Raw genomic sequence first — 72089 nt, forward strand, 5'->3', positions numbered from 1 at the left:
ATGTTTCTTTTTATTAGTTTAGATTCGTTTTTAGCCATGTCCGGCTAAACCCTAGTTTTCAGTTCTGCATTAGACTCATACTTTTCATATGATCAGTTATCATATCTGATTTTCTTTTTGTGTTTCTATCTAGATATTTCAGTTTTGAACTTAATGAACGTTTTTTTAATTATTGTCAGTCTGATCACCTAGCTAGGGTTTTATCATTCCAATTAATTGATGGGTTTTGAGCATAGAAAATAATCATATGTGTGCATGCAACCCTAAATAATTTGATCTACGTTTTCTCTAATTGAACATACAATTTGAACAGCAAAGTAAAAACCCTAGTACACTAGTATACAATAAAAAATACACAATTAGGTTTAAGGAAATCATACCTCAATTGTTATGTAGTAATAACAATGAAAACCTTGTGTTGTTTAAGCCTTGAGAGTAAGCGCCACAAATGTCGCGCCTCTAATGGTTCGCACCCAACACTAGCAAACGAGGTTGATTGAGAAGGAGGTGATGGCTTTAAAATTTTGGCTAGGTCTTCTAGAGAAGAGACTTGTTGAAATCCATAGGGTGTATCCCTATTTATAGTGTAGTCAGGAAACCCTAGATAAGCTCAAATCCAAGATTATCTTAAATCGGGTAATTATCCACTTTCCTGATTATCCATTAGGGATTATTCTAGAAACCCTTAGGCACCAAGAAATCATCCAATCCCAATGGAAAAATTGTCCATAACCCATGGAGGGTTCTAGATTGCTTCTCGCTCAACTATTGAACAATTACAATTTAGTCCATGCACTTTTAATTAATTCTTTTAATCCCAAAATTAATTCCATTTAATTTCTGATTAAATATTAATCAAATAATACGATTTCTAATTAATATATTATTTCCATAATACATTAATAAATCATGTATTTCAATTTATTAATCAAATAATAAATTAACCTCATTCTCCAAAATCATATGTCCAGTTTGCTAGTTTTGAGGGCAACCCAAAAGGATTGTGCTACTATCAATTTAAGTATATACCAATTATATTTATGGGCTTAGACACCTAATCCAACAGTCTTCCACTTGGATAAGTCTAATAACTATAGCTACCAGTATAACTTCAAAAACTGATTAGCAAATTGTAGCTCTCAAAGTTGCTGCCGAACTCTGACCCAGGCAGTTACGTGTCCTAAGATAAGTGATCAAATATTCCTCCACTCTACAAGATATTGTATGGACATGATACATGGATTATGATCAATCTCTCTGTCCAAAATATGTTTCCCGATATCTGATTTATGACGACTGAAATCACACTACTAATTGAACACATCAATTCAGTCCAGGCTTGGCCAAGCACTTTAGATGCCATCATCAATTCATCGAGGGGGGCACCAATATCGCTTTTCCTATTAGGGAAAAAGGAATGGATAAAAGTCGACTTATATGCTTGTACTATTCACTCATCAAATCATGCACAACAATATGTTTTATAACATCAAGTTACTGATGCGTTTACGTATTATCAATGCACAACTTACTTGTAAACAACAACTCATATATCTCCGTTTCAAGAACATAAGATATTATCGTCTCAAAATTATTCGTGATAAAAATTCATGAAGTAATTCTCTGAGTGTGAGTTTATCCAATACTTAAAATTCCCATTTTCAAGTACTCATGAACACTACAGCAAAACTATTGCTATGTCTCAACCCTTATAAAATCTACAATTCAATTCATGACAATCTTAATTCGCTACTTACTTCCAAAAGTATAAGCGACTGTGGATGTTTGGATAATCCAATTATTTATTAAGTAAAACATGCAAAGTGAAACATAATAATAACCTAATTAACTATGGTCTCAAAACTATTAAATATAAATAAAACTATTATTATTTAATCACCATACTAATTAGACTTTATTTATTTTATAATGTTTCGAGTAATCAACTAAACACTTGAATTAAACATCAGTCATGCCATGTTATAAACATGCAAAATATGTCTCTCAATGGTCCTTCCTTTGTGAACAGATCGATTGGACATTAATCCAATGATACTCATTTCACAATTTCAAATTCTTGTCACTACTTAGAATGTGTTAGAGTTCAACCATACATGCAATATCCTTTGTGACGACGAGGCTTCAAAGTCACAGAGACTTTGCCAATGATATTACAAAATGTTCCATTGAAACTTTGTTACTTAAAACAATTTTATGGAAACAAAGTCTCAAATTCAAGGTACACACCTTGAACACCTTTCTTGCATTAAACTTTCTAACTCACACGTAGATTTCAATAATCAACTCCCTCTATGGAAACATTTCCATATTCCCATATGACCATCAATTTTTGATCAAGAATCATCCTAATCAAAAACATGTGACTATGGTCCTTCCAACCAATACTATACTCCTAAATGTCCACAAGCAACGAATCCTTAGTAACCTCAGAGTGTTCTTGACATTTATTTGACAACTTTAGTCACACCAACTTCTAGTCTTTTTTCCCTCTCAATGCCCTAGGCATTTGGAAAAATCAGAACAAGTAAATATTATTGCATATGTAATAAATCTTATATCCAAAGCATATGTGACTTGATTCATAATGTCTTACATATATACTTGATATCAATTATGTCTCTATTGCTATAATATTTCAATATATCAAATTTCCTATGTTGAAATATTTCAACATGATATTCATATATGTCCATGACTAAGTTCTTTTAAACTTTGCAATCTAAACTTTTAGATTTGAAATGAAATATAAATGCCCTCTCCCTTGAGCGTTTACTATAGCGAAACAATTTCCAAACTTTTCAACTTGCAAATTTGTAGACTTTGTTTCCTACAAATAGTATTGCCAACTTGTAACACTTAGCATAACAATTATGCTCCCACTAGCATAACAATTATGCTCCCACTAGCTTTGACATGTATCCAGAAATCAACTGGACTTCTAGAAATCAATACTTTTTGACTTCATTACTAAAGTGCAGATTTCTGACATGTGATGATTTGATAAGTCTTTAACTAGACTTCTTAAAGCTTATACACATTCATTAGATAGCATATGTGTGTGTTTAAAATCTTTCAGAACTTATAGCTATAATTCATGAAAGTTCAAACAATTCTTTACCACTTCTCACAATTCGAACTATGAAAAGGGATGTTGTAATCATATTGCAAATATGAGAATGAAATCATCACAACCACTAACCATAATGATATTTAAAATCTACTAGCGAGTGTGTTTCCTCATAATCATTTTCATGAATTAGAGCGAAACCTTTTTCCATCTAGATTTTATGGTGTATGTGTTCCTATCCATGTGAATCTAATCATTTCCAACCTACAATAATAAGATAAGGTTGACGAGATATGTCCTGTGTGTCGCAAGGCATGTTTGGACTCTTTTGGAGAGCATGCAGTTCACTGTAAAGAGCTCCCGGGGTTCAAATACAGGCACGATATGGTTAGGGATGTTTTGTTTGACATATTTAAGCGTGTCGGGGTTTCCGCTAAGAAAGAGGCATCTGTTAATTTTTTGACTGACCTGACAGAAGGAAGGTCAACCCTCTGACCAGCTGACATTTTGATTTTTGGATGGGTCAGAGGGAAACACGCATGTGTCGATCTTATAGGGGTATCCCCTCTCGTGGACCTGAGGGCTGGGGGTTTCACAGCGGGACATGCTGCTTTAAAAGCAGCCACAAGCAAAGTCACAAAACATGAGAGACCGTGCATGGAAAATCAACACGTGTTCATACCATTTGCATTTGATACGTATGGTTTCCTCACACCGGATGCACTAGAGCTTCTTAAAAGAGTACAACAAATCATGCATAGTAATGTTATATCTCCTAGATCGTCGGATGTAGTCTTTAAAAGAATTAGTTTTACCATTCAAAAAGGCTTAGCAGCACAACTTGTTGCCCGTTTGCCATCTCACACATTGTACGATGACAATTAAACTTTTAGTTTAATTTAAAAAAAGGAAGATTCCAAATAATAAAAAAAATTAGCTTCTATGGAATGAACTTGACTTATTCTTAATTTCTTGCCGTCTGGTAGCACAAAGGCCTACCGGTGCTTCTATGTTGTTTAAGCAGCTCACTTCCATTGACCAATGTACCATCACTGACCAACGTGCTCTATCTTTTGCAGTCAAATGAGAACCATAGAACTCATAAGCATTGCCAAACCAACGGGAAGATGCATAGAAACAAGAATGTGTCAACTTAACATGATAGGTTATCAACCTCAGGTCGTGTGCTAATGATAACAAAAATGTTTATTCTTGATGACTCCTGAAACTCTTCAAGGTCATTAAGACTCCTACTGACTTCTTGACATATAAGTTTCTCTCTCAAGGAACATTCCTTGATGAGCAAAAACAAATATTCAAAAATTAGTGTGGATTCTCGACAAGAAAAACTTCATGAATTGGTCTTAGTTTATCCTTTATATTAACCAAAACATCACAACTTCCAATTCCAAATATTCTAGAGTAAGAAAACATTATTACTCCATATTTTATGAGGTGTCATAAACCTACTTAGTATGAAATAAGTTTGCAAAATACGACTTGAAGTAACTAGAGTATAACTCTAAAGCTTGATTGGAAACGAAGTGTGACTCATCCTTTTGATTTGAACCATTTCAACAATATCTGATTCCTCTTCTTAGTCAAACAATTGTACTAAGATGATCTACGAGGATCAACCGAGATATAGTTCCAAAATCATTAAGATGATCATAAAACATGATACTAAAGTACTCTCCTTTTCCTTCCAGATTGGAGAAACTTTTATCTTTCTGCCTAATAGATTCTTCATATTCGTTCTGCTACTCTTTGAAAATTTTCAAAATATTATAATTATGCTTAATCTTATAAACACAACCATATTTACTGAAAGCATCAGTAAATCATGACGAATAAATTTATCATCCTTTGTGGCGGATCTGAATAGTTCACATCAATGTGTACTAGATCCTTTAGTCCTTCACTTGACTCGCATAAACATGTGATCAATGAACCAGTCATAATCTTCCAACGATCTAGATTCTTATACATCACACTATACAAATTGCATGACTCCAAGTTTCTATCCAATTGAAACTGGTGATGAGAATTCCTTAATCACTTGGTTAATTATGACAATACCACAAGCGATATAACAAGAATCAAATCCACAATTTATATTGCTCATAATAGAAATGTAAACAACACTTTTATAAATGCCAGTGCAAGGAAATATAAAGTAAACCAACCAAAATTTCACTTTTATTAATAATAAACGAAAAATTAGAACATGTCCTTATAATGCATAAATGAAACACAATGTTTCTAGAATTTTCCTAAGCAATCTATAAAATTATCATAACTCTTATGTAGCAGCTTCCAAAATCTGATCATCGAACCAAGCGATCGAAATCCATCTCTCATGATCAGATTTAGCTTATTCTTCTTAAGCTTCCTTCTTTCTTTTAGATCCCGCAAAAACATCAAAATGTGATCATCACATCATGTATTAAGAATCTACGAATAGGAACTTACTAAAAATAATGGAGTTAGATAATGGATGTACTTGAAGTGGAGTCATACGACTTGACTTCACCATCTCTAAGATCTTTCAGGTAGTCAGGGCAGCTTCGCAACCAATGTCCCTTCAATTGGCAATAGAAACATATGGATTCCTTGGGGTTGGCACATGAAACTATCTCAGAACTAGTCTTTCTTTTTACCATATGGTCAAACGGTTTGACCTTGGCCGATCCTTTTCCATTGGGAAAAGAAACCTTTTCTGGACTACCATTGTCAATGTCCATGAAAATTTGGGAGATAGATCCTTCAACCACTTTTGTTTCACTTGTGCTCTTAAGCATTTCTGCTTCAGCAACAATCAACATATGTGTTAGATAAATTAGGGTCATGTCCTAGTCCCTTATATAGTAGTCTTTAATAAACTCACTATATGACTCAAGACGTGAAAGTAGAACCAAGTCAATGGCCAACTCCCTTGGGAAAACAACACCCAACATAGCCAATCTGTCAATGTGCGATTTCATTTTCAGAACATGCGCACACACAAACTTTCCATCTTGATTCCAATAGGGCTTGAGTAACTTCGTACTTTTCATTTTGAAGAAAGCATGACTTAGGGAGATTCATTGGAGGAGGTGGAGGAAAAGTTAAAGAAACATGATTTCCAGTTCCACCATTTCTTGATGAATTAAACATTCTTTCACCTTGATTAACATATGGAAGATCATCTTCAGATAGAGACGGAAAAACATTTCCAGAAGGACGAGGAAGACCATTGTTGTCTGAACTTGACATATATAACAGGAAGAAAAGAGAATTCAAGTTAGTTGATTTTAATCCTTAATTATTAACTCAATATTTAAATTAAGGCTAAGATCCATATTTTCGATTCGAACTTTGAAGATGGATGTTGTAGTCAAATTCGAATCTATTTTAGGTAGGTAAAACTTTTACCATTTTCAATCTTATGAAACTCCTAGATCTTTTGAGATTTATTGAACTATTCAATTGCATGTTTACTCTCGATTATGCTCTCACTTAGCGACTGGGATGCTGATGATCACAAATGAGATGTGAACAACCATGCAAGTTAGCTTAGTACTCTCGATGTCATTTATCATCTAATCAATGTGTCAGTTAGCCGCACACACTCCATTATCCAATGATAATTTATGAGAAACCCATTCCCGCCCTTTATTAGTCCATATTAGTGTGCCGGTTAACCACATATGCTCCACTAGCAACTTATATAAAGTGTAATGTGCAAATTCATGGATTAGCATCAAATTCATATTTTTCCAAAAGTAACTAAGAGTGGGATTTTAGAAAATAGTTTAGTTACTTTGTATCACATTATACTTATTAATGAGATTTAAATTTTCCTATCAAACTCGTTCAGCTAACAACCCTCCACCAATCAAAGGAGCGGTGGGTAAGAGTGGATACCCAATGACGTTCATTTTATAGGTCGTTTCCTTAAACTCCCCTAATAGACTGGCTTCGTGCATGAGGTGTACTAGCGGTTCGACTAACTTGTCTTATATATATATATATATATATATATATATATATATATATATATATATATATATATATATATATATATATATAGGCTATTTTGTTCTAACTATCTATTGTGTGCATGTAGGATTGATTCTGAACCAATCATTTTAGTTATTTTAAGAAAGTAATTAATGCATATTACATGTTGAAGATATAATGAGTATTAATTAAATATTCAGCATTTAATATGCATTAATTACTTTCTTAAAATAAATAAAATGATTGGTCTAGAATCAAACATTTGAACCTAACTCTCTCTCTCTCTCTCTCTCTCTCTATATATATATATATATATATATATATTAAACTTTTAATGTTACATATCCTATTCTAATAAAAGAGTACAACTTATGCCATGTGGCATTTGCTCAGCACCTCCGAAAGTTATTTTCCCGCTCATTTCCTTTCAATTGAAATTACTAAACTACCCTTTTATGGCTTCAAATTAAGAGTGGCAAAGTTGCCGCTTGGCATCTCTTCAAACTTCAATACCTCCTCACGTCCATTTTCACTCAAAATTAAATTATGTTTGTACCCTTCGGCCTTAAATTTTGCTTCCATATATATAAATGTATTACTGTCAATTTACATTCTCTCTGTAAAAACGGATACGCTTGCTTTGCTTTCAAACTAGAAGAACGATAAATCAGGGAATGATCATTAAAAATTTTGAATTGATTAGGGATAATCCTTTCCAAATTTATTGTTCAATCTTTCTCTTTAGACGATTCTTCACTAATTCTACTTCACCCCTGAAATCAATTTAAAAATTCCAACCCAAATCCCCGAAATCTCGACAGAGACTGCTTCTATATGGCTACATCTCTCTTTAAATCAGTCTGTCACCTCCTCTTTCATCGTATCCACCTATCACATCCTCTTTGTAATGTTGCTGTAAAATTGCAACGCTTTTTCATGCAAAATTACTTTCGGCGAATCTCGATCCTGTTTTTTTTTTTTTGGTTTACTTTCAATCAAATCAATTTAATATCCCTAATTATTAGCAAAAATTTCTCAATTAGTGATGGGTGCTATCCCAAACAATTAAAACAGTTTTAATTCCATTTATCAGCAAGAAGTTAGGAATCTCGATCCATTTAAATTTTACATAGATGGGGCTATGCATTGGTTAAGATTTCACCTAAAAACCAAACAACCAAAACCCTAAGCACTACGTGCCTGATGTTTTCATATGCAATAAGAAAGTAGCTTACATATACTAATGGGAGAAAATCGAAATGGAGATGCTACAGAAGAAAAACTTGATTACATCGACATCGATTACCAACGTAAGGTGTTTGAAATTCTGTATCATTATCTCATTTAGACTACATTGAATGGTTTTTCAACTATATATATATATATATATATATATATATATATATATATATATATATATATATATATGTGTGTGTGTGTGTGTGTGTGTGTGTCTGTGTTCATTCTAGTGTGTGTTTGGTTGTGTACATCTGATATTGATTTTAATTGCAGGTTTGTAGATCCAAAAGGTTGACTTCATATCCACTAAACATATGTTATTGATTTTAGTTGTTGGTTTGTAAATCCAAAAGTTTGACGTCATATCCATTAAAAATCTTTTCATGTTTTTTTCTCTATATATTGTTAAATTTATACTTTTTACTCTTCCTTTTTCAATTAGTAATTTCGGAAATTTAGAATTATTGGTGTTCTTAAGGGTTTTCTTTGGATGCTAGAGGCGAGACAGAGAAAGACGATATGAAAGGTATAGTTTTTCTTGGGACCTTTGAAACTTGAACATTCATGTCTTAACACATAGTGTTGTTACTAGCTGTTGACCTGCACCTTATGGCTTATGCTTGATAAACTGCTTCTGTGGGTGATCGTGCATGCTTTTGACTATTGAATTCTCATTTACTTTAGTCTTCTTTACTTCAGAAACAGACTTTATAACCCGAAATGCAAGAACTTCAAATAATCCTTGATTTAAATTAAAATTCTCCAACTTGCGTTGCAAGTGTATATCAATAAAATAACATAGTTCTTTAACATATTTGTGTATTCATTTACAACATAGTGTTTATTATTAAGTTTTATAATAGAGTTTAAAAGTTGCTTCGTGGTTACATTTATGTATATATTTTTTTCTTACTTGAAAGTAATTTTTGAAAGTGTGAACAAGAAGTGATTAGAATGGTAATTTATACTGTATAATTTTTACAACTATTAATGTTTTGTGAATAAAAAGTTTATAAAGGGTAATTATAATATTTCCCAGTTTACATTTCAAGTCTTTTACAAAAATATACAGTTCAATTATTTACTAACTAAATCTTATAGAATTAATTTGGTTTATATACCAAATAGGTTCTATTCATTTGAATCACTTAGCATTTTCATTCAAGTCATTTACTTTTTGCATTTGTTTCACTTTAAATGATTGAAAGCTAAGCATCTAATTTCGTCTTGCATTAGTATGTTGCTTGCATTTAAATAGATGAATCAAATAGATGATCCTGGATGTAATAAAACAACCCCTACAAGAGTCTATCTCAAGTTATTAAAATTTTTATATAATTTGTTTGTGTTTGTGAGAAAGTTCTCAAAAACTGTCCAAAAGTAAGATGTTATTAAATGGTCAAAGTAGAATGCTAAAGTATCGAAAGAAATGTAAGATTTCAAGCGGTCTTTTTTTTTTTCCTTTTATTCAATTAAGGTATTTTACTTTTAAGTCTTTTTTCTAAGGATATTATACTTTGAAAAAATTACCCATTTATAGCACTTTATTTTCAGTTTTGTCCCAATCTGTTCAAGTAAATGTCAATGATCCCTATTTTCTGATTCTGCAAGATTGTATTGCCAAGGTATTAAACATGGAACCTCTTAAAATATAATCCATTCTTAAAGAAGCTTCTGGAACAACTTTTTTATGTTTCAAAGAGAAGCGATGTTAATGAGAAAGAGTGACATGGAGCATTTGTTTCTATGAGTGTGTGCGTTTGCGTGTGCGTGTGTGTGAATTTATGCCATGTGGTATTTGCTCAACACCTCCGAAAGTTATTTTCTCGCTCATTTCCTTTCAACTGAAATTACTAAACTACCCTTTTATGGCTTCAAATTAAGAGTGGCAAAGTTGCCACTTGGCATCTCTTCAATACCTCCTCACGTCCATTTTCACTCAAAATTAAATTATGTTTGTACCCTTCGGCCTTAAATTTTGCTTCCATATATATAAATCAGGGAATGATCATTGAAAATTTGTGTAATTTTAAATTTCTCTTCAAGAGCAAGCTGGCCGCTTTATGGTTTTTAAAGAAACTACAACACAGTCACAATCCACATTGTATTTTCACTTTATTAAGCTAATCGTTTCACTTTAAATACATGCAAATAGCCAAATACCATAAATATATGAAAGTTGTTGATTTTGATATTTTTTATCCCGTCGCAATATTTGTTCAAAATATGACCATTTTTAATCATTTTTATTATTGTGGTTGATTTCTATTCAAAATATATTATGCTATATAAATCAGAATTTTATTAAATGTTTATATATACATAAGTTATATCATATATTCAAATAAATATAATTCATTTTAAATAATTAATATAAAAGTCTAAACAAAACTTATATCTTATTAATTTAGTATAATTTTATAAATTATTTACCCGTGGTTTCCACGGGTTGTAACCTAGTAATATATATAAAGGTGTAATTTAAAATATTTTAAAATAGCAAGGGTATAATCTTTTAATAAATTAAACTTTTAATTTAATTAAGTTTAAGCTAATTATGGATTTATTAATTTTCTTTTAATTAACCATATAACTAAATTATTAATAACATCCATAACGATGTATTTTAAACTTTTCAAAATACTAGGATTATATTTTAAATTTCAAAATTAATATTTAATTAATTTAAATTAAAAATATAACCAATTATCAATTTTAAATATGGATATCAAATTACAATGTAAAATATTCAGATTTACACAATTAAACAATATTATAAAAGGTAATTATCCTAATCAATTTTAAACCAAATCAAAAATCAAATTTGTAACACCCAGATTCTCAGGTACATTATTTATTCATTCATTTTGGAGATTTTGGAGGGACTCGACGAGTTGACGCTTAGACTCGCTGAGTAGGATCGCGAATTTTATCCGGGTTAATGATCGGACTCGGCGAGTCCGCGTTGTTTAATGAAACCCTAATTCCCGCGGTTTGGGCCTATTTAAAGGGCTTATAGCCACCATTTGCGGCTACCAGACCCCTGAGCGAAACCCTAAGAGAACTAGAGCGCTTGTGAAGAAGAAGAGGTCATTTTTGATCCTTGTGTGGGTGTTTTTGCAAGAAGAAGGTGACCAAGGCAAGAGGGAACTGAAGAGAGTGCTATTCCGCGGATTTCAGAGCCTAGGGACTTCATATTGAGGTACATATTCGATCCTTCTTCAATTTTGGTGTTAATCTTTGAGAATTAGGGTTTCTAGCCCCTTTAGAGTACAAATTGAGAAGCGATTGGTCCCTTCTTGTGTTGAGACTTTGGATCTGAATCCAAAGAGGTCCAGAGACCTTAACTCCTTGATATTTATGGGTGTCATTAGGAGATATGAGCTTCGGATGGCATATTGAGGTCATTTCTTCAAATAGAGCCATTAGGTCCTTGCATGGGCATCAAGATCCAAACTTTACGTGCTTATCTTGCTTAAGGAGGCCAGATCTATGGGTTAGAGGAACGGATCTGACCTCAGGAGGTCATTTGAGTTTGAGCATGGCATGAACTCGCTGAGTCCAAGAACAGACTCAGTGAGTAGGATAGTCTCTTGCTCAAATCCCAATGGAAAAAACATCCATAACCTATGGAGGGTTCTAGATTGTCTCTTGCTCAACTATTGAACAATTACAACTCAGTCCCTGTACTTTTAATTAATTCTTTTAATCCTGAAATTAATTCCAATTAATTTCTGATTAAAATATTAACTAAATAATATGATTTCTTATTAATTTATTATTTCCATAATACATTAATAAATCATTTATTTCAATTTATTAATCAAATAATAAATTAACCCCATTCTCCAAAATCATCTGTCTAGTTTGCTAGTTTTGAAGGTACCCCAAAAGGATTGTGCTACTATCAATTTAAGTATATACTAATTATAGTTATGAGCTTAGACACCTAATTCAACATTAATTAGTTAACAGAATACGTAATTGTTCTTATTAACCGGTAATAAGTAACAAGTATCAGATTGGTTCCGTGTTTGGGATTTAACTCTAATATAAACTGAAAAATCATATTTTTACGCTTCTGAGCTTATGAGAAATATTAGGTATTGTTGGGAATTTTACACATAACTTAATGAAACTTTTCTGATTTTAATTAACAGTTTGTTTAATTCAGTAAAAAGTTAGGTTTGATAGAAGAGCTTGTTTTGGTTAATTTAACTAGGTAGAGGATATTATACTAGGGCCTGTTAGTTTTTTTCAGTACCAGGTAAGATAGAACACATTCAGAATAATCAGATATGGGCTGATTGCATGATTACGAAAGTCGTAGCAAAGCTGAAATCGTTTTTATTATTGATTTTGTTTGATTATTTTCACTGCAATTTTAGTTTTAAGTTTAATTCAAAAAATCCCCTTTTCCAAATCAAAAGAAAAAAGGGGGAAGTATTGACTAGAATGTGTCTGATGCAAAAAGGCATTGACCGTTAGGTTGTGACCCTGAGGATTCAACCCTGCTTCCCTATGCTATATTATTAGCGCAACCAACAGTGAAATTTTATTTGTTTAACACGCCTGTGACAGCGTGTTAACATGGACCCAATAGGGAAGGGTTGGGCTCTTCACTGAGTAGTGAACAAGTTTTGCCTTCAGGTAGTGATGGACCTACATGCGAGGTGTTTACTTTATGGGTTAGTAATGGACCCATGTGTGAGGTGTCTACCTTGCGGGTTAGTGATGAACCTATAGCTAGGTTAAAAATAATTACTAATCATCTAATATTAAAAGATAAATAACAATGATCGACCTTGATGATATTATACTGATGTATGTGATGTGAGTGATATATGTGATGTATGTGATGCTATGTGATGTATATGATGTTATGTGATGTATGTTGTGTTGAATATGTGATGTATGTGAAGTATGTGAAGTATGTGTGTTTTTCCTAACATTGTACTTATGGTTGACTCACTTAGCATTTGTTGACACTTGTTTCTTTGCTTGTGGCTTTTGTCTTGCATTTGTACAGGTAACAGGATATGTTGGCCTGGTGAGGATTAGGGGTTTTGGGTAGTTACATTCCAGTTTATTTCTTAGTATTGATACTATTTGGACATGTCGTTGAGTTTTCATAACACTTGTTTTGGATTGGTTTATGAACTTTAATTTTGATGAATAATGTTTTTGGTTATAAAAGTAACTTTGGTGATGTTTTTAAAAAAATTCAAAATAAGACTCTCGCTAACGGATTCTGTAAAATAACTGCTTTAAAAATATAAAAATTTGGTGAAAATCATGATGTTACAGTATGAGTAGAGTCTGAGAAGATGCTAAGAGAATAGTATGAGAAACAAAGTAAATGACAAATAAAGAGTTAGACGAGATGAGAAAGACTATAAAGAAAGATTAGATAAGAGATAAGGGAAAGAAGAAAGAGTGGGTTTGTATGTTATTAAAGAAATAGATTAGATGATAGAGTATAAGACAGAAAAGAAAGAAGAATAACTCACTAGACACGTTGTGTATGATATTGTAGAGATTTATGTTTTATAGGTTCGGGTTGTAGCAACTGTGGTACCAGAAGAGAAGACAGGAGCACAAGGAAGACTTAGATAGTAGGGTGTTATTTATATATATGTCCTTATTGTTCATTTGTATGTAATAGATTTAATTGTAAACCCATGAGTTTTCCTGGGAAGTAAAGGTTTTTATTAGAGTAGAATTCCAGATTGTAAATAAAACTCTAATAATTCCTTCAGATTATAAGCATAGAAAATTCAGGTCGTTACAGGTAATTTGTGGAAAATCTTGAGCTAGGGAAATGGATGTGGAGGGGTGGGAATATTTGTTTTTTTAACTGATAAAGAAATAAAAGGAAATGAAAAAAGAAATTATCAAGGGTAAAATAGTCATTTCAAGTCAACATGGACTAAGTGTGCAAGAAAAAACAAACCTAGGGACGATCCAAGTTAATTTTTGAAAATACGGACTAAACGTACATTTTGGCACATGCATAAGGAACAAATGGAGTAATTTACCCTTAGATTTAAGAGTAAATTACACAAATCGTCCCTCGTGTAAGTGCCAAAAGGCACGTTCGTCGTTCGGTTCCTATTTTCAAAAATTAACCCGGACCGTCCCTTATATCTTAAAAAGGTGCAGGCTTCGTCCCTTATAGACTTAAAATGACAATATTACCCTTTTTATTTCTTTTTCATTTATTTTAAATATCTTTGAATATTTTTAATTATTAAAAATACAATTTAGTTAAAGTGTGGGTCATACCTTACTTATCTTTACATTTTCCCTGCTTACCCTCTTTCTTTCCAGTATTATATTTTTCTCTAAAAAAACCACCTAGTGAACACATCCATTGTTTTCAGCCACCCGGCCACCCCTAACACCTCCATTGTTTCCAACCACTCCAACACCTCTACTAGGGCCAGAACTTCCACCATCATCCCAACTATCACCCACCACTTCATACCACCCTTTTTTTTTCCATGAAAACCCAAGTGGAAAAACCCAAGATCAACAAATACAAATTGAAGCAAATCGAGAAAACATGTAGGAGGAATTAGCTTGCAGAGAAAAGTCGAACCGCCTCTATCTCCACTTAACCCTAAATCTAAGGTAGCGATTGTAGATATCTGATGGCGGGGTAGATCCAAGTGTAAGAGACGGGAGGAGAGAAACCTGGTTACACGTCATCATCTTTGTCGGTTCGGTTTTCAGTCAGTCATATCCTTCACTCAAACCTCAAAGAACGGTGACAAAATGAAGAGATGGGATCATCGGAGATTCTGGTGGTTTCTTTATGGTTGGTGGGATTAGGGCTTGGATTTCTGCACATGAAGAGAAGGGGAAGAGTTTCTGGAAATGGTTATGTCCATTGAACGGATTTTAACTTCAAGGGGTGTGCTCACGTGGTAATTTCCCTAAAGTGGTGCTTGGGAGGTTCTTCAACAGTTAAAGGAACCACTTGGATGGGTGGGGTGGGGATGTTGGGTTATGAACATAGGGCCTTATTTTTTTTGTTATTTTTGAATTAATAATAACAATAATAACTTTAAATTAATTGGGAAAAAATACAAAAATGGCATAATAGTCATTTTATGTCTCGTAAGGGATGACGCATGTAAATTTAGACTAACGAGAGATAAAGCGTGCAACTTTTAACCAAACAAGGGACAGTCTGAGTTAATTTTTGAATGTAAGAACTGAACATGCCTTTTAACACTTGCACGATTGACGGTTTGTGTAATTTACTTTATATTTAATTTAGATGAGAAGATATTGAATATCTTCGTGATGGAAATTTGAAACCATGCTTTAAATTTTATTTTTTTAAAACCGATCCAACTAAGTAAAATTTATTTAATTCATATCAAATATATATCCAATTCAAAGTACTTGGATATATGTTTTGAAATTTTAAAAAATATTAGATTAATATGATTAAATTGGATCGGAACTATCAAAACAAAACCCCGTATGAGAAATAACAAAATTTTTAAGCTAGCTAACATCACATGCACAAAAACATTGTCATGATCATGAAATCTAAAGTTATAAGAGTTTTTATTTTTAACAATTTCACAAGCTCTTTTCACGAACATTAAGTTAATTATTATTAGGTGGATGAATAACCTCAAGAACCAAATCAATAATAGTCTCCCCCATTTTTTTCAAACATATAGAGACGTCAGGAGCATGGTAATTCTTCATATCATTCACAACATAAAGCAAAATGTGAGAAACTTTCAAATGAATTTGATGCATACCAAAATTCGCTTCCACTTCCTTCTTTATCTTACTAGTCTAGAGCTTATGTAAAACTTTTTTTTGAATCGAACAAGTTAAATAACACAAAACAGATACGAGAGGGAGTTACTAAAATCAAACAAGCTAAATGACATAAATTGAAAATTTGTATGTTTATGTACCTCAACCACGTTAATTCCAGTGAAATAAGAAATTTGTTGCCACACATACTCCACTAACCCCACCTCCAACACCAATGACCAAAGGTTAAAGTCAAAAAAAAGTCAAAATCGATTGGTTAAAGTCGATCAAAGAGATAATCAATATACTTTGAAGTAATCCTAAAAATCAAAAATTAATTAGGAAACATACCTACCAACTTGCATTTTATGGATGCTAAAGGATGAAACTGCACATATTCAAGAAGCCTATCACTTTTTCATATGGTAGTACTCAAACCTTAACGATCTAAATTGACTCACCAACATGAAGTTAAGCATTCAAGCATGAAGTTTGGTTCAGATGAGAAGGGGAAACAGACAGAGAATTGAGGCACGAAGTGTTCAGAAGATGAGTCAGCGATGCCGGTGCCAATGATTGAGACATTGGCTGGGGTTTGGGATAGTTGTTTTGAGATGGGAATGAGAGGGTGTTTGGGATTGCTTTTATAATAGCCTTTTGATTTTTAGTTTTTTCAAAATGTTAAAAAATTCAAAAAGATGCTTGGAAATTAGAAAATAACTTTTTGTCAAGAAGAAAAAAAAAGTTTTTTAAGAGTCATGAAATTGTATCTTTTATGACTTTTAGCATTTGAAAATGTAAAAGACATTCAAAAGTTAAGAAATATCATCCAGATATTTTTTTAAAAACTTTTAACTTTACTTCTTAAAAAAATTATAAAAAAAAATTTATAAAAAAAAATTTGGGCTTAAAAAGTAACTCCAAACACCTATGACCTGGTGAGAAAGAAGAACACAGGCGACCCTTTCTTCAACTTGGGTATTAGCAAATATGTCTTGAGGGCATTTTAGTCATTTTGCATTGTTACTAAATATGTTTAACGGAGGGTACCAGAACCACGGACCAAGGGTGTTACCAAACAATGAAGTATAGAAGTAGGGACCATTCATGACTAAATCACAATATTTGGACCAAAAGTGTTGCTTTGTGAAAACCGTAAGGATTAAAACTGCATTTTACTCCAACTCTTATTAAATGACTTTTATAAATAAATAAATAAAAGTTTATGCAGTATCCCAGACCTAAAATCTTGCGGGTGACTTGAAAATTCAAATTTTATTCATCAATCACCAATCACTACTGTCAATTCCACCTTTGAAGTTCGTTAATGGCAACAAACTAGATCACAACCTTCCTCGTCAACACAAACCACTGCTTCTCGTGGCGCAGAATACGCCCCTTTTCTCCCGCTTCTGCTTCTTTCCAAAATACATCTCACTCATGCCGATTACTCTCCGATCAAGGAGGAAAACTAGTGGTGATTTGACTGATTTCTGCTTCATTTCACCCAATTATTCCACTATTCACACACTTTATCGCATGTACTTTCATTTCCATGAAGTTTTCTGCCTTTCTGGAGCTGGCTAGGGGTTAAACAATGTGTGCGAGCTCGATTGTCCATCGGTTTAGACATTGATTTTGTGGTTAAAAACTTAAAATGGCGCTTAAGCTTCCAGCTGCTGAAGCTGCAAATGTTGCGATTCAGTCGATTGGATGTGGTTATGATATCTCGTTAGATCTGAGGCTTACGTATTGTAAACGCGGTTCGTCTTCAGATGTTGTTGGGGGTAATCATAATCAAAACCGATTGATTGAAGTTGATGAAGCTGAAGGTAGAGACATTGTCCTTCCTTGTGGACTCTTAATTCCTGATGTTGCCAGATCAATTAGATGTGATAAAGGAGAGCGGACTCGATTTCGTTCAGATGTTCTCTCGTTTCAACAGGTATACAAAATATTACTCACTCCGTTTCATAAACACCTGCTCCTTAATCTAAACCCAATGTTTGCTGTAGCTACCAAATTTACATGATATTCATGAACTAATATGAGAATATATACCTTTTCTGGTACTTATCCTTGAGTAATCAACAATCATCAATATGTATCTGATCTATTGCTTCGAATACATGTCCCCATAGTTATTTATCTGTGAATCTATGTTTGTTTATTTGTTTCTCACTTCTCAGTGCATGTTATATGGTCTAACAAGCATATTATCATTCAATCTATTTACTTCTTGATACCTTTTTGGTGTACAGATGTCAGAGCATTTCAACCAGGAACTATCATTGACTGGAAAAGTTCCTTCAGGCCTTTTCAATGCCATGTTTGAGTTTTCTGGAAGTTGGCAGAAAGATGCTTCGAGTACCAAAACTCTATCTTTTGAAGGCATGTTCATTTCATTATACACAATTGCACTAGAAAAATCTCACATACTACTCTCTGATCATGTAAAGAAAGCTGTTCCATCTTCATGGGATCCTCCTTTGATAGCAAGGTCAGATTCATATAATTGATATGGCTTTCCACTTTTATGGGAGAAAATTTTAAATCAATCTTCTGTTATCCTTACAGTTTTATCGAAAATTTTGGGACTCATATAGTTGTGGGTGTGAATATGGGTGGAAAAGATGTAATCTATATGAAACAACAACATACATCTTCCCTTCAACCTGCTGAAGTACAAAAAAGACTAGAAGCCATGGCAGACAAGAGATTCCTCGATCTTGATGAACAATATGGAGTTCAATCTGGACGTATTTCTCAAAATGACATGGTATTTATTATTTAACCAATTTATTAAATGTTCATTTATGTATGCTTTTTGAATTTTGATCATGTAACACTTAAATTCTCTTTAAAATCTTTTTTTTTTTCAGTATGATATGAGGGAGCATAGACTAAGGTTTGCAGATACTAGTCCATCAAGTTCTTATTCTTACAAGGAGGTATAGTTATATACTTATATAGTAACCTTTCTATTAATGTAATCAATTTGAGACAGTCAAGGTTAAATTCGTCATTTCACATGTTTACAGAATCTTGCTACCATTTGTAAAAGAAGAGGAGGGACTGATAATAGAAATTTAAACCATAATGATTGGTTGCATAGTGTGCAATTAGAACCCGATGTAATCGCAATGTCTTTCATTCCAATAACTTCATTGCTTAATGGCGTATCGGGAAGTGGATACTTGAGCCATGCCATAAATCTATATCTACGTTGTGAGCAAACTCTGCTCCTTTTTTTTTTTGGACTGAATGAACTGTTTGAATCAGAGTAAATGATGACACTTGTTTTTTTACAGATAAACCACCGATTGAAGAGCTTCATCAGTTCTTAGAGTTCCAGTTGCCAAGACAGTGGGCCCCAGAGTTCAGTGATCTTCCACTCGGACCACATCCAAAGCAACGAAGAACACCGTCGTTACAATTTAGCTTTTGTGGGCCCAGGCTATACGTGAACCTCAATCCGGTAACACATTATTTACTTAATTGTAAATAATGTGTGTTTTTGAAACAAAAAAAAAAAGATTAACTTTTATGTTAGTTTATATATTTGAAAAGATTTCAAGTGTCAGTGTTTAATTGGTCGGTGATTATTAGAATATTAAATTATGCTTGTAAATTTAATTGTAAGTTATATAAAACCTTAATAATATTTTATTAAAAGTTAAAATATAGGGTAAAATTATATTCTACAAAAATAGTCAAAATTTGAAATTTTTTGATCAAAAGATCCGACATGTAAAAAAAAACCCGAACCAAAGGAATGTAAATAAAATGTAAATTTATATTTGGTAACGTGTTGACTTTGGTGTTATTAGGTTGACGTGAGTAAGACGCCGGTGACAGGTCTCCGATTATACCTAGAAGGCAAACGGAGCAACTATTTAGCGATCCACCTGCAACATCTCTCTTCTCTCCCCAAACTCTTCCACTTCGATTCCGATCAAAATCGAAACTTCTCCGACGAATCTTACGACCACCGCTACTACGAAAAAGTCCAATGGAAGCATTTCTCCCACGTCTGCACTGCTCCGGTCGAATCAGAAAACGATCTCTCAATCGTAACCGCCGCCTGCTTCCAAGTCGCCGATCACGGATTCAAAAAAGTCCTCTTTTTACGGCTAGGGTTTTCAACTGTACTCGGTGCAGTTGCGATTAAAACCCCGGAATGGGATGGATCGTGTGGGTTGACTCGTAAATCGGGACTGATATCGAGTCTTATAAGTCATCATTTGACGGGGGTGTTGAAAACGCCACCGCAAGCGGTGGAAGTGAATATAAATTCGGCGGTGTACCCTGGTGGACCACCGGCTCCGATTCAGGCGCCGAAGCTGTTGAGGTTTGTGGATACGACGGAGATGACGAGGGGGCCGCAGGAGTCTCCGGGGTATTGGGTTGTTTCTGGGGCTAGACTTGTTGTGGATAAGGGGAAGATATCTCTTCGTGTGAAGTATTCTTTGTTGACGGTGGTGTTGCCGGAGGAAGCGGCGGAGGTTGGCGGATGTTGAAAGTTGCGATGATAGTTTTAGAATGAGTTGAGACTTGAGAGTGACAGCGTTTGCTGAATAATATGTTATGTTCGTTTATAATTCATGTATGCTATGTAAATAACATTCGAACATTCAATCTTTCATGCATTTTTGGTGATTGGATATTTTGATCTTCCTACTCATGTTCGAGAAAAGGTTTTTTTTTTTTGTTTTTTTTTTTTTGTTTTTTTTTTTTTTTGTAAATTAACAATTCGTTAGTAACAGAAAATTGAAACTAATATGGATTTTTTTTTGAAGAATAAAATTACAAAATCATATATAATAACATGACATCATCCATAACCCTTGACTTCATGTACCCTTTAAAATTGTCAAGAAGTATTTAAAAGCGGGAAAAAAAAGATCAAAGTGCTGAAAAAAATATCATATATTTTTTTAACTGTCAAAAAATGATTATATTTATGTCAAGAAAGGATTAAAATGTTGGAAAAAAAAAGATTAAAAAGTAGGATGTTATACCTTGTGTTCATCTTTTTGTTCATCTGAATTTAGTTTAAAGAAATTGTCTTTTTTAACTATCAAGAATAGCAACTTAGCAACTTACTTTCCTTTATTGTTTATTACAAGTTACTTGCATTTAAAGTAAGATGTTATAATGGACAAAAAACGATTTACAGTATTCTGAAAGTATATTTCTATAACAAATAAACTTATAAAAAATTTGTTATAGAAATGATTCTATAACACTTCAAAAAATAATAGTAATTTACAATTTCGGTTCCTAAATAGTAACTATCCAAAAAATTAAGGTCGACGACATTTTCAAAGTTAATCAACACTTATAAAAATTAAAATAATTTACATTTTTGGCCCATGGGTTTCTAATAACTAAAGGTTTGACGGTATTTTATAAGTACATTGTTATTACAAAGAAACTTATAAAATTGTACTTTTGACGTAGAATGCTATAATAAGGAAACTTATAAAAGGTAATAGTTAAACGAAACTTTTATAAAATAGAAAAAAATACCAGTTTAGCTCCTTGAGTATCCAAAAATTAAAGGTTAATGGTATTCGGAAGTACATTGCTATAAAAAAATTATAAAAGGTTAACGGTTAGCTGACACTTTTAAAATTAAAGTATTTTACAATTTTGGTCCCATATTATCGAAAATTTCTAAGTTAATGGTATTTTTTAAGGACATTGCTATAACAAACAAACATCTTGGTTTGGATTGCTTTTGGCTTCTTCAAACCGAGCATCATCCTAAATTATCTAACAAAAAAAAAAAAAAAAAAGAATTTAAAACAAATATACAATAAGATAAATGAACCAAAAGTCACTTTCCAATTTCCATTACCTTTTTTCTTAAATTGGCTATTGGCTTTGTTTGAAGCCTAAGAAATGTTTGAATGTATTTTCACTTCACTGCAAAATAAGTAACATTTTTAAAATATCAGTGCAAAATAACCACCAAAAACTTGATTACATACCTCAAAATTGTATCAATAACACTAATTATTTTAGATTTTATAATAAATTAAAATGTTTACAATATTCATGTGTATCTATTATAGAAAATATGTATCTTTAAAAAGTTTATCTCAAACCTAATGTAATGAGATTTAGAGAGGCACCTATGGTATTAAAAACTTGTAGGTATACCTCACAGAGAATTCACAATACCAATGTTCCCACTCCTCTTCAACGTCTCTAGTAGCAAACAACTATTGTTCTTGATTAAATCTTGAGTTGCCATTTTGAAAATGATCGACAGAAACAAATACAAATCTTGAAGTATCCTACAACCATCTACAATGGATTTGATAAAACATACATTAATAGATGGAAATAATAAAAACATAATATTAGGAGAACATAAAAGGGTTTGCAATTTGAAGATGGTAGCGTTACAAAATTGCATGAAATGGACTGGAGGCGCTAATTATGCACATTTGAATTGGTCCTCTCAAAAGACAAATCAGAGACTCTTATACAGTAAGAAATTAAAAAAACTTCCTAAATTGCTATGTATAGGAATTTTATCGAATTCATATGCTAGGAAATGGCATCATCATTCATTCACCAAAGTCGAAGGTGACATCATGCCAAAAAGTACTATTATACTTTCATTTAGTAACTTTCACTAAAAATTTCACAACATATACATAAGGGAAAGAGATCTGAAGTAATTAATCAATAAACCTACATAAACTGCACTGAGGTTCAAGATTCATGTTGCTTAAATGATGAGATGAGAAGGTGGGTTTTTGGAGAGATCGAAAGTGTGATTCAATGTTATTTAGGGGATTTAATCAACTATCAGACTTATATAGGTTGGAATTGAAGATCGTGGGTGAATGATGCTTCATTTGAAGAAGAAGTAGGGGAAGTTAGGGAAATTGGGAAAAAGATGAAGCTACCTCCTTATCAAGGTTGGTTAAAGGAGAACTACCATGGAAGGAACCTGAAAACCGATTGAACATGTGTAGAAGATACAACCGACTGTAAGGGTGTCTGCCGCCAAAAATGTTTTTGAAAAGTTACAAAAAGTCAGTTTTCTGACTTTTCCAAAAAGTTGATTTTCCTTCTTTGCAAAATCTAACAGTAGCTTTTAAAAGTCTTTTGCCAAATATCTTTTACTTATGATCTTTTTCTAAAATGACTTTTGGTCATTCAAAAGCTAAGCCATACACCCCCCTAAATATCGACTTATTACGGTCAGGATTTAAAGTAGGAGTTTTAAGGGCTAAAATCAATATCTTTTAGGCACCGTCAACAATAGTATAAGGAATAACCATAAGGAACCAAACAACGTTTGTGTGTGTGTGTGTGTGTATATATATATATATATATATATATATATATATATATATATATATAATCAACTAGGTTGATTCAGTGGTGTAATTAGGATTTTGTGGTAGACCAAATAATTTACAAAATATGAACGAGTAGAAACTTACTTTAAATGATAAAAAAAGTGACAATATATGCAAACTAAAGTAAATTGTTTATTTAAGTTGCATACGACGTTCTCTTACATCATTAAAAATAATTTAAAACAGACACAGTTTAACGATATCATATGTGAAGAACTAGACTATTAACAATTATACATATAATACAACATACAAATAATTAATTTATAACAAGAAGTAATAATCTAAATTATTAGAAACCTATGATAAAATTATAAAATATATAATGAAAATAAAAACAATGTAACGCCTGGTTCATGGTATGCATTTTAATAAAGAGTTATTCATTTTTGCAAAGGGACTCGACGAGTAGGAGGCCCCAAAGTCGTCGAGTAGGAATGAGATTTTTGGACGCAGGACTTGAAGTCTACTCGACGAGTCGAGAAGCCTTAACTCGACGAGTAGGGCTGCCAGAGTGAAACCCAAATTTTAAGGGTTTGCACCCTATTTAAAGACCTTAACACCCAATTGTGGCCTCCCTCGTCGCCTCCCATAGTCCAACAAAACCCTAGATCGTGATTTTGAGCCTTGTGAGTGAAAAAGGAGTGATTCTTTGGTATTTTCATTGAAGGAGTGGAAGCTAGAAGCGTTTGGTTGAAGGAAGGAGCTTTGGATCCAGAAGAAGAACTTCATTTTCGGCTCATCTGAGGTATAAAGTCTATATATTGTCTATTTATTTATTAGATCTCTTCATGGAGTAGTTTAGGGCCATATGGAGCATATTATGGAACCCTTCATGAATGCAAGCATTTTTTGGGGTAATAAATTCAGATCCAGAGTCTCTAAGGGACTCCATGGCATAAAGGTGCCAACTTTATGGCCATGGGAGTCCCATGCATCATATAAACCCCTTTTTAGGGCTTTTTAAGCTATATAACCCTTGCATGCACGTAAAGTTAGAAACTTTATGTAATATATCGACCCTAAGGAACCAGATCTGTGTGTTTAGATGCATTAAGCCCGTCTAAAAACGACTGTATGGATTTAGACTATGGGGGACTCGACGAGTTGCTCATACAAATCGGCGAGTTGGGTCGTGGTCCCCCAACCTTTTCTGTTGCTGAGTAAATCCGTTGAGTCTAGGAGATGACTCAGCGAGTTAGACATGTTTTCGGCTTAAAGATTGAAGAACTCGACGAGTTCAAGGAGGAACTCGATGAGTTAGGAGCAAAATGGCTCGACACTGTATGAAGGAGAACTCAACGAGTCCAAGGAGGAACTCAACAAGTTATGAGTAAAAGGTCCCGACTACGTTATAAGGAAGAACTCGACGAGTTCATGAAAGAACTCGACAAGTAGGATCGGGGGTTTTAGAGTTTTACGAATCATGGAACTCGACGAGTTCATGAAAGAACTCGACGAGTAAGATCTAGATTTCAAGGTTTTATGAATTATGGAACTTGACGAGTTGATGGACCAACTTAGGGAGTTGAGTCTACCAGGATGTTAACTTTGACCTTGACCATTGACCAAATTTAACCATTAAAGGTGTTATGAGTATGAAAGAGTAATTAAAGGAGCATTTTTATGTGTAGGAGTTTCAGAGGAGTTGATCCCAACACTGATTACAGTTCAGCTACTTCATGACATTGAGGTGAGTTACCTTCCAGTAGGAGTGGGTCGAAGCCACCAATGTTGGCCCACTAGTAGGTGATTATAGCTGAGATGATTGTCTTTGTGATAATTGTATGGTATGCCACTATCTGATATGCTTTATGTGCTAGTATGCTAGGTTATTATCTGGTAGTGGTATGGGGTGAAATAGTCCCCGGTTACCAGTTGAAAGAGACCGAAGGGGAAGCTAGCACCTAGATATGCCAGGATGTATATGTTATATGTGTTTTATGTGGTAGTAGTAGGGTGAAATAGTCCCCGTTACCGGTTGAAATAAACTTTAGAGGAAGCTAGCACCCAGATATGCTAGGCAGTTACTGGTTGAAAGAGACCGAAGGGGAGGCCAGCACCCAGATATGCTAGGCATTATGTGATTATATGGTATTTGGTATGATGGGGTAACTCACTAAGCTTTGTGCTTCCGGTTTTAGTTTTTGTTTCAGGTAGTTCTTCCTCGAAGGGAAAGGAGCCGGCACGGTAGCAGTGCATCATACACACGATTTTCCGCACCAGAGATCTATGAAATTTATACTCTGATATGATTTTGTTATGACATGTTCTGACTATGGATACATTGGTTTGAGATATATATATATATATATATATATATATATATATATATATATATATATATACTATGTGGTTTTCAGACATATGGATTTATATTTGTTTAATTTAAAATGAAATTTTTGGTCCGTATTTTTGGGATGTTACAAGTTGGTATCAGAGCCTTGGTTTGAGGGATTCGAACACACATTCGGGGGTGTCTGGAATCAAATCAAGGGTTTGAAAGATTTTTCAAGAAAATAGTTTTTCAAAAGTTTAAAATAAAGAGTTTTAAGAACGAACAAGGTGTGTGATGCGTGCAATCGGCCGAGCTCAAGTAAGTTTTCCCCAAGATACCCATACATGTTTATTATGATATATGTTATGATTATGAGAACTACATGCTAGATTCGGGCTGAGGATCTAGGAATGATGCCTTATATGCCTGCTATATGTATGAGAATTGGATACTAGATTAGGGCTAAGGATCTAGGAAGATGCCTTATGTGCCTGCTATATGTGCTTTATAGAATTTCATGCTAGAACTGATTAGTTAGTGATATGATGGCCTGAATAGGATATGCTTGGTTTTGTTGCTCGATGCCCGAATGTTGATTGCTTTGTGCTTTTAGGAGTTCTAGTTATCTTTAACTAACGACTAAACGAATATGTTAAGTTACATATTGTGAGGACTAAATAATTTCAGAAGGTTAGGTCTAGCCTTATTTCGTAGCTCTTGTTTGTGTCCAACCGTTGTAGGGTAGGACCTCTTATTCGAAGAATTATCTGGTCTTAGTGATATGTAATGGTATTCGCGAGCTAGTTAGGTAAAGGTAGCAGGGATTTCTTATGTAATTGATGGCGGAGAGTAGGTCGGAGAGTTACCCTAGGGTAAGCCTAGGATGAGATTAGTGCAGCGAGCAGTAGTAGTAGAAGGGACTTAGTGAAGTCAAGGAAATCCTTGAGGAAAGTATGGATAGATGTGGAAGGTAGTATGAGCCCGTACTACTGAAAGCATAGGATCCGTACTCGAGTTAAGGAGGGCTGAGATAGAACCAGGGAACTTGTAGAATGTATGAGACCTCTCGAGGTTATGTATGACCCTGAAGATTATGTGTTTTGTTTCAGAATGGTGGTGACACGTCACGGAGTAGGAGGTTCAGGGTCTGGGTCAGGATCAGGTTTAGGTTCAGGTGCAGGTTCCGATTCGATTGATGACAGACTACGCGAGTTCATCGCGTCTGAGATCATGAGAGGAATCCTTGAGGCGACCCCGATGATTTTCAGGTCAATCAAGGAAGGGATCATTGAGCTGATGGAGGAGCGTCTCAGGGCGTTCGAGAGTGACATGACATAGGGCCAGAAAGGGATACACACACTCTCCTTCAAGGATTTTCGGGGATGTGGTGCGCCAGATTTCCATGGGGTGAAGGACCCCATTATGGCCAAGAGGTGGATTGCAGACATAGAGTTTGCCCAGTTGATGAACTTCTTCCCTGAGGGGTCGAAGGTCCGGTATGCTGCAGGTTGTTTGAGAGACAAAGTTAGGGACTGGTGGGAGGCAGTCAGTGATTCGTTGGGAGCCCCAACTATCGAGGCTATGACTTGGTCGGACTTTGTGACCAGGTTTAGGGTAGAGTTTGTGCCGGCAGTGGAGCTGCAGCAGCTGGCCAGGGAGTTTCTAGATATGAGACAAATGACTAAGCCAGTGGCGGAGATTACCGCCAAGTTCTGGGAGAGGGCCTTACTGGTGCCTCAGTATGCATGGGATGAGGAGATGAGGAAGACCAGGTATCACAACATGTTGAGGGCTGACATCTGGAAACATGTTAGCTACTCGGAATGCCCGACTCTAGAGGACATGATCATGAGGGGGAGGGAGAGGGAGATTGACATAGATCACCTCTGGAAGAGAAATGCAGAGGCCAGGCAGGTTACTGAGGTTTCGGGGAAGAAACCCAATGGATCCGACTCTAGGTCGAAGGTCCAGCAGGGTCGGGTCCAATGTGGGAAATGCGGCAAGGCGCACGAGGGAGTGTGCATATTAGGGGGATCGGGCTGCTATAAGTGCGGCAATCTCGGACACTTTGGTAGGGATTGTACTGCCCTACCCTCACCCTCCACACCTCAGACCTGATTTGCTTTCATTGCAATTAGAAGGGCCACAAGAAGGCCAAGTGTCCGAGATTGACATCAGGAGCGCCAGTGGCGACGCCAGCTCCAGCGATCCTGCAGATCATGGATGGCCGACAAGGCAAGATAGATGCTCCGGTGGTGAGGAGTCGAGCCTTCCAGTTGACTGCCAAGGAGGCATGGGCCGTACCAGATGTGGCGACGGGTATGTTTTCTCCTCCCTAACTTTTATTACATGTCGTTTATGATATTTATGTGCTATGTTTATGTGTTTTGTGTAGGATCGTTCCATGTGAACGAAATTTAAGTACATACGTTATTTGACTCGGGGGCTACCCGATCATTTGTCTCTCTTGATCTTAGAAAGAGGTTTTCTGAGTCTTCGAGCATGTTGGATTGCCCTTTAGAGGTCGAGATTGTTGATGACCAATCTGTCCGTGCATCTGAGGTTTTCAGAGATTGTGATTTGAGGTTGTATGATGAGTGTTACCTTGTAGATTTGGTTCCCATTCCATTGCGTGGGAACAAGGTTATCATCAGCATGGATTGGTTGAGCCCTAATGGGGTAGTGATCGACTGTGCGCAACAGTTGGTACGTGTCAAGACCCCAAGTGGGGGAGAGCTGGTGATTCAGGGCAAGAGACCACAGTGTGGACCAGCTATGTGTTCGGCAGCGAGGGCTAGGCGCTCCCTTCAGCAGGGTTGCACAGGGTATGTCGCCTACGTTATGGATATCCGGGAGTCGGGTACGACGACTGTAAGTGATGTACTAGTGGTGCGGGAGTACCCAAATGTATTTCCAGAGGAGCTGCCTGGGATTCCTCCGGAGAGACAGGTGGAGTTCAGGATCGACCTAGTCCCAGGTGCGGCTCCGATAGCCAAGGCACCATATCGATTGGCTCCTCCCGAGATGTAGGAGTTGTCTACACAACTATAGGAGCTGTTAGACAAAGGATTCATTAGACCGAGCAGTTCGCCTTAGGGAGCCCTGATCCTGTTTGTGAAGAAGAAGGACGGTTCGCATCGGATGTATATAGACTACCGGGAGCCGAACAAGGTAACGGTGAAGAACCGTTACCCACTCTCAAGGATTGATGATCTTTTCGACCAACTACAAGCGGCATCTTGGTTTTCCAAGATAGATTTGCGCACATGCTACCACCAGATGCGAGTCAGAGATGAGGATGTGCAGAAGACTACTTTCCGGACTCGCTATGGCCACTACGAGTTTGTGGTGATGCCCTTTGGGATCACCAAAGCTCCTGCCGCATTTATGGACCACATGAACCGTGTATGTAGACCGATGCTAGATTGGTCTGTGATCGTCTTTATTGATGACATCTTGGTTTACTCTAAGATGCAGGAGAAGCATGAGGAGCACTTGTGAGAGGTGTTGGATACCCTGAGGAAGGAGAGCTTGTATGCCAAGTTCTCTAAGTGCGAGTTTTGGTTGCGCGAGGTGCAGTTTATTGGGCACATTGTCAACTAGAACAATATTTTGGTCGACCCAGCCAAAGTGGAGGCTGAGTTGAGATAGGATGTTCCGAAGTCTCCATCTGAGATTCAGAGTTTACTTGGGTTAGAAGGCTATTAACAGAGGTTCATACAGGACTTCTCCAAGATAGTTGTACCCTTGACCCGGCTGACGAAGAAGGTCGAGGTCTTTCGCTGGGGGCCTGAGCAGCAGGCAGCGTTCGAGACGCTGAGACAAAGGTTGTGCGAGGCACCTATCCTATCCCTACCATAGGGCGTGCAGGATTTCGTAGTGTACTACAATGCGTCTATTTCGGGCTTGGGTGTTGTATTGATGTAGAGGGGGCACGTCATCGCTTACGACTCGAGGTAGCTCAAGCCTTACGAGGCAAACTACCCGACGCACGATCTGGAGTTGGGGGCGGTTGTTTTCGCCTTCAAGATTTGGCAGCATTACCTCTATGGGTTTCGTTGTACCATATACACGGACCACAAGAGCTTGAGGTACCTCATGGATCAGCTGAATCTGAACATGAGGCAGCGTCGGTGGCTAGATGTGGTGAAGGATTATGACTGTGAGATCCTCTACCACCCGGGGAAGGCCAACGTTGTGGCTGATGCACTTAGCAGCAAAGCAGACCCGATCAGAGACATTTGCTTGAGGCTGATGGTGGTGACTCCACTCTTGGAGCGGATCCGAGAAGCGCATGTTGAGGGTATGAAGGAGGAGCATCGGAAGGGTAAGAGGATCATAGGCCAGGTGGCCTCGTTTGACTATGACAGTTGTAGGCTGCTGACCCTGCATGGAAGGGTCTGGGTTTTGTACTGGGGCTGACTACGACAAATTTTAATGGATGAAGCCCACAAGTCTAGATTTTCCATCCATCATGTGGCGAATAAGATATACAAAGGTCTTCGCCCTGACTACTGGTGGTATTGCATGAAGCGGGATGTAGCCTGATACGTCGAGAGATGTATAACATGCAAGAAGGTCAAGGAAAAGCACCAAAGGCCTCATGGTAAGACGCAGCCGTTGGATATCCCTATATGGAAGTGGGAGGATATTACTATGGATTTCATCACGAAGTTTCCCAGGACCGTTTGGGGAGTGGATTCGATTTGGGTCATCATGGATCGGTTGACCAAGAGTGCCCATTTCATCTCGATCCAGGAGAGCATTTCGGTCGAGAAGCTGGTTGACATCTACATCAGATAGGTAGTGGCTCAACACGGAGTGCTAGTTTCCATGATTTTTGATCGAGACGTGAGATTTACTTCCAGATTCTGGAAGAAATTTCATGATGAGTTGGGTACTCGTCTACACTTTAGCACAACTTATCACCCGCAGACGGATGGTCAGAGCGAGCGGACCATCCAGAATCTAGAGGATATGTTGCGGGCATGCATCATGGACTTCGGTAGTAGCTGGGATAACTACCTTCCCTTGGCAGAGTTTTGTTGGATTAGTTTCTAAGTCCATAACTATAATTGGTATGTACTTGACCCGATTGGCATGGTCCATTTAGGTTGCATGGCATCGAAACAATTTGGATAGACTTTTGTGAGAAAAGGATAATTATTATTTGTTAATATATTATAAGTTCTAATATATTAATATGAAATTATATTATTTAATTATTATTGATCAAGAATTAATTTGGAATTAATTTTGTGATCAAAAGGAGACTAATTAATTATATGGGGATTGGTTGTGTAAATCATTCATTCTTATATATGTGGGCTTATGATCCATAGTTCTTCACGTTGGGCTAAACCCATGGAGTAACCCATGGATACTCCATGGAGATTTTAACCCATGGAGCATGAAGAATATGGAAAGACATGAGTTACATGGTGTAACCCTAATAGCCACAATATATAAGGACCCCATGGCTTAAGAAATCGGCACTAAGGTGTGTACACATGAGGGCTAACCGATTTGAGGATAAGGAATTTTCTCTCAAGTTATTCCAAGTTGGTGGTGGTGTTGTGTGAACCATTTGAGGTGTCACACTTGAGGCACTAGGCTCTTAAGCTCCATGGAATCAAGCTACAACACAAAAGGTATGTTACTCTAACTAGTATCTTATTTAGTATATGAGAATGCATGCTAGTTATAGATTTAATGCCTTGGAAACCATTTGCATGTATAATTAGTGAAAACATAGATCCAAGGTATTTAGGGTTGTATGTGCACCATAGGATGTTGTAGTATACTAAATCCCTTTAGTGGTATCAGAGCCTAGGCATGTTTTCAATTATACTTGATGCAACTTATTTTTCAAAGCTGAGAATCTGCCCAGACTGAAAACTCGATGAGTTCTGGCTATAAAATCGACGAGTTCATGTGTTAATGCATGAACTCGACGAGTTCTTATAAGGAACTCGATGAATTTGTCTTCCAGTTGGCAGTTTTTCGTGTTTTAAGGCTTGAATTGGTCTAGAATCATTACCTTAAACTGTTTTGGACTTATAAAACCTGTTTTTGATGTGGTAATGTTCATTCTAATCCAATTCAAAAGATAATTGTCAATAGATTCATGTTTTGTATTAGTTTAATGATTAGGCTAATTACATGAAAATTGTTTGATATGAATTATCTTGTTCTTATGAGTTTGCTTAGATTAATAGAAAAATTATGTGATAATGTGTTTTCAATCCAAATTGATCTAAAAGTTATCCAAAAAATTTGTTTTTGCAACTTGTCTTCAAGTTATATGAAAAGTCACATTTTTGATTCTTAAAACTCATAAGATTTCCATAAGTTATGAAAATGGAGAGTCTCATTTTTAAATGTTTTAAAGTCTTCCATAACTTGTCCTCAAGTTATGGAACTTGAAGAGTTTTTCATTAAAACTACTTTAAACACATAAGTTATGGAATTGAAAAGTTTTTGAATAGTTCAAAACTTGCCCTCAATATTCGGAATTTGTAAAGTTTCCCTCATGAATACTTAAATTCCAAATTAAACCCTTAGAATTTAAAAGTTAAAATTCAACCCTTATACTTTATAGTATTATAAGTTAATAATATATATATATATATATATATGTGTGTGTGTGTGTGTGTGTGTGTATAAGAACAAATCAGTCTTACCGTTAGTAGGCCTCATTCACGAAGTCGGTCTATAAGAGGGTATAAGGTTACTGCCTATAAAATGGCAGTTTAATGGGTGTCCACTCTCACCCACCGCTTCCTTGACTGGTGGAGGGTCGTTAGCCGAACGGGTAGGACAAGGACTATAATTCTCCCTTCATTATAAGTATAATGATAAATATAAAGTAACTAAATCTTTTATAAATTCCCAATCTTAGTTACTTTAGGAAAATGTGAATTTGGTGCTAACCCATGAAATTATACTTTGCACTTTGCTTAAATCATTAGTGGAGCGTGTGTGGTTAACCGACACACTAACCTGGATTTAACAAGGTAGACAAAGGGTAACTTAATGTTTATCATAGGATCGGTGGCGAGCATGTGGTTAACCGGCACATCGATTAAGTGATAAATATTAAGGGTACCAAGTATATTTGCATGGTTATTCACACCTTGTTTTGTGATTCTCGGTATCCCAGTCACAAAACTTGAGAGGGCACAATCGAGATTAAAACATGCCATTGAAAAGTTCAACGAATCTCAAAAGATCTAAGAGTTTCAAATCCAATTAAAACCTAATAAATTATTTCTTTTTTATGGTGGAAATTGGTGAATCGTCATTCGTCTACCTTCAAATATTTTATAGCTTGGATTACGGCATCCCTCTTCCAAGTTATAAAATATTGTGTTGGGTCCTAGCCTTAATATTTCATATTGGGTGTTATATTAAGGACTTTAAATCAACTAACTTGAATTTCTCCCATTATAGATGTCTAGTTCAGACAACTATGATCTTCCCAAATCTCATGGAAATCATGCTTCTCTTCCTCCACATCCTCCAATTATTCTCCCTAACCCACAAGTTCAAGGTCACTCAAGCCCTATTGGCAAGCAAGGTCTATGTGTGCTCACATCTTGGAGATGAAGTCACATATTGACAAGTGTAACAACGTAAATTTTCAAAATAATTTTTCGTTTTTAAAACATTCATTCATTCATAAAATAATGTCAAACACATAATATCAAATGTTATTGTCACAAAACATCTCCCCAGAATCTCTACAAAAATTCCAATGCGTGTGTGTACGAATCATGCCGGCGCCTTCCCGCGCTCATCACTAGTACCTGAAACACATAACACAACAACAGTAAGCATAAATGCTTAGTGAGTTCCCCAAAATACCACATACAACACATACGCCACTCGAGGCTATAATACGACCCTCCGGTCGACGTGTCTCAGCGGGACCCTCCAGTCCTGTAGCTCATTGGACCCTCTAGTCCGGTCATAGCTCGTTGGACCCTCCGGTCCGGTCTATATCATCATACAACATACCAATATCACATAGCACATAATCTCGTATATAACACATAAGACCCTTTGGTCATCGCATAGTACCACTCTAGGTAACGTATAGTAAGAAGACTCACCTTGATGTCTCAGTAAATATCTGACTCAGAAGAAGTGTGATCTAGCCTCCGCCTAATCACATAAAGTAATACTCTCATAAATACAACTGTATTCAACCCTAAAAGTCAACAAGGTCAACGGTCAAACTTTGACCTGACTCGTCGAGTACACTAGGGCGACTCGGCGAGTCTACACGTGTCCACTAACTTTCTTAGATCCTCTCTTGACACGTCGAGTACTCCCCTTGACTCGACGAGTTCCACCTGGCATGAATCGCGGGGCCACCCCGACTCAACTCGCCGAGTCTCAAGAACAACTCGGCGAGTTCCAACTTGAACTCAGACCCCTGACACCGAGTCGTTCCCCCAACTCGACAAGTCCACTCACTGAGTGATTGACGGGCAACCTTCATACTACTCGCCGAGTCTGTTCTTCGGACTCGGCGAGTTCATGCCATGCACAAACTCAAAACAACTTCTGAGGTCGGATCTGTTCCATACAATCATAGATCTGGCCTCCCTAAGCATGATAATCATGTAAAGTTCGGACCTTGACACACATATAACATCCAAATGGTCCAAAATGATGATTTAGCCCCAAAAATGACATTCCAAGCTCATGGCTCCAAAAATCACTCATAAAGCTCCAAGGGTTAAGGTCTCTGGACCTCTTTGGGTCCAGATCCAGAGCACAAACTCAAGAAGGGACCAAATACTCCAGTTAATCATCCTCTAAAAGGGTTAGAAAACCCTAACACTAAGAATCAACACCAAAACTGAAGAAGCTCCAAGAATAATACCTCAATAAAATCTCTATGAGCTCAAAAACCACCAAAATCGCACATCCTTTAGCCTCCTCTTGCCCTAAACACTTCCTTCTTGCAAAAACACCCACAAAAGATCAAGATTGGCCTCTCCTTCCTCACAAACGCTCTAGATCTCTTTAGGGTTTCTCTCTGGGGGTTGGTGGCCGCAAATGACGGCCATAAGGCCCTTTAAATAGGTCTCAAACCCCAGAAATTAGGGTTTCATTAAACAGCGTGGACTCGCCGAGTCCACTCATGAACTCGCCGAGTCCAGCTGTGAACTCGTGTCACATCCCCTAATTTCTCGGCCAGAAAAGATCGATTTAATTTATGCTTTTTAAAATAAAATCAGAGAAATCTTTTTAAAAGATGTTGCGGAATTGGTCCCCAAACAAAATATGATAAAAGTTTATCAAAACCCTTCATTAAGAAGGTATATGTTTTCCATATATATATCAAAACCTCGGGATGTCATGTTCCGATACAGATCAAAAGCATAAACAAGACATTATAAGCCTTTCAATAGTTATTTACAACTACTGGCCTATAATCCAAAAATCTCTCGTCGTCCTCCGACTATGCTCGGGGTCCACTACCTGTAACATAAAAAGCTGAGTGGGTCAGGCTTGGGAGCCTGGTGAGCATATAGGGTTTTCAACCCACAATAATAATAAACTTACTAAGTTCATCAATCAACAATAACCCTGATTACCCGTTCCCGTTACCCTCACTTTATGTCCCTAAACACTTGTCACAAGGGACCTAGATTAAAGAATATCATCGGGATGGACACTACTGCTAAGGGGTTTCCTCAGCCATACATGTCCTAAAGGCAACCATGAGGGGGATGGAGTACAACGAATGAACACTCTTAATTCATTAACACCTACAGGTTGCGGACCTGCTAATGTTTCCCACTGGACTGTCTAGAAAGTCCATGGTCGTCATCCAAACTCCGCTAGATGACTGGATCTCGAAACACATCGAGGCCTCTCATCGATTTTAGTTTATCACATATCACAATCTACCCATGTTCTACCCAACATATTTGTAGATAAAAATACGTATACAATTTAAAACTTGTATAAAACATCAACACAACAATCACCTCAAATAAACAATTAATATATTTACACATAGCACGTATTATAAGGTAAATACTTCATATCTATGTGTAAAATGAAAGTGACTATACACTCACATGATTTGATGATAATCGGGCAGCAATTCGTTTCCTAAAACGATCATTTCTAATAAAACCGAGAGTTTTATTGAGAAACCATTGTTTTTGCAAAAGTCGGGCTTCGAAACCGAAAAGATAAATTTTCTGGGCTTCTCAAGCACTTCGTGGAGTATTCCGGGCTTTACAATCGATATCGGGGCTTTGGGGGATTCTAAGATGAAGAAAATATGAAGAGAGGGGCTAAAAATGGCAAAACTCCAAAAGTAACCGAGAGCCTTCACAGGTACCCTTCTATTTATAGGTTCCGAAGTTCTGATCCAAGGGCTGAGAGTCTTCTGATCCGACGGCTGAGAGGCTTCACAGGGGGGTGGCTCGGACGTGGCTCGCACATGGTCTGCGCATGCGAGGGCTCGCTGGCAGTCTATGATTGGACCGAGGCTTGTGTCCGATGCGCAGGTGATCAGCATGTGTGAAGGTCTCGGTGGCACTCGCTGATTGGATCGCTTCAGATAAGGCAATGTGCTCGGATGACTCAGCAACTTCGGTGACTCAGCAGCCTGGTGACTCAGCAGGACACGTGGCGCATGCGAGGCGAGGGTGACATGGCAAAGTGTGACTATGCGAATTTTCTCGATTTTCGCGCCAAAACTTCTAAAATCCATAACTTTCGCATACGAGCTCCATTTTTGACGTTCTTTATATGCACGCGTAGCTAAAATTACGCTCTACAACTTCCGTTTAGACTTCGTCGGCTAATTTTGACTTTAAATTTTATATTATTATTTTTAACAGACCGGGACAGGAAATCCGTTAAAAATTCATAACTTCTTCATCCGACGTCCGTTTTCGTCAGACTTTTTACCGTTATGCTCCTAATGATGAGACCTTTAATTCTCGTTTAGGTTGTGTCGGCTAAAAATCGCTCGATCTAAAATTCGAGTTTTTAGCTGTCTACTGCTACGCTGAAACTTCGAAAAATCATAACTTCCTCATACGAAGTCAGATTTGGGCGTTCTTTTTATCGAACTTCTCGGTTTAAGGAATAATAAGACTTTCATTTAGATTACTAAGGCTAAAAAGTATTTTATCAAAAACTCACTTTTTACGACATTCAGCACCATGCCGGTTTTGTCGCGAAACTTCGACAGGTCATAACTTCTTCGTTATAACTCGGATTTTGGTATTCTTTATATCCCCGAAATCCTTGTTTCGGCCACTACAACTTTATGTAAAGATATCGGGCTTATCTCACACTTTAATTTTGACGTTTATTTTTATTCTTAATTAATTAAGCCCTAATAATTAAGCATAAAACACATAATTCACATAATATTCACATAATTCCTTTTCATTTCTTCAAAATGAGTTACAAATGTTAACCTAGACTATCAACTCAATATAAATGCCTAGGCTAGAAACACGAGTGTTACAACTCGCGTACAAATCCACGACCAAACTCGGCGAGTCTAGACGCCAACTCGCCGAGTCTCCCCTCAACACCCAAAAATAAAAGAACAAAATATCATACCTGGGAATCCGGATGTTACAATAAGCCGAGAGAGTTGGGTGTCAAAGTCTTGAGGAAGTTGGATGTTGAATAATCACTTCCTAAGTCACATAGTGAGTTCTTTATGGACTACTATGTAACAGACTATGACATGACCCTTAATGATCTTATCTATTTGATTGGTGCTACTGAATCAACAATGATTTGGAGCACTGGCAAAGAAAATTTTATTAGAAGATCAACTTCCCAAACTAACATGGACATTGTCAATGGTAACATTGGATATTCAGAAAAGCTTTCTCTTCCCAATGGAAAGGGATCGGCCATAGTCAACTCGGTTGACCAAATGGTAAAGATAATGGCTAAGTCTGAGATAGTCCCGTGTACCATTCCCAAAGGGTCCATATGTTTCTATTTCCAAAGTAAGGGGCAGTGGTTGCGAAGCTGCCCTATCTACTTGAAAGATCTGAGAGAAGGTCAAGTCAAAAATTCTGACTCTGCTTCAGGTAAGTCCACTATCTAACTCTCTTAAATTCCTATTTGAAGATTCTTAATACATTTTAATGTATGGTAGGATCAAGCAAAGGGAAGGGAACTTAAAGAAGGAGTATGATGAATCTGATCGTGAAGATGGATTTCAATCGCATGGTTCAAAGATCGGATTCTTGAGCTACTACTTAGAGAGTTATGATAGATTGCTAGAAAATATGTAATAGCATAGCTTTCATTGAAAGTTGCATTGTAAGGAAAAAGTTTTTCCGCATTTTATAAATAAATAAAATTTTGTTTTGTTTTATTTTATATCTCCTTGCAATGACATTTATGGAAAATTGATGTTTGTATGTTTCTGGAAATAATGGAAATGTTAATTTGATTCATTAATTTTTGGTAGTGTCTAAATTTACCAAATAAGGAAAGATTCTCATCACCCAAGTCTCAATTGGACCGAACCTTGGAATCATACAAGTTGTATAGTATGATGAATGGGAATTTTCATCGTTGGAAAATTAAGACTAATTCCTTGATCACATGTATATGTGAGTCAAGTGAAGGAATAAGGGATCGAGTACACATTTGTGTGCTCTAGTCAAGTCCACCACAAAAGATCGATAAGACTATTCGTCATGATTTACTAAAGTTTAGTAGATATGGTTGTACTTATATGTTTAAGTATAATTCTGAAACATTGGAAAAGTTTCGATGTATGGCAGAACGAATAAGAAGAATCAAATTAGGTAGAAAGATAAAAGTTTCTCACATTTGAAAAGATGGGAGAGTACTTTAGTATCATGTTTTGTGATCATCTTAATGATTTAGAAATCATATCACAATTAGTCCTCTAAGGACATCTTAGTGCATTCTTATGACTAAGAAGAGGAATCTTGAATTGTTGAAATGGTTAAATCAAGAAGACGAGTCATAATTTGTTCCAAAAAAAGTCTTAGAGTTATACTCCAAGATTGTAATTTGAGTGACACATCTTAAAGAAGTTTTATTAACACTTGTCAAACGTAAGAGTAAAATGTGTCCTACTCTTATACATTTGAAATTGGTAAGTTGTGATGTTTTGGATAAAACAGAGACCAACTTAGGCCAATTGTGTGAAGTGTTTGTCTTGATAAGAATCCGCACTATCTCTTGAATATTTGTTTGTGAAAGAGTGGGTCTTGGCAAGAGAATCTTATATGTTAATAGGACAGTGGGAGTCTAAAAGACCCTGAAAGAATTTCAAGATCTAATCAAGAATAAAACCTATAGTTTCTCACTTGCACACGACTTGAGGTTTATAACCTATCGTATTGACATATCCCTATTTATGTGCCCATTCCAGTTAAAGTTGGATTTGCATAGGAGTTCTGAGAGTTCTCAATTGGCTGCATAACAACTTGGAAGCAATGACAGACCCTTGTGCTGCCAGGTGGCAAGAAGTTAAGATTGCACAAGTTCAGTCCATATGAGTTTGGATTTGTCATTAACCGTGTCTTGTGATTATGGTTTTGAAAAATTCACATGGATAGGAACACATACACCATAAAATCTAAGTGTCATAAGGTTTCTCTCCGATTCATGAAAATGATGGTGAGGAAATGCTTTCACTAAGTAGATTTTAAGTAGATAGCAATTGCAATATTTGCATTCTCAAAGTCGTTAGTGGAGCGTGTGTGGTTAACCGGCACACTAACATGGACTTGTGAGGAATGACAAAGGTCTAAAAAATTAAGACTATGATTACGATATCCCTTTTCATAGTTCTGAAATTGTTTAGACACGCATGTGTGCTATCTAAGGAAAGGTGTATGATTTTGATAAAGTTTTTATCAAAGCATCTCGTATCAGAAGTATGCACTTTGGTAAGAAAGTCAATAAAGTATTGATTTCTAGAAGTCCAGCTGATTTCTGAGTACATGTCAAAGCTATTGGGAGCATAAGTGTTATGCTTATAATTTTCATGTTAGTGGGAGCATGATAATTACGATAAGTGTTGCAAGTTAGCAATGTTAAATTATAGAAAACAAAAAAAGTTTCAATTGGGAAAAGTTGTTTTGCTATAATTAAGGGAGAGGAAATTATACTTCATTTCAAATCTAAAAGCTTAGATCGTGAGATTTTAATCAAATTTAGTCAAGTATATATATGAATGTTATGTTGGAATGGTTCAACATAAGGAAATTCTATATATGGGAACATTATTTGTGTTCTAAAATTCGATTATGATTATGACATCTCTTTTCATAATCTGAATTATGAGAACATGGAAAATAGAAATAGAATTATTATAGCAAAAGACCGGTCTAGTATCATGTCCTTATGTGAGACATCATGAATCATGCCCCATATGCTTCAGATATAGGATCGATTGCATGTGCTATAATATTCATCTGTTCTAAATTTTTCCAAATGCCTATGGCATTAAGAGAGAAGAGTACTAGAACTGGATATGACTAAAGTGATTAAGCAATTGTCGAGGACAATCTAAGGTTTACCAAAGATTGGTTGCCTAGGGACAGTTGGAAGCATGGTGTAAATTTTTTGAGAGGACCATATTGACATATTCTGAAAAAAAGGCAAATCTTTTCAGAAGTGATAGTCAAAATGGGAATGTGGAAATATTCCTATAGGTGGAAGTTATTCATTAAACACTACTAGAAAAAAGGCCTTTTACGACGCGCAAAATACGACGCTCATTGATCTATGTTACGCAAAGGATAGTGACATTAGAAAAATGTCATCTCTTCAAAAAATTTAAGGATAGAAGACACGCATTATTGCGCGCCCTTAAATTAGTGTCTAAAAAAAACACGGAGGGCACCTATAATAAAATGCGCGTCGTCTAAGGATGTCGCTTTATAATTTTTAATGGAACGCGCGTTCCATCCTTTAACAATAGGGGGAAATGAAATTCTGAAAAAATTAAAAATCCCGCCTTCCTTTTTTTTTCTCCTTTCCCTCTTGCCCAAATTATGGACGCTCCTTCCTTCCCCCTCCCGACATTGACTGCTGCCTACTTCTTCCCTCACTTCTACCTACTGGAACCACCATATCTCCCTCTCGATGTTGGAATTGTTAGAAAAAGCCCTAATTATACTCTCAAGTCTAAATACAGAAAAAATAGAAGATGGTGAAGAAGTAGCAGTAGAGGAAGTGGAGGATGAACAGTCGAAAATGGAAGGAATGGCATCAATAGCGTTGTTACTAGATGGGTCAATCTCGGGTCATTTTGTTCAGCTTCCCGAGTCCGTTTATTACCAGATGGGTCAATCTCGTCTTTTCGTCTCGACTTCATATCTCTCTGTAAAGCAAGCGACGAATTCATATCAAAAGTGGAGGTGGCAGCCTAAAGACTATAATTTGCCAAAGTAAGCATACTCTGTTCTTCCACTTTTTAAAATCGAATTAATTGTTGAATTCTTGATGATTTTAATTGTGTGTTTTGGGGGAAATGAAATGAAGGTTTATAGGGAAATTGTTGGTGGAGAAATCGAAGAACAAGAGGCTTATGTTCGTTGGAGATTCGTTGAATAGAAATCAATGGTGTGCATGGTTCAATCCATAGTCACAGGATTCGCCAAAGTAGTTACGATCCACATTCCAAACAGCTCGATCCCAAACGGGGTACGATTGCGTACCGATCGCCAACAGAAACGCCCTCCGGTACGTCATGCTTGCGATCCCACCAATTCTTTAAATCGATACCTGAAACGTGAAATTGGCAAATTGGATTGCACAGAAACGCGATTGGGATCGGGAATTTTGGTTTTGGAACGCCGATTTGTGAAATTGGTGGGAAATTGTTTTTATCCGGAGAAAAGTCACCGACGCTTGATTTCTTCCTTAATCCCTCGATTCCATGTTAGGTGTTTGGACTTCCAGATCTGATTCTTCTTTATCACTTTTAATAATATATAATAGCTATAACACTTATCCAATATCATCACTTCACCATGATTTCACTTTTTTTCTACACCTTTCAGGAAGAGTTGTTGATGGAAGAGAGATGATGGTTTAATTTGCCAAATATGGGCCTAATGCTGAAAAAATGTGAGTCACATTCACATATAATCTAATATATTTCTAAATTCCAAGAATCAGATATGAAAAAGTATATGGTTGTTTGACTAATGTGGTTGTTTTTATTCTTGTTTTAGTCACAAGGGAAGGATACTTGAACCAGTAGAAAAGCTGAAGGGTGGATTAAGGAGCCGAAGTCCTAGACCAAGGTATCATGAGAATGTAGTTTTGACCATTCTACCCTTGTATTGGAGTTGATGTTTACCCAATGTAGTTCCAGGTATAGAGATGAATACAAGGGCTACAGGAGGATAAGTCGCAGCAGTAGCAGGGACAGGTATTATGGAAGGGACAAAGATCGTTACAAAAGTAGGACCCTCATGCAGTAGGAGTAGGAGCCCTGATTATCATAGAAGAAACAGGAGGGGTAGATATGATGATGATTATGATGATGAGAGAAGCCCAAGTAGGTCTCCTATAAGGTAAAAAGACGTAAATGCCCTTATCATTAAAAATAGCATCCGTAAAAAGTTTTGTTTGTCTGTTTAAAGTTGATGTTTCATTAGGAACCTGATGGACTATTCACTATTCTATATGTGTTTGTTACTTACATAGAAGTACTAGTGTTGAAAAGACTAGAATGCCCTTATCATGTGATGTGTCAATAAACTGATGGATTACACAGAAGCAGGTCTCCTCCACGTAGGAGTAGGTCACCTTCTAGAAGCAGAAGCCCTGAAGGAGGAGGAAATGAGAAAGCATCAACATCATCACCCTATTCCCATGGTAGAGCTGATTCCAGAAGCCCTTTGCAGCGTTCTGATTCCAATGTAAGTTTTTTTTACCTGTGGAATCATTGATTCCGAGTGTTGATATTTTTTTATTGATTACTTTTTATCTTATCTTTTATATATTATTAATTATTATTAACCCTTGGTTGTGGTATAATATGTAGGGTTTGCCTGGACCAATGGGGTTGATGAGTACTAGTCATTTGGAACAAGAAGCTGCAGTACTTGCTTTGTCAACTTTGATGACCATAGCTCCTGCAGAAGTTTATGCAGAATTTGAAAAGGTAATTTTTTTTATTTATGAACTTTCAAAGAAACTTTTATTGTTTTACATCACTTGAATTTTAGTGCATTAGGTCGTATAATATGTTGAAATGTTGAACGTTTTATGATGAGATTGTTTCAAATAAGGGAAGTAGAATAAAGGATAAATTAATTCATAATGTCTATGAAACCCCTTATACCCTTCTCTTGAACGGTGAAATACATTATAGAGGCGAGATAGAACAAAGGAGTATGAGGTGGCTGAATTATTCCATTTGGATCCTCATTACACAATAAGTTTATGTTTGAAACATATAAAAGTGTGTCTAGCTTTGTATGATCCAGTTGCAGCAAAAGATAAATTATTCAATTTTTTCAGCATCTGTTGTGTATGGTGACAGTTTTGTTTAGGTTGCACCCACTAAGAATGTATCAGCTTTTTTAGCATCTGTTGGAAAGTGAATGTTCAAAAGGAAAAAACGATATAAGTGCACATTTGTTACTATGCTAATATGAATTGAGGATTAAGCTATTAGTTTCTAAATCACAAACAGTGTTTGCTGCCTTTCTTAATCTGTTTGAATACGAAATCAAGCATGTGTTTATATTTGATTTGATTGTTTATGTGAGTTTTTGGTCGATTTTGGTTTAATGTTGTGATTAAAGTAGGGTTTGTTAGAATATAATGTTGCAGAAATTATCCTTATGGGTCTTGACACATCAAGTTTGTTAATTATTTAGAAAAATATTATAAATTATCTTTGATTTCATGAGAATATAAATGCTTGTTTGTCATATTCAATTCACATTCGGTAAAATGTTGTGTCCACATGATACTAAGGAATACAGTTCTGTAATTGACTTGGGCATAAACATGTTATTTTGATCAAGAGAAAAAGAAAAATAGCCTAGATAATTAGCAACATATAAGTAGGTTGGTTGGTGTAATGTGAAAGTGAAAGGGGTAAGTGAAATTTGAGAGTGATTTGTGTTTTTTTAGTCACATTGCATCAGACTCAATTCCAGCTTGGAAATGGTGGTTTGTTTGGTGCTAGTTATATTCAGGTAAAAGATTTCCCATCTCTTATATTAATGTTTGGTTTTAATGTTTGGCTTATTACATTACTTTTCTCTCCTTTGTTGTATTGATGAGGCTTGAGTATGCTGGGCTGTTAATGTTCCTATTTGTTTTCATTTATGCAGGTAACAATCTTGTTGAAAGGACTTATGAATCAGATATTAATGGTAACAAGTTTAACACTCGAGTCCATACGATTAGATGTTAATGGTAACAAGTTTAACACATGTGTCTTTGCTATACATACAAATTAAATGCAATGGATTGTATTTTTTGTATATGGTATTTTATTTTATATTATGCAATGGATTGTATTTTTTGTATATGGTATTTTATTTCTATTATGAGAGATTAAATGCAAATTTAATTTATAAATTAATAAATATATAAATATATTTTTTTTAAAAAAAAATTAAAATTACGATACGCAAAAATGTGTGTCGTCTTCATTTATGACATGGCCTTTCTTGACTGGTGCTTCCTTGATACGCATTGCGTGTCATAAACACGCGCGTCGTAAGGTTACGACACACAAATGTGTGTCGTCTTCCTTTATGACAGGGCCTTTCTTGATACGCATTGTGTGTCATAACCGCGCGTCGTAAATGCGCGTCATAAATGCGCGTCGTAAATGCGCGTCGTCTATAGACGACGCGCAAAAGCGCGTCATCTCTCTTTATGACATGGCCTTCCTTGACGCGCATTTGCGCGTCGTCTGAGCATTTTACGACGCGCAATGAGCGTCGTAAAAGGCCTTTTTTCTAGTAGTGAAATCTGTGTAAGATTAGAAAACTTAATGTAAGAAGGATGTTCAAAGCAATGTACTTTGAATATGAGACTTCATTTCCATGGAGTTGATCTCCATTGGAATGCTATGTAATGTCTGTTAACAAGTCATTGTGACTTTGTGCATAATCATTACAGAGGATTAGTGCATATAAGTTTAAAATCTAACATATTTCGGTAAATGGGAGGAATTTGGAATTCTTGCATTTACGGTAAGGATTTGGGATTGTGAAATGAGAATCATTGAAATTATGTTCAATCGATCTATTCCACAAAGTAAAGATCATAGATAAACATAGTGTGCATACCTGGTGTATGGCATGACTAGTGTTTAGAAAAATATAGTGTACATGCTTGGAGTATGGGACAACTATTGTTTTAATTCAAGTATTAGGTTGATAAATTTGAAACATTATACAATGAATAATGTGTAATCAATATGGTGATAAATAAAAGGTGTTCTATTTATATTCATAAGTTCTAAGACCATATTGGATTCGATTATTCTTGTGTTTCACTTTGCATGTTTTGACTTCCAGAACAACTAGGTCATTCTTACCGAATGACTAAGTTATTCAAACCATCCACAGTCGGTCATATGTTGGAAGTAGATATGAATCAAGATTGTCATGAAGTTGGCTTGTAGATGTCTAAGATGTTAGACATAGCAAGAGTTGCTACAACACTCATGAGTGCTCATAAGTTCTGATTATTGGATTCAACCCACGTTCATTTAAATCACTTCATGGATTTTATAACGAGTGATCATGAGATGATAATATCTTATATTCTTCAAACGTAGAGAGATGAGTTGTTGCCTATGAGTTGGTTATACATTGATTGTACGAAAACGCATTGGTAACTCGATGTTATAAAACGTGCCTTTGTGTATGATTCAACAAGTAGTAGAACAAGCATATGAGTCGAAGTTTATCCATTCCTTTTACCCTTAAAGAGATAGAAGCGATATCTGTAGGCCCCTCTATGATTTAGTGATGACACCCCGAAGTGCTTGGCCAAGCCTGGACTGATTTGATTTGTTCAATTAGTCGTTCATCAAAAATCGGAAATCGGGAAACAAAGAATGGACAGAGAGAATGATTATAATCCATGTCTCAGTCCATATAATATCTAGAATGGAGGAATATATGATCCCTTATCTAATGGACGCGTCATTGATTTGTCCAGAGTTCCACAACAGCTTTTAAGAGCTACGATTGCTAGTCGGGTTTTTGTAACACCGTAAATTTTCAAATAAAATTTTCATTTAAAATCGCATATTTCTCATAACATATTTCACATAAATCTCATTTATTTAATTTACAAATCACAACTCCATAATTGTCTGATTAAAATCCAAGATCTTCAAAACATAACTCTTTCACTAGTGTGTGTACAATCAAGCATGTGCCTTCCCGCGATCCTGAGAAACCTGAAACACATAACACGGTAAACACGAAGCTTAGTGAGTTCCCCAAAATACCACATACAACACATTAGCCACTCGAGGCTATAACTCTGTCAGACCCTCCAGTCCATGTGTCTCAGTGGAACCCTCCAGTCCCACAACTCTGATGGACCCTCTGGTCCTAACTCTGTGAACCCTCCGGTCCTAACTCTGTAAAGTCTGAGAAATACACAACATAAATCACAAAGAAATAATGTAGGATATCACGATACACAGATAAGCACATAAGAAATCTCTATCACACAAAATACCACTCATAGTAAAGTATAGTGAGAAGACTCACCACGACAACAAGCACGCATCCCCATACTCGAATCTTGAACTAGCCACCGCCTACACATAGGGTAGTTACCTTAATAAATACTTGATTCTCAACTCTAAGCAACCAAAAGTTATTCTTCTCTCTTTAACTCTTGTATTGGGTAAAAGACCATTTTACCCCTCCATGGTCTCCATTACTCATGTTGACCAAACCCTAAAGTCAACAGGAGTCAAACTTCGAGTCAACAGTCCATGTTTGACCCGACTCGTCGAGTCCACTTGTTTCCCCAGAAGTCTCAAGAAGGTCCAGCTCAACTCGTCGAGTTGACCCCCAACTCGCCGAGTTATCGCACAATCAAATCCATCAGGACAAAGCCTCACCGACTCGTCGAGTCAGGCCATGGACTCGACGAGTCCCTTCGATCTGATTCCTCATTCAGACGATTTCAAACATATCTATCACTCCAAACATTAGATCTGTCATCTCAAGGCTCAATAAGCATGTAAAGCTTCGATCTTTATGTTCATGCATGATGTTATTACTCCAAAATGCTAATACAAGCCCTTCATAAGTGATTAAGCCCAAAAACCCTCATATGGATGCATAAAGTTGGGACACCTAGACTCTAAGGACCTCACAAAGTCCAGATCCGAGGTCTAGAATCTTTGATAACTCATGCTATTCAAAACCCCAAACAAAAGATGGCAAAAAGCCCTAAAATTCCATAGATATGAGATTTATCCAAAATAAGAAGAATGGTGAAGACTTCATACCTTCCTCAGGAGCTCTGTACAGGAAATCACTGGATCCAACAGCCTCACCTCTAGCTCCTTGCTTGGTAACCTCATCATCTTCCTCAAATGATGCACACGAACCATAATATGAGCTTCTCTCTCACTCTCTAGCTTAATAGCCATTAGGGTTTGCTCTCAGTGGTGTAGGGTAACTGATGAGGCGGAAAGGGGGGCATAAGTTCCCTTATATAGGCCCCAACCCCGGAAAATTAGGGTTTTTTTGCCCAGCACCAACTCGGTGAGTCTGCCTCCTGACTCGTCGAGTCCATTCATTAAATCCCACACGACAACTCGACCCTAATCGGCGAGTTAGACTCCCAACTCGTTGAGTCACTCCATAAACCTCAAGAATTCAATCATACGATAACATACCTAAAATTCCGGATGTTACAGTTTTGGAGTCATACGCAATAATAGTTTTAGACTTATCCAAGTGGGAGACTGTTGGATTAGTGTCTAAGTCCATAACTATAGTTGGTATGTACTTGATCCGATTGGCATGATCCATTTGGGTTTCATGGCGTCGGAACAATTTGGATAGACTTTTGTGAGAAAAGGATAATTATGATTTATTAATATATTATAAGTTCTAATATATTAATATGAAATCATATTATTTAATTAGTATTGATCAAGAATTAATTTGGAATTAATTTTGTGGTCAAAAGGATACTAATTAAATATATGGGGATTGATTGTGTAAACCATTCATTCTTATATATGTAGGCTTATTATTCATAGTTCTTCATGTTTGGCTAAACCCATGGAGTAACCCATGGATACTTCATGGAGGTTTTAACCCATGGAGAATGGAGAATATGGAAAGACATGAGTTACATGATGTAACCCTAATAGCCACAATATATAAAGACCCCATGGCTCAAGAAATCGGCACTAAGGTGTATACACATGAGGGTTAACCGATTTGAGCATAAGGACTTTTCTCTCAAGTTATTCCAAGTTGTTGTTGGTGTTGTGTGAACCATTTGAGGTGTCACACTTTAGGCACTAGGCTCTTAAGCTCCATGGAATCAAGCTACAACACAAAAGGTATGTTACTATAACTAGTATCTTATTTGGTATATGAGAATGCATGCTAGTTATAGGTTTAATGCCTTGGAAACCATTTGCATGTATAATTAGTGAAAACATATATCCAAGATATTTAGAGTTGTATGTGCACCATAGGATGTTGTAGTATAATAAATCCCTTCAAGTTTTCCTATAATAATAGCTACCACACAAGTATGACCGTCCTCCCTTCGAGATGTTATATGGGAGGAAGTACAAAACCCTGATATATTGGGGTGAGGTTAGACGGAGGGTCATGGGGAGTACCGAGGTGGTACTCAAGACGACAGAGAGGATACAGTAGGTCAGGAGCAGGCTTCAGATTACTCAGAGTCGGCAGAAGAGTTATTCTGACAAGCGTCGTTCAGACCTGGAGTTCCAGTTCGGGGATATGGTTCTCCTGAAGGTGTCACCTTGGAAAGGTGTCATCCAATTCAGGAAGCGGGGCAAGTTGGGCCCCAGGTACATTGGACCTTTCAAGGTTGCAGCTCGGGTGGGCAAGGTGACGTATAGGTTGGATCTGCCAGCCGAGCTTAGTCAGATCCACAATACCTTTCATGTCTCCCAGTTGCGGAAGTGCCTGGTAGATGACTCCACGGTGGTACCTCTAGAGGATATTCAGGTGGACAACAGCCTGAACTACACTGAGCGACCGGTAGCCATCCTTGATAGGAAGACAAAGGATCTGAGGAATAAGAAGGTCGAGTTAGTGAAGGTGCAATGGCAGCACCGCAAGGGCTTAGAATGGACCTGGGAGCCGGAGGATGAGATGAGGGAGCACTACCCCGTGCTTTTCCCAGACGCAACAGACTTCGAGGACGAAATCTAAAATAAGTGGGGTAGAATTGTAACGTTCGGTTCCTGGTATGTATTTTAATAAAGAATTATTCATTTTTGCAAAGGGACTCGACGAGTAGGAGACCCCAAACTTGTCGAGTAGGAATGGGATTTTTGGAAGCGGGACTTGAAGTTTACTCAATGAGTCGAGAAGCCTCGACTCGATGAGTAGGGTTGCCAGAGTGAAACCCTAATTTTCAGGGTTTGCACCCTATTTAAAGACCTTAACACCCTATTGTGGCCTCCCTCATCGCCTCCCATAGTCTAACAAACCCTAAATCGCGATTTTGAGCCTTGTGAGTGTGTGTGAGTGAAAACGGAGTGATTCTTTTGTATTTTCATTGAAGGAGTGGAAGCTAGAAGTGTTTGGTTGAAGGTAGGAGCTTTCGATACAGAAAAAGAACTTCATTTCCAGCTCATCTGAGGTATAAAGTCTATACCTTGTCTATTTATTTATTAGATCTCTTCATGGGGTAGTTTAGGCCATATGAAGCATATTATGGAACACTTCATGAATGCAAGCATGTTTTGGGGTAATAACATCAGATCCAGAGTCTCTGAGGGACTCCATGGCATAAAGGTGCCAACTTTATGGCCATGGGAGTTCCATGCATCATATGAACCCCTTTTTAGGGCTTTTTTAGCTAAATAACCCATGCATGCACGTAAACTTAGCAGCTTTACGTGATATATCGATCGTAGGGAACCAGATCTGTGTTTGGGATGCATTAAGCCCGAATAAAAACGACTGTATGGATTTTGACTATAGGGGACTTGACGATTTGTTCATATGACTCGACAAGTTGGGTCGTGGTCCCCCAACCTTTTCTGTTGCTGAGTAAACTCGTTGAGTCTAGGAGCTGACTCAGCGAGTTGGACATGTTTTGGGCTTAAAGAATGAAGAACTTGACGAGTTCAAGGAGGAACTCGACGAGTTAGGAGAAAAATGTCCTGACACTGTATGAAGGAGAACTCGACGAGTCCAGGGAGGAACTCAGCGAGCTATGAATAAAAGGTCCCGACTACGTTATAAGGAAGAACTTGACGAGTTCATGAAAGAACTTGACGAGTAGGTTCGGGGGTTTTAGAGTTTTACGAATCATGGAACTCAACGAGTTCATGAAAGAACTCAACGAGTAAGATCTAGATTTCAAGGTTTTATGGATTATGGAACTTGACGAGTTGATGGACCAATTCGGCGAGTTGAGTCTACCAGGATGTTGACTTTGACCTTGACTATTGACCAAAGTTGACCCTTAAAGGGGTTATGAGTATGAAAGAGTAATTAAAGGACAATTGTTATGTGTAGGAGTTTGAGTGGAGTTGATCCCAACACAAAGGACAGTTCAACTATTTCACGACATTGATGTGAGTTACCTTCCAATAGGAATGGGTCGAAGGCACCAATGTCGACTCACTAGTAGGTGATTATAGATGAGATGATTATCTTTGTGATAACTGTCTGGTATGCCACTATCAGATATGCTTTTTGTGCTAGTATGCTAGGTTATTATATGGTAGTGGTAAGGGTGAAATAGTCCCCAGTTACCAGTTGAAGGAGACCGAAGGGGAAGCCAACATCTAGATATGCTAGACTATATATGTTTTATGTGGTAGTAGTATGGGGTGAAATAGTCCACGGTTATCGGTTAAAAGTGACCGAATGGGAGGCCAACACTCTGATATGCTAGGCAGTTACTGGTTAAAAGAGACCGAAGGGGAGGTCAGCAAGAAGATATGCTAGGCATTATGTGATTATATGGTATGTGGTATGATAGGGGAACTCACTAAGCTTTGTGTTTACGGTTTTTAGTTTTGGTTTCAGGTACTTCTTCCTCAAAGGGAAAAGAGCCGATACAGTAGCAGCGCATCACACACACGATTTTCTGTACCAGAGATCTATGGGATTTATACTCTGATATGATTTTGTTATGACATGTTCTGACTATGGATAGAAGATTAAAGGGAGATGTAACATTCTTGGATGATAGAATTCTAAATCGAATACATTATAAGTTGAATGTTTGTCTTCTCATACCTTAGTATTCATCTTAAACACATAAACAAAAGGCAATGGGTATTGTCATGTCAACGATGTACTGAAAATTTGTCGTTGTATGCAAATACTATCAAGCAACATACTGAATCAACAACAAAATAGAAGGAGACCAATAATCACATAAGCACTTCAAGATCAATTTTTCTAAGTGTTAAGTATTTGAATATATATATATATATATATATATATATATATATATATATATATATATATATATATATATATATATATATATATATATATATATATATATATATATATATATATATATATATATATATATATATATATATATATATATATATATATATATATATATATATAACCTCGCGACTAGGCAATGGTGAGCATTTATGTATGCATGGTTGAATGCAACGTTATGAATTTGCAGATATTATTTCTCACACATGTTTAACAATTATTATTTGGTGGATACAGTTGAAATTAACTTAAACTAATCATGTGAATGTGTAACAAGATTCTATGTGGCAAATGAACTTCATTTCATCCTGAATACTATTTAGTATGGTTTGAGGTTATTTTTCTAACAATATGAAAAAAAAGATGTTTGGGTAAAAATACATTTGCCTTTTATGTGGAAAAAATTAGTTCTTGTAATGAGCATAATCAAGTAAAAACGATTAATAAATGTGTGTTCAAATTAAATTTAAGCGAACATTTTGTATCTGTACTTATTTTATATGGTTCAACTTCAACCTTCTAAGCCATACATTATTATTCTCCGAATATAATAGATATTAGGAAGGCATTTGAACAAAGGGATCCGTGGCGCAATGGTAGCGCGTCTGACTCCAGATCAGAAGGTTGCGTGTTCGATTCACGTCGGGTTCAATTCCCCCAATATCTCCCCATATTTTTTTCATGTAGCGACACGAAACACCCCCTTACACTATGGGTTATCGTCGAGATTCACCCTACCCCAATATTTTCAAAATCAATTTCACGATGCTATAAAGGGATATATTTATAACCAAAAATAGGAATATCATATTATAAAGAGAAATTAAAAATACTTTTACTTTTGCTAATTAAATGATGATATGTGTAATATTAATATCCTAAAATATAATTAAATGAGCATTAAATGTTACACATATCACCATTTTATTAGGTACCAATCATTCTATCTATATAAATGATGACATGTGTAATATTAATATCCTAAAATATAATTAAATAAGCATTAAATGTTACAAATATCATCATTTTATTAGGTAGGAGGATATGTAAGAACAAAAGAGTTTCAAATGTCTTAAAAAGTTTGATATGTCTAAAATATAATACTTCTTCCGTCACATATTTTTTTTTCATGTAGCGTCACATAAAAAAGTTTGAAATGTCTTAAACACAGGGTACGAATAAAAAATATCAATTAATGTCAAACTATTCTTTCCATCAGAGATCAGTTAATGTCATGATATGTTATTCTTTTCGTCCTAAAATTATTGTCCACAGACAAAATATATATTGATTAAGAAAATATTAATTACTATTAATCTTATTAAATGAAATGACAACTGTATCATTTTGTTGTATTTAATTTCATTTTTTTTTTGTATTTAACTACATGGTAGGTTAACTAATAATGAGGAGATTTTTGGTAAAAAAATATTTATTCTTAGAAATAGACTATTATTTTGAGACAAACCAAAAAGTAAACATAGACTATTAATATGTGACGGAAGAAGTATTATAATGTTCGAATGAAATGAAAATGTTTTAAAAAAATCCTATAAAAAAATAAAAACAAACTCGTGAAATATGATGTCATGTGTAATGACAAAAATGTAGGAATTTATAACTCTTGGTTGCTTACACTTTTTATCTTCTATAAGTAAGTTAACATTTTAACTATGACTATAAAAACGACATTAGAATAATAAGTTTCATAACAAAAAAAAATGATGAATCAATTTAAGATGTTTGAAAAAAAAAATTATTACTTTTAACTGATCAATTTATTTGATTTAATTTTGAATTTGTATATATACGTTGCTAGAGCAACCAAATTTAATCTTATAAGTAATGGATTTTTAATTTCCTCATTTGTTGGTAGCCCAAATTCCATAAAAATCATCTTAGTTTGGATTTTTATTTTGATTAAACCATCCTTTTTTTTATTTAATCTTCAATTTTTTAGGGCATATACTATAAAATTCATAACTTTTATAAATTAAATTCGGAAAAACCATATATTTTATTTTTTGTTCACTGGGGCCTCAATAATTACGTTGACTTCTCATCCATCACTTTTCTCTCCATAACTGTTCATCTTTTAGACGGATTTCATGCATACAAACGTTGGATAAAGGGGTTTGAAAAATGATTGTGAAGAACCACCATTGTCATTTTGTTGTGCTCGATAATTCTTTGCTGAGACAAACTTCAAGTGCAAGGTACATAGATGGTAAGATGAAATTGAAGTGTAAATGGGTTTTTTTTCCTTACGTAATTATCAGTAACAAGTTCTTTTTTTTTTTCACATTTAACAGATGGCTCCTGCTTCTGGAATTAAGAAATACAAAGACAAACGACTTAAGACTGGTACTAAGAAAGACAAAGACCAACGACATGAGAAGGTATACATTGATTTCTTAGACATAAATCTTGGCTAGCTTCTCTGCAGAAATACTCTCCTGGATCGGGATAAAATGTGCGCTCTTGGTCAATCGATCCACAATGACCCAAATAGAATCCACTATGCGCGCTGTCCTAGGGAGCTTCATGATAAAATTCATCGTGATGTCTTCCCATTTCCATACGGGAATCTCCAACAACTGCATCTTGTCTTGAGGTCGCTGATGCTCGGCCTTGACTTTCCTACAGGTCAAGCACCGCTCCACAAACCACGCTATATCCCGCTTCATGCAGGGCCACCAATAATCAAGGTGAAGATCCCTATACATCTTCGCCCCGGGATGAATGGAGAATCTCGACTTGTGAGCCTCCTCCATCAAAACTTGGCGCACACTGCACCAATAAGGAACCCACACCCTCCGATGCAGGGTCAACAATCCACGACTATCATAATTAAAGGAAGCCACCTGACCCACAATCCGCTCACACTTCCAGCGCTTCTCCTTCATAGCCTCGACCTGAGCTTCCCGAATCCGTTCCAGCAACGAAGTAATCACTGTCATCCTTAAATATATATCATTGATTGAAGTCGTGACCGCCTTGCGGCTGAGAGCATCAACCACCACATTGGCCTTGATCTCACAATCATAATCCTTCACCACATCCAACCAACGACGCTGTCTCATATTCAGATTCGGCTGATCCATCAAATACCTCAGGTTCTTGTGGTCCGTGTAAATACTATAACGAACCTCATAGAGGTAATGCCGCCAAATCTTTAGGGTAAAAACCATCGCCCCCAACTCCAAATCATGCGTCGGGTAATTCGCCTCATGAGGCTTCAGCTGCCTCGAAGCGTAAGCAATCACATACCCTCGCTACATTAGAACTGCACCAAACTCGTGATCGAAGCATCACAATAGACCACAAAATCATCGACACCCTCAGTCAGGGTCATAATCGGCGCCTGGCACAATCGCTGCCTAAGAGTCTCAAAAGTTGCCTACTGCTCAGGCCCCCAACAAAATGTCACCGACTTCTTGGTTAGTCAGGTCAATGGAACAACATTCTTGGAAAAATCCTAGATGAATCTCCGATAATTACCCGCCAAACCAAGAAAACTTCGATCGGATGGAGACCTCAGAACCTCCCACTGCATCACAACCTCGACCTTGGTCGAATCGACCAGAATACCCTTCTGGTTGACAAGGTATCCCAGAAACTGCACCTCGCGCAACCAGAACTCACACTTGGAGAACTTTGTGAAAAGTCTCTTCCTCCTAAATGTCTCCAGCACCTCCCTCAAGTTCTCCTCGTGTTGCTCCTGTGTCATGGAATAAACCAAGATATCATCGATAAAGACTATCACAGACCGATCCGGCATCGGTCTGCATACGCGGTTCATGAGATCCATGAACACGACAGGAGCATTGGTGAGCCCAAATGACATCACCACGAACTCATAATGGCCATAGCGAGTCTTAAAAGTTGTCTTCTGCACATCCTCGTCCCTGAATCGCATCTGATGATAACCTGATCGCAGATCAATCTTGGAGAACCAAGATGCACCCCGAAGCTGGTCGAAAAGATCATCAATCCTCGGGAGTGGATAACGGCTCTTCGTCGTTACCTTATTCAACTCCCGGTAGTTAATACACATCCGATGGGATCCGTCCTTCTTCTTCATGAACAAAATCGAGGCTTCCCAAGGCGAACTTCTCGGTCTAATGAATCCCTTGGCTAACAGCTCCTGCAACTGTGTAGATAACTCTTTCATCTCGGGAGGAGCCAACCAATATGGTGCTTTGGCTATCGAAGCCGCACTTGGAACCAAATCGATCCTGAACTCCACTTGCCTCTCCATTGGTACCCTAGGCAAATCCTCCGAGAATACATCTGGGTACTCCCACACAATTGGCACATCGTCCATGGTCGCTTTACCCTTATCCCGGGTATCCATGACATAGGCGGAAAAACCTACACAACCCTGATGAAGGTAGCGTCTGGCCCTCGCTGCAGATCACATGACTGGGCTACGCTACGGTCTCTCACCCTGAATCACCAAATCTCCCCCATTTGGGGTCCTAACCAAACCAACTGCTGCTCACAGTCGATCACTGTCCCATTAGGGCTCAACCAATCCATGCCCACAATAACCTTGTTCCCGCGCAAAGGATGGTAACCAAATCCACTGGATACTGCTCGTTGAACAACTGAAGAGTGCAATCCCGATGAACCCCCGTGGCCCTAACCATCCTATCATCAGCAATCCCCATATCAAGAGGACGATCCAGCTCTCCTGGAGCTCCAACAAATCTATTGCTAAGTATAAGAGATACAAAAGATCGAGTAACCCCCAAATCGAATAATACAAAGGCAGAGATACCATTCACGAGGAACGATCCTAAAATGAAACTCAAAAACATAAGCAACAATTCAATATAAAGAAAGAGATGAGGAAAAGATACATAACCATCACAATGTTGGGAGCTGCACGCGCCTCCTCTGCTGTTAGTCGGAATGCCCTGCTCTTCGCCACTGGCACATCTGCCCGACCCTGACGGCCGTTAGTAATCCTTAATTTCGCAAGAGCAGGCGCTGACACTGGTCCTACCACAACCAAACTCGGACAATGGGACTTCTTGTGGCCCCTTTCATTACACTGAAAGCAAATCAGATCAGATACCGGAGTGACGTGGGGTGGTAGCAGTACAATCTCTGTTGATATGACCAGTTCGGCCGCACTTGAAGCAACCATAACCCACCCATCTACACGTCCCCTCGTGCGACTTTCCGCACTTTCCATAGTGGCTACGACCCTGCTGGCCCCTATGTCTAGAATCAGATACCTTGGTCCTCTTGACCGACCCCTCAACACTCACAGCAGAATCTGGCTTCCTCTTCCTCTCCATCTCCAAATCAATCTCCCTCTCTCTAGCCCTTGCTATCATCCAGATTGGCTTACAACCTTTCAGATATCGCTCCTTAACATCTTGTGGTATCGGGCCTTCTTCATATCCTCATCCGCCACATGCTGTGTAACCAGATGTGCCCTCTCCCTAAACATAACGATGATCTCTGTCACCATCTCGGTAGTCTGAGAGATCCTGAAACTCTCGCGTCAGCTGCTGCACCTCGATCACCAATGCAAACTCAGCTCGGAACCTGGTCAAGAAATTATTCCAGGTCATCGAATCAATAGCATCACCTCCCACAACATGCCCTACCTCCTCACACCAATCACAAGCCATATCCTTCAGGAGGCAGGATGCTAGTCTGATCTTGTCCCCTCGGGACAATGACTAGTACGGAAGGAATTGGCAGCGTCTGCCAACCACCTGCTGCTCGCAATGGGGTTCATGGCCCTATGATAGTCTGGCGCTCTACAAGCCCGAAACTCCCTGAAGGTCAGAGAGCATGTACTAATCAAAGCCACAATCTCAGCGCGAAAAACGCTCAATCTCTCTTGAAGAAGCTCTAGAATACCCTCCTTGACCGAGCCAAAAATCATAGGAGTCTGATCAAGGATACTACGCGTAATCTAAGAAGAGATGAACTCCTTCGCCTGGTCGTCATGCTGCCTGGCTCTAGAACCTGAGCCTGAACCCTCCTCGGCACCGGAACTGCCCACTGGCCTGCCTCACAATACCACCATACTGAAAACAGACCACAAAACTATCAAAATAAGCATCACTGCATATCGCGGGAAAACATAAGTACACAAGCTCCCTGACTTCATTACAACCCTCCTTGAATCAAGTATGAATTCTCTGCTTCCAGTAGTATGGACCTAATACTACCTTCCACATCAATTCGTACTTTCCTCAAGAAGTGCCTTCACTCAACCAAGTTACTCTATAAACAACAAATCCCTTAAAGCTAGGGATCCCAACACTAAATTGTTGGATTAGGTATCTAAGCCCATAACTATAATTGGTATGTACTTGAATTAATAGCAGCACAGTCATTTTGGGTTGCCCTCAAACCTAGCAACTAGACAAGGAAATTATGAAAGGAGAGATATTAATTTATTATAAGATTAATAAATTAATATAAATGATTTATTAGTATGTTAAAAGATTAATATATTAATTAGGAATCATTATGTTTAATTAATATTTAGCCAAAAATTAATCATAATTAATTTTGGGGTTAAAAGTATTAATTATAAAGTGTAGGGAGTAGTTTGCAATTATCTAATAGTTGTGTGGAATGCTCCGGAACCTCCTTGGAAGGGGTTGGACAAAATCTATAGGGGAAACCCTAATGATTTCGTCCATGGGGGCTTGGATAAGGCCCTTGGGTTTGCTTAGGCCCTAAGCAAGGAGCATTAGGGTTTTTCCCTAAACCCTAGATCCCTCAGCTATATAAGGAGCCTCCTGGTTCACATTTTGGGTACTCCTTTTGAAGAAACCCTAGGCCAAGAATTGCATACTCCCTCCCTCTCTCTCCTTCTAGTTTCCTTCTTGCTAGTTATTGGGTGTGATTCCATTAGAGGCATTACATTTGTGGTGCTAAGCTTCCAAGAAGATCAAGATCAAGAGGATTGTCAATTGTTTGCTATAACAATTGAAAGGTATGTAACTCCTAAACCCTAGTTTGTTATTTTTGAAAATAGCCTCTCTCCTCTAGGGTTCTTGTTTTGCAATTCAAAGTTATATGTTCAATAGTTAAAACATAGATCCAAAGTAGGTTGCATGTGAACTTAGGAATTGTTTTTCTAGTTTATTTGTTTTACCTAAAACCCATCATAAATCTCATCCTAGGTTTTCCTAGGGCAGACTCCACACCACTATCCGCCATCATCTGTAGAAGGAACTCATGCTAACCACCTTTAACCAGCTCACGAATACAATTACATATTACAAAAACTAGACAATTCTTCGAATGAGAGGTCTCTCTTTACAACGGGTGGACTCAAACAAGAGTTGCGCAATAGAGCTAAACCTAACGTTCATAAATTTTTTGGTTTTCATAATATGTAACTTAGGATATTCGCTTACTAACTAGCTGAAATTAGCAAGAATTCCTAAAAGCATAGAGCAAGCAACATTCAAGCATCAAGTAAATAGAACAGAGCATAACCTAAACAGGTAATCCTATCACTGACCGATCAGTACTAGCATGCAGATCTATAAGCTTATACATCAGGCACACAAAGGCATCTCATCTAGATCCTTAGCCCTAATCTAGCATGTGATTCACAATTCACAATTCATATATATATATATATATATATATATATATATATATATATATATATATATATATATATATATATATATATATATATATAAACATGCATGGGTATTTTGGGATAACTTACTTGAGCTCGGATGATTGCACGCACCACACCCTTTTCTCTTTTAGAAATCCTTTTTATAAAAATATTTCCTTTTGACATTTTTTACCAAGTCCTTAGTTTGAGTTCAGACACACCCGAGAGTGTGCCCGAATCCCTCAAACCAAGGCTTTGATACCAACTTGAAACATCCAAAAATATGGTCCCAAAAATTTTCAATTTAATGTTAGATAAAATAGTGATTCCAATAACATCCGAACATCTCAAATAAAAACCAATGTATTAATTGTCATAAAATTAGAGTAAAACAACGAGTGCGGAATCCAATGGTGTGTGCGATGCAGTCATCCCGAACTCTTCCCTCTGGAACCAAAAGTACTTGAAACATAAATTGAAAACTATAAGCACGAAGCCTAGTGAGTTCCCCTAAAATACCACATACCAATCATACAATAAAAAAATAGTGGGCCTCGCCCAGCTTCGGACCCCTTCCGGCTTCGGGCCCCGCACGGCATCGAGCTGAGCTCGATAAAACGGGACCCGCCCAACATAATCTAACATATATCAAATAAACACATACACATGCAATAATCACAAAGATACATAGCATACAGATATCCATCGGGGCCCTCCAGACATCGGGCCTTGATGCAAGAGTCACGAAGATAACTAGCATATTAACAACATAATGTAAACATGGGCCGACCTTGGTGCCTTCGACCCGCCAAAACCCGGTAAGGAAACTCACCTTGAATGTTGAAAGGTAACTTGACAAATCCCCGACCCTGGAAACAGCTCTACTCAACCCCTAAATAGAAACAATTCCTTAGATACTGATCCATACTTCAAAACCCATAAAAGGTCAAAATTGGCCAAATTCAAAGTCAAAGTCGAAGTCAACGCTCCGAGTTGACTTAACTCATCGAGTTATCCCACAACTTGCCGAGCTTCCATCAAGCACAAAATCGCGATATTTCGATCCAACTCGCCGAGTTTCCTTTTAACTCGTCGAGTTCCTCCTTTTTCAACAGAATCGGGACAACCCCAACCCAACTCCTTGAGTTCCCTTAAGAACTCGTCGAGTTCTTCGATCAGCCAACCCACTTAATGCATTAAGCCACTATTCTTCAAACCGAATCCCTATCTTCCAGATCTAGAGTGATAATGCATCTAGAAGGGTAAATTATCCAACTTTACCCATGAAGAACCACCTAAAGGCATCAAGATCAAACCCTAATCCTAAAAGACTTATGTCTTAATCCAAAAACTGCCATATCTTCAAGATAGAGATCATGAACACAGATCTGGACTTTAAAGGCTAAAAGGTCACGTAAAGTCTTCAACTTTACTCACATTCATGGCCAAATGAAGCTTAAGAGGCTAAAAAAGGGATTAGAAGGTGCATGGAGCTCTTAGGGCCATAAAGTTGGAACCTTTATGCCATGAAAGCTCCTTAAGACCCTGGATCTGAAAGGGTTTTTCCATATGGGACATCTAACTCCCAATGACCACTTCATTTGGACAAAAACAAGCAAAAGAACGCTAAGATGAAGATCTAAGTAACCACAAAGCAAGGTTGAGACTTTTTACCAGAAAGATGTCGAAAATGAAGCAAGGATTCTGGATCTAGTAGCTCCTTCTAATATCTCCAAGCTCGCATTTATTCCAATGGCTTCAAAAACACATAACACACTAAAAAATGGCTCACAATCACTCAAAGATGCCTTAGGGTTTCGAGGTTAGGGTATAGGACAGTAGAGGCTGGAATGAGGCCAACTTATGGGGCTTAAGTTTTTTAAATAGGGTGAAAAACCCCGAAATTAGGGTTTCATTTCTTACAGACAACTCGTCGAGTTGAGGCCTCCCAACTCGTCGAGTTGGTCACTTAAAACACACGGTCCATAACATTTCAACACGATGAGTTGTGGCTATGATAGTTTCGTTTTTATTACTTCTTTTCATAGTTTATTTTTAGTTAAAACCATCTCATTTTAGTCAATCTTCATGCATATTTTCTCTTTTTGTTATTTTTCTCCTTTACCGGGTGCTTTCCAGTCTTCTGAGCTTATTTGTAGGATTTATTGAAGACTTTTTGTTATTGGAGGCTTAGAAGGGTGCGGGACTCATGGAGGTATGTGTTTGCTTGCGGACTTGAAGTGGTGCAATTGGGCTTGGTGCTTGCGAAAAAGAAGAAATCAATTCGGATTTAATTTGTGGTCAAGGATGACGATGAGGCGACACGGAATCGAGCTACAAGAAAAATTCACTACTAGAAAAACAGCCTTTTACGACGCTCATTGCGGTTCGTAAAAGGCTCAGACGACGCGCAAATGCGTGTCAAGGAAGGCCCTGTCATAAAGAGAGACGACGCGCATTTATGACGCTCATTTACGATGCGCAATTACGACGCGCGTTTACGACACGCAATGCGTATCAAGGAAGGTCCTATCATAAAGGAAGACGACACGCATTCGCGTGTCGTAACCTTATGACGCGCGTGTTAATGACACACAATGTGTATCAAGAAAGCCCCTGTCAAGAAAGGCCATGTCATAAATGAAGATGACACACATTTTTGCGTATCATAAATTTAAATGTTTAAAAAAATATATTTACAGATTTACTAATTTTCAAATTAAATTTGTATTTAATGTCTCATAATAGAAAATAAATATCATATACAAAAAATACAATCCATTGCATAAAATTTAATGTCATACAAATAAAATACCATAAATAACAAAGATAATTCATCTCACTAATATGTCAAATACAAATAATTATTCCAATAGTGAGTAAATGTTATAAAGAAATGAACTCAAGAGAAGCAGAATATACAATTGCATTATCTAGCTTACTATCTGCCAACAACTCTCCGTGTGTTTGCTTTTTGCTTGAGTCTCGTTTCCTCCAAAACTACTAGATACAATGGCTTGCTTCTTCCTCGTTACTGTAAGCAGAACCGAATTACATTAGATGCTAATGTAATTAATTATGTTGCTAAGGGTAAGGGTGGGGCTACTAGAAAGACTTATTTATATTCAGCTAGAACATAAGTATCTTTATGAATCTTAACTAACATGAGAACAAAAGGCTTATGGATGTTAATACATAATAGTTCAGGGGCACAACCGTAAATAAACAATTAAATACTACATGTGGGTTTGTTGTTAGAACAAGGTTGCAAATGCAGCTGTAAACATGCATGAATTATAAACATCATGTAATAAAACTAATTGTATTTTACTCTAAATTCAATAAAACATTACAATTATTCATTTTTTAAAGTCTCAAATCTTTAATCTTGTAATTCATTCCACTTCCATTTGTAGTATGATGAATCTGAACACAGAAGTGAAATGGCAAAGAATTCTTTAGAGAGATATACTCACTATTATGAACGTTGGGCTACTAACCAATCAGTATACGAGGGCATAATTGTAATTTTCTATATATTTTTAAATTTATGTTTCTGATACATAATACTTTGATTCTTTTTTTCACATTAACAGTCGAGGCAAAAAGCACTTGCAGATTTACTGCATATGCAAACACTTGCAGATCAGGGCATATCAGTAAATCACACAAAGGTTTAATACATCCCTCACTTACCAAATACCTGCATTTTATTATCAGTAAAAAAAACAATGTAACTACAAAACTTATAGTTATTATGGGTAAAAATGTGTTGCAATTTCCTGAAATTTGCTTACAAATATTGGGAAATTGAAGAGAATATTTTAGGTTTATGAATCTCACTTGATTTGATCATGGCTTCCACCTGAAGTAGCATTAGAAATAGCCCATGTAGCCTCCTTCTTGATGTCAAATTCTGCATTTTGAAGCAGATGAATAAGAGGGCCAATGATATTTGCTTCAATCACTGTCTGTAAAAATCACAAAGTAGATGATATATCAGTCAAGAAAATAAGGTTTGATGATTAAATCTTGATTAAAAAAAATTAAAATTATGACCTGAATCTACTCCTTGTTGCCAGCGGTTATGTTTGATATAGTCCAACAAGCTTCTTTCTTGATACTTTTTTGTGGTTATTGGTCAACAAGTTGAGAAGACAAGGCAAAGCTTGATGATTGATTATATACTACAACAAACAAATGAAAGTGAGAAACGAATATTATGTTTATTTTCTATAATCTAAAAACAAATGCAACAATTTTCTTTGAGAAATATTTGAAAAGAAATGCTACCTGAGTTTGCATATCATCTCCTGTAACAATGTTAACAACAGTACGAAGAGCAGGGATAAGGAAAGATGGAGAAGGGTGACTAAAAATATAGAAAAAGGTTAGAACTTAAAAAAAAAGTTTTAAAGATCCTAACTTTATTCAAAAGAAGAAGAAGAAAAGACTCACTTCAATAGCTCAACCAATCTTGGACATACATTTGCTTCAATAACAGCTTGGATTTTATCATTTGTGCCATCGGAAAGATATGAAAGAGCCCAACAAGCATCTGTCAAAACTTCTTCATCGTTTGAATGAATAAGTTGTTGTAAAGCTGGAAGTGCAGGTTTTGTCTGTGAAAAGTCAAGACAAATCAGAATTCATCATTACAAATGTTGAAAAGATAGAGCCAAAAGAACTATGTGGGTAGTTTAGTCTTTTCAGAAACAAACCTGACTAAAAGAAGGCTGTGGTTTGCCTCTGCAAAAATTTGAAAGTGTCCATGTGGCATTTCGCAACATGGATAACTTAGCATGCTCGTTTAATTGGGATAGTAGAGGAATCAAAGAACCTTGTGCAAGTACAAGGTCACGACATTTAGGGGAATCACCAGCAACATTTCCTAAAGCCCATACAGCCTAACATGTAGATAAAGTGAAATTGAAGTCATGATAATGAATTTGTGAATTGAGTTTATGAAATACAAAAACCTATAAAAGATACCTGTTCTCTAACATCATCACTTGGAGATGCAAGAAGCTTCACAAATATTGGAACAACACCATGATCAATCACCACTTTTGTGTGTTCAGATGTCCCCGAAGCAATATTAGTCAAAGCCCAAGCAGCCTCAAACTACAGAGAATATATATTGTTTATATAAAATACATGTAACTATTGTGTGTATTTTATATTATGTTACAGAATGTTGAATTTCACCTGAAGTTGTGGGAAATCCTCCCTTACAAGAAACTCAACAAAGCGAGGAACAACACCGGATTGAATAACTTCTTCAATGGGAGGGTTGCGTTCTGGTTAAAAATGTAATGGATACAAGATAAGTAAACTCATAACTCAATGGAGTTATGCCTTTAACAGCTGCACTTATCATGTGAGGTGTCTCGGAAGCTAAACTGAAACCTAAATCATAACGATCCTGTGTAAAAAGTTAGAAATAGATATAGTAGATATATAATTGAAACCCTCCCCGACTAGAAAAATTACTTCTCCATGCCCTAAAATGATTGAAAATGATAGTGGAGCGAGTACTCTATGACTACATTCATAATCATCACGGAAGATTGAGGTATCCATAAAATATGAAACGGAAAAATCATTTTTTACAGAACACTCGCCAATCAGATGACGAATCTAACAAACATAGGAAGGAGAAGTGTGGTGAACCAGAGAGAAGACGAAGGGTGGTGGGTGCCTGGGTGGTTGTGGAGCAGTATGGGGTAGAGAGAGAGAGAGAGAGAGAGAGTGAGAGAGAGAGAGAGAGACTTGTAGATTAAGACCATGGCAGATGAGGCATTTTATCAAACATGTTGCGTGCATCATCGATTCTTCCCCATTTACTGTATAAGTCGATTTCTCGATTTCTATTTATCTTTCTCCCATTCCAGTCTCCGACTTTCTGTTGCTGTGATAGAGAGTTTCCTTCCGTCGCTGGGATTTGAGTAGTGCCACCACTCCTCCGAAGGCTCTGAGTTTTCTTGGTCTAGGTCACCAGACCTAATGTTGCTGGCAAGGGCAGGCGAGGTGAGATTGCCGGAGATGAGGGGCTCCATCGGCTGGGTGACGCTGGAAAGCGTTGGACGGTGGGGCGGGGCTAGACGGAGGTCAGAGGTGGGAGGCGCCAACACCAAGAGAAACGTCGGAGGTGGGAGAAGCTGTCGACGTCGAGAACCGAGAAGAAGAGAAAGGGTTTGTCGAAGTGAGAAGGAGAGAAAGGGAAGTTGAAGAGAGAATGAGCAGTACAGGAGGGCATAATCGGGGCAAGTTCTTGAAAAAAAAGCCCTAGCTACTAGGGAAATTAAAGTGGAGGGAGAAAAAAAAGGAAGGCGGGGATTTTAAGTTTTTGGGATTTCATTTTCCCCGGATGGAACGCGCGCGTTCTATTAAAATTTATAAAGCGACAGTCGTAGACGACACGCAGGTGCCCTCCGTGTTTTTTTTTTTTTTGTTTAGACACTAATTTTAAGGCACGCAAAAATGCACGTCTGAAATCCTTTAAATTTTGGAAGAGATGACATTATTTTTTAGACACTCACCTTTGCGTATCATAAATCACTGCGTGTCATGGTTCGCGCGTCGTAAAAGGCTATTTTTCTAGTAGTGATTGGAGGAGTGTTGGGTCAATCATTAGAAGGCTTTGGAATGGAAAATGGGTCTTAAAGAGTTATGATTATGGGCTAAAGTTGAAGAAATGAAGATTGGGCTTAAATGCGTGTTAAATGGCCCAAGTTTCACATTCAGCATGACCCACGCGGTCTGCGTGAGTCCATACGCGGTCCGCGTGAATTGTGCTGAGTTGTTTCCGGGTTTTGACTTGTTGACTCTATTTGTGGAAGTTTGGTGGGTAGCTTTTGGTCTCTTTTTGAATCCGGAAATTGGCTCTCCTTAGCTGGTGATTGGAGGCTCATTTGAGAGGGGGGGGGGGGGGGGGGGAGGAAGACACATACAATTTTCTCTCAAGAAGGCTTTGGAAGATTTGAAGATTTTTTGGAAGATTAGTGTAATTTCTTTCCATCTTGAAACTAAGACAATGTTTGGTACCTCTAAATTACTTTGCATTTCTTTCATCTTGACCATGCTTGGCTAAACGCATACTTGGTTGACTTGGATGTAATTGCTTGAATGTTTTAGTTATTTTGAAGAACTCCATGAACTTGTGTTGAATATCTATGATTATATTTTTTTTTATGAAAACTTCCTTCATGTTTATATATCTCTAGTCATGAATATTGATATGTGAATGTTATTTTTGTTGGTTAAATTCTTGGCTAAGTAATGGGTCTTCACTTTAACAAGCAACAATTAGTTTAAATGTTTGTTTTCATTTCATTTGGACTAAGAAAATATTTTCTCCATAGTGGTAATGAAAGCAATAGATTACTCTTTGGATTTGGTGACTCTTAAATCCTAATGCTAATTGATTTTCACAAAATTACATGTTTCATTAGTTTTGTGACTTTAATTTAGGAAATGTGCTATGAGCTTCTCTAGTCATTTTAATACAAAAGAAGAGTTGAGGCAAGTTATGCTTATAAATTGCTATAACCAAGTTAGATTATAAACACAAGTATTGCACCTTGGTATTCTCATGATTATTTAACCAAATGTTCAAGTAATGAAAGTCCAAAGTCAACCATCTTTATCTTATTGAATTTACATCAACTTTGCTTTTGTTGAATTGTGTTTTTAAATCTTAATTTAATTCTAGGTTTATTTCAAGTATTTCAAAAGACCAAAACCCCCCAATTTTATTTTTATTGTTATTTTTCAAGTATTTTTGCAAAGAGATTTTTCATAGAGTTATAAAATTGAACCAATCTCCGTGGATTCGACCCCTTTACCACTATACATTATTTTAGTGTAGAAGATATAGGGTTTTTTATTTTGTTGGCCTCGACAACCACCAGGCTACCAACTCGTCGAGTTTCTCCACAAAATTAAATATTTTAGAAGTTTAAATACATACCAGGAACCAGTCGTTACAGTGTATCCAAGGGGAAATGTCAAAGAGCAAGGTCACAGGCTAGAGATATGATATAAGGAAAGTTAGAGGATCACTATGGTAGGGTTTGGGCCTATACAGATGAAATCGTTAGGTCTAATCCAGGGAGAACATGCAAGGTTGGGGTAGATGTCAATCATTGTGAAATCAACTATTTAAAGAGGTTCTATATATGTTTCAAGGATTTCAAGGATGAATGGAAAAGAGGATGTAGAAAAATGATATGATTGGATTGATGTTTCTTGAAGGAGTGGGTAAATGGTAAGCTACTGACTGTTATTAGTAGAGATGCAACCAATCATGTCTACCCAATAACATAAGTAGTGGTTACAATTGAGAATAAAGAGAGTTGGTCTTGGTTCATTGAGTTATTGGTGGATGATTTGGATCTTGCTTGTAGTAATGAGCTAGTTATTATTTTAGACTAACATAAGGCATGTCTATTATGCCTTTCAATAAAAAATTGTGTAAATTCGTTACTTATTACTTTGTTATCATATTACAGGGACTATTGCAGGTTGTGTCACAATTCCATCTACATGTTGAAAACAGACAATATGCATGACATATATTTGCAAATTTTTGGAAGATAGACGTGATTAGAACTAAGAATCTATTTCGGGAGGGTGCTAAAAGTATAATAGAATGGGACTTTATAGATGCAATGGAGAAAATCAAGCACATTACATCGCCAGGTTATAACTATCCCATGGCAAGACAACCAGAAACTTGGTGCATGGCCTTCTTTACTACAGGATTTGCATGTGACGTTGTAGAGAATGGCATTTCAGAATGCTTCAGTTCTATGATAAGGTACATGAGGAAGAAACCTATACTTATAATGATTGAGGAAATCACGATTTACCTAATCGAAAGGTTTTATCATCAAGGGGATTTGAGCAACCACTAGAGAGATGACTATAGCCCAAATAGTCTAGAAAAACTTACAAAATTTAGGAAAGATATGAGGTAAAATGTTAACGTATTAATTGTTTTTAATTACCTATAATTGGTCATTAACTTATGTTTATTTCAGGTTGCGGAAGGTAATACCAAGTGGAGGTCATTTGTTTGAGATCAGGTATACATATGATGGTTACAAGGTGGATTTACAAAATCAATCATGAACATGCAAATTATGGATGTTGTTTGGAATACCATATGTTCATGGTTAGACAACAATCAACTATGTGCACAAAGATCCCATTTACTTTAATTCTTCCCGGTTCCATAAGGACAAGTTAACTCCAACCTACATGGAAAATATCTTTCTTGTTGGTGGATGTAATATGGGGCAAAGGACGGATTTTATCAAGCCACTACCACCTCTTTTGAGGAGAATGCTTGGGAGACCTAAAGTAACTAGAAGGAAGCATGCATTAGAATCTCAAGACTCTATATATCCAACTTAAAAGGAAAAAGTACCAGGACTATGAGATGTGAAAATGCCAAGAACTTGGGGATAACAAGAGTTCTTGCAAGAATGAAGAAGCTCCCAAAGATCCTATTCCAAAAAGGAATATTAGGAGACCAAGGAAAGATGGAGTCGGTCAACCACATTTTGACCACTTCCTACCTAGAAGGATTAGAACAAGGATGGGTGGTTAAGGGAAAAGCCCTAACAATGTTCAACTTGAAGATATTAAACCTACCCAAAATCTAAGGGAAATGTACATAATGAAACTGTTCAAACTGTGCAAGATGAAGGGGATAATATAGGTAGTCAAACTGTACAAGATGAAGGGGATAATGTGGGTAGTAAAATTGCTCAAGAGGAGAATGTGGCTAAGCAACCTACTCAAAGTATCTTAGTTACTCCTAAGAAAAGGATAAAGATGAAGGCAAGGAGGGGAAGCAAAAGAAGTGAGACAAGGGAGGAGACTATGGTTAAGGTTAAGGAGACTGATGTGGGAGGACGACCAGAAGATGTGTCCCACACTTATGAAGAATTCATTAATGACATTTTAATAAATACACGTTATTTTGAGGTGAAAGAGCCTGAGGTTGAGGTGAAAGAGCATGAGGTTGAGGAGAAGCAGAATGAGGCTGTGGACATGGTGTAACACCCATAAAAATTGAGCCAAATTAAAACATTTTATCTCATTCAAAAACCATTAAGTTCATACATCTTGTTTTCAAAATAGTTTAAACATCAGAGTATCTCTCATTAACCATATCACATAAATCATAAAACATGAGGAGCGGTATGATCACGCCTTCGCCTTGCCACGATCTCCTGAAGTACCTGAAACAATACACTGAACTGTAAGCCCGAAAGCTTAGTGAGTTACCCCTAAAATACCAATCACACATAAACATACTCATAACATATCACAAATAGAACATCCATGCACATCAGGTCTACTGTGTGACTGGTCCGCCCACACCGGGCCTTCAGTCCACCTGGTCCACCCTCCGAGTCTAGCCATGTACATCGAGTCTACAGTGTGATTGGTCCGCCCGCACCGGGCCTTCAATCCAACTGGTCCACTCTCTGAGTCTACAATATGACTGGTCCGCCCACATTGGGCCTTCAGTCAGCCTGGTCCACTCTCCGAGCCTTGGCAAGTCTGGTCCGCCCTCTTGGGGCCTTCAGCCTATCCGGTCCGCCCTGGGTATGTTGGCCTACAGCACAAAGCAGGACCCGCCTCAACCCAACCCTCGTCAAACAACCATGTGCACATAAAACAATTAACTACATAACAAATCCTTAACCAGAAAAACAGTCTAACAGATCACATAGCATATCAACATCCTAACCAGGATTCCGACCTAACTGGTCACTAGCATAACATCGCCCTATATACTGGGTACCGACCTTAACTAAGTCAATAACATAACATTACCCTAAATACCAGGTCATTAACATAACATCATCCTAAATACCAAGATGCAGATCTAGCAAAGCAATAACATAACAAACAATACCCGTATTTCCATCCGATAAAGGGGCGGCCTTGGTGCCGTCTGTCGATATAGTGAGGATAACTCACCTGCAATTGCCGACTGAAGAGATAAGATCAAGCTGCTCCGACCACCGGCACGAACTTCACCACAGAACACTACCAAAGAACCAATTCCATAAATACCAGAATTACCAAAATACCCTTGAAAGTCAAACTGGTCAACTCTTTTTCAAAGTCAAAGTCCTCAGTCAAAGTCAACCTTCCTGTTTGATTCTACTCGCCGAGTCAACCCGTCGACTCATCGAGTTCCCATTCCTAGAAAACTCTCATAACACAACTTAACTCGCAGAGTCGTCCCAAGACTCGTCGAGTCCAACGATCTCTGAGTCCCATCCTGTCCGACTCACTGAGTCACCGACCGACTCACTTAATCCAAGGCTTTAACCAAAAGAGGTTGGGGTTCTGCGACCTGACTTGCCGAGTCCAAGGCAATCTTCAACAGACTCACCGAGTCCTTGCACATGTTCATACAACTCGTCGAGTACACCCATGTGACTCGTCGAGTCTCTCCAGCTCTCAATCCATTCAGAGGCTTTTCGAGCCATGCAGGGGCTCCAATCCATAGATCCACCCTTCTATAATCTAACCCTCACATAAAGTTTCAAACTTTACGTGAAACCAAGGAGATATAGGCCCAAAACACACTAGGGCTTAGGTTTTAGACAAAAGGGCTTCACCAACAACTCAATGACTGAAACTTTATGACATTCTAGGCCATCATAAGTCTAGATTTGGAGTAGCAACCTCAGATCTAAACTCCAACCCGAAATAGATCTCAACCAAGCTACGGAACTCCACATCAACCACCAAGGATGAACCAAAAAAGGAAATTAGCTTAAGATTATGGCTTCTTACCTCTGAAATATGCCCAAACAGATGTAGATCCTAGATCCACACAAGCCCCTTGATGCTAGCCTCAAATTCCTCAAGCTCTTTCCACCAAATTCCTCTTCCAAGCTCCAATCTCCTCAACAATGAAGTCTCACACAAAAATCAGGGTTTCTGGAACTCTCAGGGGATTAGGAGGCTGGGAGAAGGACATAAAGTCCTTTAAATAGGGTGCAACCCTCGGGATTAGGGTTTTCTCTCTTTAGCACCAACTCGTCGAGTCCAAGCCGCCGACTCGGCGAGTAAGCAGACCTACTCGTCGAGTCCCTTTCCTAAATTTACACTTTTTGCCCTTCGCTGAACTTCTGAAATTTAGGGCGTTACACATGGACATGGAGCCTAAGCTTGAGGTAAAGGAAATTGGGGTAAAGGTCATGGAGAATGAGGTTGAGAACAATAATGATGATGTGTCCATGATAAGAGACATGGTCGAATCCGGATATGCACAAGTTGAAATTGTTTTAACCATGCGAAAGGTATGCAATTTACTCGGCCCTTTTTATATCTCCTTGTTATTCATATCATGATATTTATTTTTTATATGTGAGGTGAGAAGTGAGAGATAGAAGATGAGGGCTAAACATGTACCTATTTCATGTTGAAGATGGGGAAACATTTTGAAATAATTCTAAAGATAAAGATAAGCAAGAGTGAACATGTTTTGTATGCTGAGAAGAAGGGCCCTCGTATGAAGGACAATATTTAGTGTTTGGATTAGCATGTATGCATATTGTAGGGGTAAAATGGGCATTAGTATATAGTTTGCCCTTTTTGTAAACATATATTTTGGTAACTGGTTTCATAATGTTTGGGTTAACATGTTTCATTACCAAAAAAATATTTATAGTCGTTAAAAAACTGTTAGTGGTTAAGTAAATATATTTAAAATGAAGTGCCTTACGACAAGTTTAGTTTATTAATCATATGATTATGAAGAATTAACATAAATAATCCAACTTTTATACATTTTCCGAAATAGACCATAATAATTCTCAATAATCATTTGGTATTTTTGACGAAATCATCAATTTTAGATTTTATTAGTTTGGAGAAATTCTTATAGAATGTTTGAAACTAGTATTAGGTTTAACTGAAATTAGTATCGCTTCACCTGTTAATATGGTCC

At 37.0% G+C, this 72089-nt stretch overlaps 1 protein-coding gene, 1 long non-coding RNA gene, 1 other non-coding gene and 1 pseudogene across 4 annotated transcripts; 2 read left to right on the top strand and 2 right to left on the bottom strand.

The window, feature by feature from the left end:
- Nucleotides 1-15886: 15886 nt before the first annotated feature.
- LOC122195209 (uncharacterized) lies at nucleotides 15887-16843 on the bottom strand. The gene is made up of 2 exons (XR_006185204.2): nucleotides 16576-16843; nucleotides 15887-16502 (listed from the first exon to the last, which is right to left on the bottom strand). It is a non-coding gene; the product is annotated as an uncharacterized LOC122195209 (long non-coding RNA).
- Nucleotides 16844-17344: 501 nt separating this feature from the next.
- On the top strand, nucleotides 17345-20780 carry LOC111911060 (MACPF domain-containing protein At4g24290). 2 transcript variants are annotated; one of them, XM_023906841.3, is made up of 7 exons: nucleotides 17345-18059; nucleotides 18376-18614; nucleotides 18692-18893; nucleotides 18997-19065; nucleotides 19156-19342; nucleotides 19426-19592; nucleotides 19945-20780. In XM_023906841.3, exons 1-7 carry the CDS (start codon nucleotides 17772-17774, stop codon nucleotides 20632-20634), a joined length of 1842 nt encoding a protein of 613 aa, XP_023762609.1. In that variant the 5' UTR covers nucleotides 17345-17771; the 3' UTR covers nucleotides 20635-20780. The 2 variants fall into 2 exon arrangements, with proteins under 2 accessions (XP_023762609.1, XP_052621233.1); XM_052765273.1 differs by having other exon boundaries at nucleotides 19156-19339.
- Nucleotides 20781-52065: 31285 nt separating this feature from the next.
- On the top strand, nucleotides 52066-52137 carry TRNAW-CCA (transfer RNA tryptophan (anticodon CCA)). Its single transcript has one exon. It is a non-coding gene; the product is annotated as a tRNA-Trp (tRNA).
- Nucleotides 52138-62467: 10330 nt separating this feature from the next.
- Nucleotides 62468-64684, bottom strand: LOC111910979 (importin subunit alpha-1a-like; annotated as a pseudogene).
- Nucleotides 64685-72089: the final 7405 nt, after the last annotated feature.

This window comes from Lactuca sativa, chromosome 7 (genome assembly GCF_002870075.4).
Source record: "Lactuca sativa cultivar Salinas chromosome 7, Lsat_Salinas_v11, whole genome shotgun sequence".
In the NCBI taxonomy this organism is placed as follows: domain Eukaryota; kingdom Viridiplantae; phylum Streptophyta; class Magnoliopsida; order Asterales; family Asteraceae; genus Lactuca; species Lactuca sativa.

Coding starts and splice junctions, on each gene's coding strand:
- LOC111911060 (XM_023906841.3), top strand. CDS start 17,772: ATGGCGCTTAAGCTTCCAGCTGCTGAAGCTGCAAATGTTGCGATTCAG. Junction 18,060..18,375: donor ATGTTCTCTCGTTTCAACAG/GTATACAAAATA, acceptor TTTGGTGTACAG/ATGTCAGAGCATTTCAACCA. Junction 19,593..19,944: donor TATACGTGAACCTCAATCCG/GTAACACATTAT, acceptor TGGTGTTATTAG/GTTGACGTGAGTAAGACGCC.